This window comes from Euleptes europaea, chromosome 4, assembly GCF_029931775.1.
Source record: "Euleptes europaea isolate rEulEur1 chromosome 4, rEulEur1.hap1, whole genome shotgun sequence".
Classification (NCBI taxonomy): domain Eukaryota; kingdom Metazoa; phylum Chordata; class Lepidosauria; order Squamata; family Sphaerodactylidae; genus Euleptes; species Euleptes europaea.
In genome coordinates this window covers 69,984,929-70,057,017 of record NC_079315.1, presented here as the reverse complement: position 1 = coordinate 70,057,017, position 72,089 = coordinate 69,984,929, and the positions used below count along the sequence as shown (strand labels likewise).

The following is a 72,089-nucleotide window of genomic DNA, read 5'->3' as shown; positions in this document are numbered from 1 at the left end:
GGGTGTGAGCAACAGAGGTGGTTGGGAGCCTGGCCCAGTCACCCTTCTTGCACGTCCCCTTTCCCTGCTACCTCAGAGGGCCTGTGCTGGCCTGAGACAGATGGGGATGCCTCATCCATGGGATGTCCTGCATGTGTGACTTGGTGGCAGAGAGCCGCGCCAGGGACCCTTCACCAGTCCAGGAAAGTTTTGGGATGGGTCTTGAGTAGGGTCGCCAGCTCCGGGTTGGAAATTGCCTGGAGATTTTGGGGGTGGAGCCTGAGGAAGACGGAGTTTAGAGAGGGGAGGGACTTCAGTGTCATTGAGTCCAATGGCCAAAGCAGCTATTTTCTCCAGGGGAACTGATCTCTTATCACCTGGAGATCAGTTGTAATAGAGGGAGATCTCCAACCACCACCTGGAGGTTGGCAACCCTAGCCTTGAGCCGCCAGACAATCTGGTTTGATCCAGGTTTTATTGTTGTTGTTGCACTTTACCCTTAATGGGCGTTAAACTTTAGAAAACAAACACACACACAAAAAACCATTTGCCTTCAGAAGCCCAAGTGGGTTTAAAAAGCTTGTATGAAAAGGACTAACATGGAACACTGGAGGGGATTATGATCAGATCACATAACCCCTTTGCAGTTGCATGGTGTAGTTTTAGCCTTGAAGAACCAAAAATAGTGCACTAAAGGGAAACAGCTTGCTATAATAGTGCTCTGCCATTATTTGGAGCACTTACTTATTCTAAAAAGAATTAGAACTGCCTGAATGCAATAGCTTTTCTAGCTGACTAGCTAGATTTGAAAGGCACTGAAATAAGCTTATGCTGCTTAATCTTCGGAGTATGTGAAGTTGTTTCAAATAAAGCTTCCTGGCCGGATTTTTACTGTATCTTAAGTCAAAAGAAAATCTCTTCCCCCCCCGCCGCCCTGCTCTGCCTTGCAAACAAATGCTAGTACCATAAACTGGCCTAGTTTGTTTGATTGAGCAATGTGTTGCATGAGAGTCCAGGAGACATTGTTTCCACTTGGTTTCCATAACAAATGCTGGAACAATTTAATGTTGGATCGGATCATACATTTGGATCTGTCATTGACATGTTGGTATATCAGGGTGAAGGTCAGCAAGGGATTAAGGTGTATTAACTTCATAGTATATGTGAATGTCCATCTGAAGACATCTGGGGAAAAGCAGGTAAATTTGGAAACTGAATTTTGTTAAGCAAGCACTTTGGCATTACAGAAGTGTTTTGAAACTTGTAGAATATGTTATGCAAAGCTGTTTTGGGTTTACATTGGGTATCTTATGGAATGAAGTTTGACAGAAGTATCTGATCAAGTTCAAATAAAGAAGCGCTGCCTTTTGCAGTTAAGTGCTGCCTTTTGCAGTGAAGAGAAGACTACATTTGGTTTGTTTAGAATGTCAATGCATTTACGCTTCAGTTTTTCTTTTCTAGGAAATAATTCCTTAATGCTGAACTGAAATTATACAGCTTGCCAAGAACACTGTGTGAGCCTCCTTGCCATCTGAGGCACTGTACAAGTTGGCTTTGCTTTTTTAGTGAGAGTTCATACTGAGGATGGCCGTGTAAAAATGAGCAAAAGCATCCAAACCCGGGACTTCCATAAAGTTTGCTAAGAGAGGATACCTTGGTACAAAAGACCAAACTGAATAGAGAATTGTACATTTTATATTCTAAACAAGAGCCAATCATCTGGTTCCTCTTAAATTTGAGGACTGTCTGATTTAAAAAAAACACTCATGAGTTTACCTGATTTATTTTTCTCAAGGGCCAAACCACATGTGAGTTGCATTCCAAAGTGTCAAAATGAGCTGTTAAACTAGAGACCACTTGGCTTTTTAGTGACACGCTTGCTGGCTTGAGAGCAAGTGTGGTGTAGTGGTTAAGGTTCTCTAATCTGGAGAACCGGGTTTGATTCCCCACTCCACATGAATCCTGCTGGGTGACCTTGGGCGTGTCACAGTTCTCTCAGAACTCTCTCAGCTCCACCTACCTCACAAGGTGCCTGTTGTGGGGAGGGGAAGAGAAGGTGATTGTAAGCCACTTTGAGACTCTTTATGGTAGAGAAAAGCAGGTATAAAAACCAACTCCTCTTCTTATGAGTTGAGTTCTCTGAATTTCAAAGGGCCAGTTGTTTCCCATATTCTCCGACAAAGCACAGTATTATAAATTCAAGTTGTTTTCCTTTACCGACTGGAAGTATTTTCAAATTAATTTACTTGGTTTTGCTAAACCAAATCTGATGGTATTTGGAAGAAAAAAGGCATAATAATTGTATGTATTTAATTAATTTATACCCCACATTTTTTTCTCAATGGGAACCCAAAGTGGCTTAGATCATTCTCCTTTCCTCTCTTTTATCCTCACAACAACTCTGTGAGCTTAGGTTTGGCGGAGAGTAGGACTGGCTCAAGGTCACCGAGCGAGCTTCCATGGCATGAGTGGGGATTTGAACCTGGGTCTACCAGATACTAGTCCGAGACTCTAAACCACTACACCCCACGGAATCTCCTTAATATGATGGTGTGTACTACAGTTATATTTAAAAAACAGAGTACACCTTCCTTTAGAGTTGCCAACCTCCAAGTAGGGCTTGGAGATCTACTGTAATTACAATGGATCTACAAAGATCAGTTCCCCTGGAGAGAATGGCTGGTTTGGAGCATGAGCTCGATGGTGTCGTACCTGGCTGAGGTTCCTCCCCTTCCCAAACCCCACCCTTCCCAGGCTCCACCCCCAAATCTCAAAGAGTTGCCCAACCCATAGTTGGCAACCCTATGTTTCTGCCAAGATGCTCACTCTCCTATGTCCCTGGGCCCTGTGCAGACATGGGTACTGAATAGGGTTGCCAGCTTTGGGTTGGAAAAGTCCTGGATATTTTGGAGGCAGAGCCTAGTTTAGAGAGGGGAGGGACCTCTGCAGGATATAATCCCACAGAGTCCATCTTCCAAATCAACCATTTTCTCCAGGGGAACTGATCTATGTAGCCTGGTTACCTGCCTGATAACCCAAGCAAGCACTTAATCAGGATAACTTCCTTTCCTGAATATCTCCTCTCCCTTCCCATAATATTAGAACTCAGGGGCTCCAGTGAAGTTGATGGACAATAGATTCACAGGGTTGCCAGGTCCCTCTTTGCCACCAGCAGGAGGTTTCTGGGGTGGAGCCTGAGGAGGGTGGGGTTTGGGGGAGGGGAGGGACTTCAATGCCATAGAGTCCAATTGCCAAAGCTGCCATTTTCTCCAGGTGATCTGATCCCTATTGGCTGGAGATCAGTTGTAATAGCAGGAGATCTCCAGCTAGTACCTGGAGACTGCCAACTCTATAGGTTCAGGATGTACAAGAGGAAATACTGATCAATGAGTAATTAATTTGAGAAATTCACTGCCAGTGGATGCAGGGTTATGGCAGACCTCCTGCTGGTAAACTGCTCTTTCCACCACTGCTCATTTGGATGGTGGAAGAAAAGAAGAAAAAACTCAGAAGTGATGTCATGTCACTCTAGAATTGCCAGGAAGTGACATCATGTCATGCACAATGCTGGCACCCACCCACCCACCCCATCTCCCACTGGGATTCAGCCATCAGCTGGCAACCCTAAGTGGATACAGTGATGGCTGTGAAAATGGACAACTTGAAAAGGGCATTAAGCACCTTTGTGAAGGATAGGGCTATCAATTGCTGCTAGTCATGGTGATTAAAGGGAACTTACTACATCCAGAGGCAGTAAACCTCTGAATGCCAGTACTAGGAGGCAATATTAGGGGAAGCCCTTGGCCTCTATTTCTTGTTTGTTTTGCCCTCTAGGTCTTTGTAGCTGAAACCACATTTGTTTTATGGAAAATACTTAATCATACTTGCGTGGATTACAAATTCTCGTGAAGCTTGGAAGCCTTCCCATTTTAATTGTACACAGCATACAGTGTTTAGACAAAGATGTGTTGCCACATTATTTTGTTTTACCCGTAAAGGTATGTGGAAGAGAAGACCAATGAAAATGAGGGTATGCCAAGTACAGAGAGAACCTTCCTTTGGTGATTATGTCACTTAGCTCTTAACCTTCTCTTTTTTCTTGTATAATGCATGGAAGTATTTGTCCCCGTGTGACCCAGACTTAGTTGCAAAATAGTTGGCTAGCCACAAAAGGGTATGCAAGGTGTCTGATACTAGCTATTGTTAAAAGTATGCAACGGGTTATTCACAAAATATGCTGGGGGGGGGGAGTTGGCTAGCACAGATGTGGTAAGAACTGAGACACTGTTAAAATGGGTGAGGCGATTTAAAAGGCCTGTCAAAGTGACAGTTTATAAATGTACCCTTGTTGAACTGAATGGGCCACTCGTTTTCAGTGATGAGGATAGTTTCTGAGGGTAGCCATGTTGGTTTGATTCAAGTCCAGTAGCACCTTAGAGATCAACAAGATTTTCAGGATATAAACTTGCGAGAGTCAAAGCTCCTTTTGTCAGTCACAAGCAGGAATAGAGATTGGGGTGATGAAGATGGCTGACCAAGCCTGGAGCTGTCTCCATCATAAGTGTGTCTTCATGTCACCGCTCACCCCCATGTAAAATGAAGATTTCCTAGGATTATTCTTCCATGCTTCCTCTTTCCTAGCTTGCATCAGAAGTTAGTGTCTGGGTCTGCAGCCTGTCTCCCATATAATTTCGCATTACCCTTTTCTTGATGTAGGTCTGCTTGGATGGAGAAAATGCTGACCATGGGTTGGGTCCAGTGAAAATTTTCCTCTTGTGCTAGTGCTCTTGTGCAATTGGAAACACAAGAAAAAGATTGTGGTAGCCGGTTGCTCTGTGTCATACTTCTTGCACCATCACTTGTGTTTCTGCTTGCACAAGATCTGCAACCAATTTCTGAGCCCTAATATTAAGGGAGCAAAGCCCTTGTAGAAATCTATGGTGAGACCACACTTGGAATACTGTGTACAATTCTGGTCACCACACCTAAAAAGATATTGCGGAGCTTTGAGAAGGTGTAGAAAAGAGCAACCAAAATGATCCGGGGCTAGAACAACTGCCCTATGAGGAGCGGTTAAAATGCTTAGGGCTGTTTAGCTTGGGAAGAAGGCGGTTAAGGGGAGACATGATAGAGGTCTATAACATTATGCATGATATAGAGAGAGCGGACAGGGTGAAGCTTTTCTCCCTCTCTCATAATACTAGAATGCAGGGTCATCTGCTGAAGCTGGAGGGTGAGAGATTCAAAACAGAGAAAAGGAAGTATTTCTTCACACAACACATAGTTAAATTGTGGAACTCCCTGCCCCCGGATGTGGTGATGACTGCCAAATTGGAAGGCTTTAAGAGGGAAGTGGACATGTTTGTGGAAGAGAGGGGTATTCATGGCTACTAGTAAAAATGGATTCTAGTCATGATGCATACCTGTTCTCTCCAAGATCAGATGAGCATGGCTTTTAGGTGCTTTGGGACACAGGCAGGACAATGCTGCTGCATTTGTCTTGTTTGTGGGCTTCCTAGAAGCACCTGACTGGCCACTGTGTGAACAAACTGCTGGACTTGATGGACCTTAGTCTGATCCAGCATGGCCTTTCTTATGTTCTTAGGTGTTGCACAAGACCTTGCATAAGCAGAACTGCACTGAATCTGTTTCTTCTTGCACACTGCTGGATCCAAGCCAATGACTGTGTTCACAATGACCTTTCCTTCACTACTGAGTTGGTAAAGTGAGCCCCAGGGCTGAGTGAAGAGGACTTTGAATTAGTGGATGAAGTTTAGAGGCAGCGTTGACATCTAGAAGGGTGACATTTTTCTAACTTAACTGACATACGGTAGTATTGGTCCACTGTGTGCCCAGAGCGTCTCAAGAACCATGGGGTGCTACCAAGCTTATTGATTACCCAATAAAAGAATGGTTGTTCTGCTAAAAGAAGGCAAGCCAAACATGCTTTTCTGTACAACAGATTGCTTTAAAGGACGGCAAAACACTAACAAGGGGGGAACTCAGAGGTCTAAACAAGCTAGACAGTCTCCTCACGGATGGTAGCAACAACAAGCCCCTGCTTCTTCCGAAACCACAGCTCCCCCTCAGCATTCCAGCCTAAATGGTTTCAAAGTTCCAAGCTCTGGGCTTGACAGACGTTAGTGTCCTTGCACCCATTTGCACTGACCATAGAGACTTTATTTTCTCCTACAACACGGTGAACTGTGGATATATTCACAATTTTTTTTTTCCAGCCGGGGAGGCTGCCGCCCTGTTTGGCTTTGATTCATGTCTGTTTTTTTGATGGCTATTTCTGAACTAGCTTTATAGCCGAAATAAGATCATCGGTAATACTGGCTTGATATATTTGTAGATTTGGAGTGACCAAATAATAGCACCTTAGAACTAGACAGGTCCGGTGTGTTTCTCAAGACTGGAAAACGCTTGAAGCAAAGGAACATCTAGGGTCCTGGCTTCTCGCTATGCACCCACAAGGTTTGCGACTTTCAAAGAGAAATACGTAACCATTATTGTTTTTCTTTTGGGTTTAAACAAGCCCCAACGTTAGAAAAGGACAAACAGGATGATGAATGCACTTCAGAGTACTTCAGTGTGTTTTCATTTTTGTTTGCTTTGATGCTGAGTGCTTCGACTGTGAGCCAAATATGATGTGCGGAGCTGCGTGACACTCTTGGATTTCCTGTGTACGGAGCCAGCGAATGACTGTAATACAGAACGTGGACCTTTCCAGAGCCCAACTGCTGTCCCGTTATTTCCAGGCAGCAGCTTTTCAAGTCTGGTCCTGATCTTGTGGAACTGGACAGTTTTACAAACACGACTATGACATCCTTTTTACAGCTGAGGAAAACTCGTCACGACCTCCCATTCACAATTCCCGTAACCGCCAATCAGAAGCCATTCAGTTTTGTTATCATGACCTGCACTACATAATTCTGTTCAGAACAGGGAAATAGACACCTGGAAGGCTCATCAGGTTGCACTCCCCATAACTATCTGCTAGGGGACCCCAGGGGATGTCAGAATGTGAATTTCAGTTTATCGAGCCAAACCAAGCTTCTTCAGTCCACTTAGTCTGTTTACAGGTTTTGCATCATTTTTGTTGACTGTAAAGAGGATGAGAGGGGAATAAAGAAAAGAACAAGATAATGGATTGGAGATAAATTTCAGTCCTCTGCTTGAAGAACTTCATGTAGATATTCTTCATACACAGAGAGTTTGTTTTTATTATTTGTTTTTTTTATGACAACAACTATCATATTTTAGCTGTATTTTTAAAAAGTACATAGGAGTTGTACATTATAAGTGTAAACAGAGTTTATAATGTAAGCCTCCCCACCCCCACTTAAGAAAACACACCCACGTAGCTGAAGTGTGATAATACAATGGCTGTCCAAGAGAGAAGAATGGGGGAAGGGATAGCTGGGGGAAACTGAGAGAAAGACATTGCTGATAGCAAATGGGCTGGCTGGCCCATTCGAGCAAAAGGGGCAGTGACCCAGCAAGCTCAGCTCCTTGCCTCCTGTACAGTAGAAGTAAGGTAACAAACAGCTTTAATGAACTTCCTACAAGTCCAGTGTTTGCACGCTATCAGCTCCCTCCTTAAAGCTGCCAGGCATGGCCCGGCAAGTGGTAGAAGTCAAGAGGGGATGGGTATGTGAGGGGCATCCCCTGGTAGGGTTGCCAGGTCCCTCTTTGCCACCGGCGGGATGTTTTTGGGACGGAGCTTAAGGAGGGCGGGGTTTGGAGAGGGGAGGGACTTCAATGAAATAGAGTCCAATTGCCAAAGCGGCCCTTTGCTCCAGGGGAACTGATCTCTATCGGCTGGAGATCGGTTGTAATAGCAGGAGATATCCTGCCACCACCTGGAGGTTAAAAAGACCTCGTGGCAACTCTACCCCCTGGTAACAGCATGACTTCACTTTTGGGGTAACTCTGGTAAAACCATTAACGTTTCTGGTATTTCCTAGAGTGGACAGGCATCCCAGATTTCCTGAGAAGTCACATCTTGCTGTTGACCAGCTATTCTCCCCTCCCTCTGGCTACTGGAGCGGCAGTGGGAAACACTCTCCTGCAGGGCCGGATTTAGGTTTGATGAGGCCCTAAGCTATTGAAGGGAATGGGGCCCTTTATATGTCCAGCTGTCCTCTGTCAACAACAAATTGTCGCTGTTTTTTGTGTTGAATATATGCTATATGGTAATTTATGGACCTGATAGGTATCTAAAGCCATTTGCACATAACAAAATATGTATTTTATCAAAGTAATTGTTGAACTGAAATACAATTAAGAAGTATATTAATAATGAAATAATTATTATTTCCTTTGAATTTTTTGGGGCCCCCAAGAGAGTGGGGCCCTAAGCTATAGTTTGTTTAGCTTATACTTAAATCCGGCACTGCTCTCCTGTTAGACTGCCCAAGAAACTTCCCTGCTCCTTTTCTGTTTGCCTTCTGACAGCCAGCCTGTGGGACAGTTTTGAGAGCTTTAAAGTTCTGTGTTCTTTTGGTTGGAATCAATGATATTAATAAAAGACTTCTGTTTCTAAATAATTTTAAATACAGTACTTTAAAATATTGTCGAAGGCTTTCATGGTCAGAGTTCATTGGTTCTCGTAGGTTATCCGGGCTGTGTGACCGTGGTCTTGGTATTTTCTTTCCTGACGTTTCGCCAGCAGCTGTGGCGGGCATCTTCAGAGGAGTAACACTGAAGGACAGTGACAGTAACACTGAAGTAACTCCTTCTGTGTTACTCCTCTGAAGATGCCGGCCATAGCTGCTGGCGAAATGTCAGGAAAGAAAATACCAAGACCACGGTTACACAGCCCAGATAACCTACGAGAACCAATAGTCCTTTAAGTTTCTCCCAAGCAGACACTGAAATCTGAACTCTCTTCCATGCCATCCTTTTATTTCTATTCAAGACCCCATATTTCTGAAGATGTGTCTAAAGGCCTGTGTTGCAATGTAATCGTTGGCAAAAACTGCAGTCCAAAAAGCCCATGAAAATAAGACTGAGTTTTAAGCAAAGCCAAACCTGATATAAAATCCTGAATATTCATAGACTCATGGTGTAGCTCAGCTTTGTGAGGACTGTTTTCATCATGAATTTCTGTTCATTCCAGCATTCCTTATATCCCTTTCTCTGTGCTCTCTTGCCCATCATCCAAATTTATATTGCTAGCTTCTTGGGGCAGAGGCCTAACTGCTTGTCTGCTGACTTTTATGCTGCAAAGCACCATGAGCTTTTACGGCACAGTAGTAATGCCTATTAAAAGGTGACTCTTACCACTTGCCCCGCTTAACCCAGTAGTTTGTGCTTCGGCTGCAGCATCCCCTTGCCCTGCCCTGGATGGTCTTCCTTCCCTCAAGTGGCTGCAGGAGACAGGCAAAGCTTATTTCTGTCAGGGCTGAGCACATGGTTTTGGTTAAGGCTCAAATCTAGCCAATGCAGGGCTTGTGTTACATCTTTGGATTTGCTCCCTAGAGTAGATTTCAGAACCCTGCCCTGTGGGTTTGGTGTCACTGCTTATGAACCATAACCTTTAACATCTTGCAAAACAGGAACAATACATTTGAAGAACGAGCTGTTCAGAAATGGTGGCAGCAGCAAAATAAAACAGTACTGCAGTGGCACCTTAAAGACGACAATGACACCTTAAAAGCATTCCTTTCCTGGGAGATCTGAAGAAGCTAAAGTTTCCCTTCTCTTAGCAGACTCCTCTCAGGAGATGTCCATTCAAGTAGCCAAATTTTGCCTCCGGTCTAGTGGGATTCGTAAACGGCCAATTGAAAACCCTTCCCCATAGAAGATTGTTCCTCCTCCTCTTCAAATCATCCTTCCAAGAATCATCAACTTTTATTATTTTATTTTATTATTTTAAACCCAACTTTGATTTTTACTCAGAGCTGATATTGTATCGAAATAAAACTTGATTGATTGATTGACCTTAAAAGCATATGCTTTTGTGAGGCAGAGCTCATTTAATCAGAGGTGGCAGCAAAACCCCACATGAATCCCAAAACTGTGGGGTGGGGAGGGGAAGGCTCACACTTAATGGAATGGCAACAAGCTAATGTCTATAAATGCGGGTCTGCTCCATCCATAAGTAAAACAAGGGATGGAGTGCCCTTAAAAAACCCAAAGATATTCATGGGTAGCTGAGAGTGCTTTACAGAGAGTGGGGGAAACATACATTTGAATAGGCTGATCTGCTTCTGAGTCTTCAATGTCTGTTCCACCACTGGAAGGTGATAAGTATTAGGGTGTATTTAAATTGTTGTGATGATGCTTGAAGTGCCTGGGGGCCAACATTGCTCACAATCCAGAGCTGACTCGCAGGGCAGGATTGTGCATTTGCCAACCATTCCATATGTTGCTGGTTAGATCAGGTTAAGTGCATTCTCCCATTTCAGTTTATTTCTGATCACTATTTGTTAGTCTTCTATGTGTATAACAGCCCATTCCTGAGGTTGGGAGCCGAATCATCTTAGGAGGCAGGGAAAGGCTGGTGTAAGTGCCATTTGCACCATCTAAACTGGCATGGACACCAGCATAGGAGGAGTTAGGCTGGCGCAGAGAGGCAGTGGCGAGTGCTGGCGCAGGAGTGGTGGTGCAATCTCTGCACCAATGGCAGAAGGGCGCTGGGGCCCATGCGGTCACCTAAGGGGATGTTCCCACGTTGGTGGTGACAGACATGGCCTAGGCCCTTTCATACCCGGCCTCTCACTTTGAACTAACACCTAGCCGGGAGAGTAAGGTCCACACAACATGTGGCCGAGCCCTCATGGGCAGATTCTCTTGCAGGTTCTACAGGGATCCCAGCCTTGCCATTGCAGGAACGAAACTGGCCTCGACCAACTCTCGCACAGCATTCATGCCCTCTCTAACTGGGTCGGCTATGCACACTGCGGTTTTATCGATTTTCCATGGCAGAACATAGCGCAGCAAACTGCTTAGGAGCCAGCCCCACTCCACCTTTATTCCGCTGCCCACGGCCATGGTGCAACTCCCACCCACTCAGGAATGGGCTGTAAGGTACTCATAATTCATTTTATTTGTAAGTTGCATGTAAACATGTACTTATCACAATAATTTGTAAATTCTTTGATAGTTCATTCAAGGTCAATTTAATATTTGAGAAAAGACCATGATACTGTGTGTCTAAAGAAATTAGATTAAGGTAATGAAAAAATGGAAAAGACAGTCATGCTAGAAAAAGTTGAGGGCAGCAGGAAAAGAGGAAGACCCAACAAGACATGGATTGACTCAATAAAGGAAGCCACAGACTTCAATTTGCAAGATCTGAGCAAGGCTGTCAAAGATAGGACATTTTGGAGGACTTTCATTCATAGGGTCGCCATGAGACGGAAGCGACTTGACGGCATTTAACACACACAATGAAAAAATAACAGTCTGTTTTCTTTTAGCTAGATTGGAAAATATAGAAAAATAAAAAGCCTACCATTATTTTCAAAACTGATATTTAAGAGTGCCTTTTTTAAAAACTACTGGATGGAATGACTCTTTAATCTATTTATTACCCCATGGCAGAGTTGATTAGGACCAATTAGCGTTTACATTGAACTGAAACATTGTTCAACACAACAGGGTAATTTATAGTTTCATTATTTATAGTTCCTCAGAAAGCTTCTGATCTTGATTTCTGCCATCAGAATTGAAAACATGTGGCTTGTGTAAAATCACTGCATAACCTTGTATTTTCGTTTTTTTAAAAAACTGCTGCTCTTTATCTCAGTAAAAAAGCTGTATTTGAAAGTTGAGTAGGGGACTGATCTCCAGACAGTTTGTGATTTTGGATGGGACAATTTATGATTTTGCAAGTTGTGTGTGCAGAAATGCCAAAGAGCTGCTTTTTAATGTTTACTAGGGCAACACGTGTGATAAATCCTAGATCTGATAGTGTTTCTCTGTCGTATATACTGCAGATGTTTAACAGATAGCTCTCCTATGATTCAGAACTGTATTTCTCCAGAAAACTTGACTAAAACCCCTTCTGGGAACAGAAGTCTCATCTATTATGAGAAATATTGTTTTACAAATAGTAAAGTGAATCAATTATATTATGAACAGCTCGTGAGTTACAGGAGGGTTAGCGGTGGATCTCTGGTAAAATGTTTTGGGAAATAAAATACAAATAACATGTTTTGATCCTTTGGGCATTTCCAGCGTTGTCCTCGATTCACTAAAACCGCATTTTCAATACCAAAGTCGAAGTGAATCATGCAATTGTGAAGAAGGACCTGCTGCCATGAGAGTCTGATATAACACTTGGTGCCTTCCCCAGGGCTATTACTGTCCACTCACATTTGAACTAGCAGTGATCAGTACAGCCACTGTTTCTGTATGGCTTTTGGGTACTGGGTGTGCAAATTCAGCATGACCAACACTTGCAAAACAAACAAAACTCCATCTTGAAGTACTACTTGTGCTCATAGGTGGTATGTAAAGCCTCCAGCACTAACACAGGAGAGCAATTAGCCCTTTATTATCTGAGAATCATGTTCATATCGGATGTATGTGGGTGGAATGGTTTCAGTGAGAACTGCATCCTAAATCAGTTTTCAGTAACAGATAGATGGGGTTTGGAACTGTGTGCTCTTTGTGCACCTCCTCCAATTCCCTCGTGGTTTTTGCGAGGGCCATCTATTCAACGGATGGCTATAGTTGTTAGGAAGAACTATCAATCCTTTTGAACACATGAAGCTGTCCTACTAAGAGACCACTGAGCTATCAACGTCAGTATTGTCTGCTCTGATTGGTAGCAACTTCCTAAGATCTCAGATACAGGTTGACCTCATGCTTTTAGCTAGAGATGCTGGGGATTGAACCTGGGACCTTCTGCATTCAAAGCAGATGCTCTGCCACTGAGCCACAGACCCTCTCCAATCACATAGGATAGACTGATCCACAGTGATCAGAATCCAAGCTGTTTAGGAACTCTACACCTGTCTGCTATTCCGGATTTTCACCACTGTACTTATACAAAAGCTAGCAAAAGCAATGACGTCTGAGTATGAAACAAAAATCTGTTCCTTGTCTCTCATTACTGTGAACAAACACAGCTGCAGGATTCAAACTGGGTGGTTCCACACCATTTTTGGTCTGATGGTGATTTTAAGGCTGAGTCAGGGCAGGAAGAATAAGAGTTTTTACTTTACCAATATTATTTCCATTAATTTATCTAAGACTATCCAACAATTTATTTAAATTTACAAAAGTGGAAGCTAAATAAATGCTGTTTCTTGGACCTTTTAAATTTAGATACAACTTTATGAAAATTCTGTAAGTGATCACTGAGTTGGAACATCAGGTTCCTCCAGATGGGGAAAAACCTCTGGAATGATCACAAACATCTGTTTGTCTTCATCATATGCTTTCAATTCAGACTGAACAAAGGATAACTTTGGATTCAAAATGAAGAATTATGCAAGACATCTCTACTCTGTGGATGGAGTGACACATTTTACTTGGCAGCAATTGAATCTATGACATTGTTTCTATCAAATCAATTTGAGCTTATCAAGTCAAAAAGGGAAATGCAGTAAAAAGGCACAGTTATTTGCACTATCAGCACATTTATGGGGGTTACCGCACTTTGTATTCCCAGCAATGTATTAAGAGTTCGAAAATGTTATAAAAAACATCGCTTTAAAAGGGTTTTTGGATACCACGGCTTATAAATGGTTGGAAGACGTCTTCACAGCTAAAGGGGCCAAAGTGCGAACAGTATTTTTTATAACGTTTTCAAACTCTTAATACATCAGTGGGAATATATAGAAAGTGCGAACGGTATTTTTTATAACGTTTTCAAACTCTTAATACATCGCTGGGAATATAAGTGTGGTAACCCCCCATGTGTGAACACATGTTTCCACTAGATGTGCTGTTGGCAAATTTGCTAATAACAGATCCTGAAAGTGAAGGGCTTAAAAAAAAAAAGGATGGGAGGAATGGAATGTGATGCCTGAGTAAGGAGACGAGAACAAGACCCTCCACCTTACTGCAGAATTGCGATCCACCAAACTGAGCAGGTAAGCGTCACCTCAATTTGGATTTCTGATGCTATGATGATGCCATTTCTGCAGGCTCTAGCTTGGCTCCAGAGGTGATTTAGTGGGTGGATGTCCTCCCATGGAGTGTGACTGTCTCACCTCTCGCTGTAGGTCAAAATGTCCCTAAAATGCCACTCTTGGGCATCCCTTTTCCCTTAGGAGCAGGGCTTCAGGAGGCGCCTTGGGCTGCAGCAGGAAGGAGGTGATGAGAAAGTTGTGTTCTCTGTGTGGAAATCCTTCTACCCAAAAAAGCACTCCTCTGGAGCCAAGCCCTTGAAACCAGCCTCCCTGGTGGCTGCAGTTGTTTTGGAATCTATAGCACAATCCATTGAAGACACTGATTGCATCACTCCCTCAAGTAAGGGGGAGTTAGGATTTATTAGTATCTGGCTGGGTAAGTGATGGTGAACAAAGTGTACCACACAGGGAATAAGTAGGTTTTGGCTATTCCTGTACTAGCCAATTCAAAGTCTTCTATATGTGCACAGCCTGAACATGAATGCTTGCTGCCCACAGCCTGTAGAACAGGAGTCAGCAGCCTTTAAAGAGCCAAGTTCAGAACAAGAGATCAACAAACAGCCAGTACTTGTATAACTGAAAATATACCACTTATCTTTAATTATAAGAATCATAGAGTTGGAAGGGGCCATCTAGGCCATCTAGTCCAACTCCCTGCTCAATGCAGGACCAGCCTAGAGTATCCCCCACAAGTGTTTGTCTAGCTAGCCGCTGCTTGAATGCCAGAGAGGAGGAGCTCATCCCCTCCCTAGGCAGCCAATTCCACTACTGAACTACTCTCACTGTAAAAAAACTTCCCCTAATATCCAGCCGGTACCTTTCTGCCTGTAATTTATACCCATTATTGTGAGTCTTATCCTTTGCTGCCAACAGGAACATCACCCTGCCCTCCTCTAAGTGACAGCCCTTCAAATACTTAAAGAGAGCAATCATGTCCCCCCCTCAAGCTCCTCTTCTCCAGACTGAATATTCCCAAGTCCCTCAGCCTTTCCTTGAAGGGCTTGGTCTCCAGGACATATTGCTTAATATTAATAAAGTTTCTTCAGCCCAAACATTGGTTGTTGAGAGTCCTGTACAAGAAGTGGCACAACGTCTCACAATAAGCAATAAATATACATGGGTGTACTCTGAGCAATTCTTTTAGTGCACTGGCATAAATCTGCACTTGGATTGCTGGCAATTTCCCTTTCATTTGCCTGTCTGTATAGCATTTCTGAGAAGCTCTTTAGTCCCATAAAATCTTTGCCTGCTGTTCCTTTCACATACGGGTTATTCTAGCCTCCCACCTACACCTTCAATACACCTTAACACAAGTATTTAGTTTTCTTTTTAAAAGAGCCATTGGTGGCAAACTGTGGTTGTAGCGGCTGGAAGTGCCGCCCTCCACAGCCAGAGTCCATCTAGCAACTCTCTGCATACCAACCTTTTACTGATGGTTGCTCCCTCTTCTCCAAGACCTCTTCCTCCTTCAGCCGCCCCCCCAATCTTCTTCAGCTATCTCCTTGTGGTATTTCCAGTTGGTTATTTCACAGTTTATGAACTGACCATTCAAACCCTTGGCAACATGTGATCACTCTCTTTTGTCCCTGAAGGTGGCATCCCTTGTAGGCATGACTCTGGAGAGATGGCTAGCGAGATCTATGCTCTGACCCCCTTGCCTCTACTTTCATTGGGAAAAGAGAGTATTCCACCTTTCCTAAGGTGGTCGCTAGGTTCCACCTGACTTGGGAGATTCCCTTACCTACACTCAAAATCCTTCATCCAATGTTGAGCAAGCACTAAATTTGTTAGATTTCTGCAGGACTCGAGCCTTCTGTGTTGACAGGACTGCTTGCTTATATGCAGTGATGGATCATGCATGGGCTGTTGTGTTTTCTTAGCCACTGGGAGTACAACAGCAATTAAACTAAGCTATGAACTGGTGCACCAGCCACTGTAATCAACAATTACAGCATATTCAACCAGGACAATCCCTGTATGCACAGCCTTTTGTAATTACATCTTTAAAGACTACAAAAACGTATTCTATCTAGACCAGCTTCATGGGCTGTAGCCCACTTCATTAGAAGCGCAAGGTGGGACTTCTGTTGGCAGACATAAATATGGTTATGGAGAAAAAAAGTTGTACACAGCAAGGTCAAAAGGACATGGAATGCTAGAAGTTCAGCTGAGGTGAAGTTCACATAGATCTACGGTTAGAAGCCATATTTGGATGATATGAACCAATTTCTGTTTTCTCTGTTCAGGACAGTTTAGAATCTAGATTTGTAGGGAAGAATAAAACATCCAGGCATTACAGCAGCTGTAGAAAGTAAACAAGCTATTTGTTTCAGTACATGAACAAACAAAATCGTCTTTATTGTTTACTCACTGTAGCTGGCTTGAGAAATAATTTCCTCACAGGCAGCCAAACAATTTTCATCCAAATATTGTCGAAGGCTTTCACGGTCAGAGTTCATTGGTTCTCGTAGGTTATCCGGGCTGTGTAACCGTGGTCTTGGTATTTTCTTTCCTGACGTTTCGCCAGCAGCTGTGGCAGGCATCTTCAGAGGAGTAACACTGAAGGACAGGGTCTCTCAGTGTCAGCGTCCTTCAGTGTTACTCCTCTGAAGATGCCTGCCACAGCTGCTGGCGAGACGTCAGGAAAGAAAATACCAAGACCACGGTTACACAGCCCGGATAACCTACGAGAACCAATTTTCATCCACATCAGTAGCCCTGTGAGTCACACGCATAAATTACAGAACCCGACGTTTTTCTGATTTTGAGACGCATTTCATTTCTTGCCACTCCTCTAGAAACTCGGTGACAGAGAATTGTTTGTGGTCTTTTGGGACAAGAAAAACAATTGCTCACCTTTGCATCGGACAGCTTGTGAGAACAGATTATGTGATGAAAAAGTATTGTGAGATATGCTCAGTCACAATTTACTTTCCTTTAGTTAACATATACTAATTATTTGACCAAATATACTAACTATTTGACCAAAAACCTTCCCAGTTTAGGGAAGTACATGCAAGGATCTGTGGAGAGCCAGCTTGGCGTAGCAGTTAAGAGCGGTGGTTTGGAGTGGTGGAGTCTGATCTGGAGAACTGGGTTTGATTCCCCCCTCCTCCGCATGAGCAGCGGAGGCAAATCTGGTGAACAGATTTGTTTCCCCACTCCTCCACATGAAGCCAGCTGGGTGACCTTGGGCTAGTCACACTCTCTCAGCTCCACCTACCTGTATCTCCCCCCTGTATCATTTTCCTCAGCCAAAATGCCCAGGAGAGGGCATTATTTCCTCAGTTGTTGGCCTGCAAGAGCAGTATTCAGTGCACATTCACTCCCAGAGGGAAAATGGCACCGGGACCATTTTGGCTTGGGAAGACAGTGTGGGGAAACGCAGAGGAACCTCCTTCCATTTTGTCATGGTCCTGATCTGAAAGTTTTCTCACAACTGCTGTCTGGCTACGGGCAAGTTAGGTTGGGGGCCCCCACCTGAATTGTGGTCAAATGTCTTGTGTAGTTTGGCCACAGTCAAGCTTTCAAAGCAAGAAAGCAGTGCTTTCACATGGTCATCACATAATTTGAATTAATACAAACAACCTTGGGTCCTTGTGATGGGATTGCTACTGATCCTTCTGTAGTAGTTACAATTGCTTCTGCTTTCTTCCTTCTCCCTACACTGGGACTTTGTTTTAGGGTGGAAAACTGCAGTTCTGCAAAAGTTTGTAAGCAACTCCACAGAGCTAACAAATGGATGCTTCAGAGCTTGTGAGATTATGGCATGCTATTGAAATATTTGATTACTGAGCTTCATAAATACCAGCATGGGCATTAAATATTATTGAGAGCCAAGCTCTAAGTTGCAGCCCAAAACAAGAAGACTTTATGGACAGTGGAAGACTTTTTGTTTTGTTTTGTCAATCATCCCTTCTTCCTGCCCTATGTTGTTTTATTTTTTAGTTTTGATTTTAATTATTTTTATGAATTGTTTTTATAATGCTTTGTTTTATTATCTGCCTTGGCAGCTCTCATTGGGCAGAAAGGCAGCATACAAATTTTATAAACAAACAAACACACAAACGTTGGTTCTTTTGCAACCAAGACAAGGAATGCTATTTTTGTCATTTTGTTTTACCCATTTAATGAATAGCACATTGTCTAACTCAGTTCACTATCTAGACCTGTTTACAGAATTTCATCTGGACTTCCAAGTTCCAGCCACCTACAATAAGCTTCCATATTGCCTAATACATTTCCATAGTTGTATCTTATTATTGTGTATTGTCCACACCAGGTATAAGTGGCAAAGTTGTTCAAAAGTATTAATAGCTGAACTGGGACTTAGCACAAGTATTTGTCGAATGAAGCAACGGTAATGAACTGGAAAAATGACTGCGATGACTGTCACAAATAGAATGCAAATAAAGTTATGCCAAGAAGCAATCCATAACAAAACTTGGGAAAGATGTTCCAAACCATGGCTTTGTGTGCCATAAAAGTAACCCTTAAACAGCTGCTCTGAGGCTTATGAATAATTCCTATTAATATGTACCTGTAGCTGTGGCAAAGATGAGCCCTGCAATTATTTCCACGATGTCTGCAAATGAAAACAAATTAATCTCTTATGCAAATGGAGGAGAAGCGAATCTGTTCTTGTAAGGGATCTATTTCTCACTAAATATGTGTGTACTGCCCCCCTGCCCCCACTTCATTAACTGGGTCCATAGATTTGTTCAAGTACAGTCATACTAAAAGCAGTTAGATATGTTATTAAAAAAAGAATTTCAATAGAAAACAAAGGAGGGAGGAATTTAAATAGACGTTGACTTAGTCCATGGTAACTGTTCATAAACAGACTTTTGAATTTTCTTAAATTAACATCAGATTGCCTATTTTGCGACTGTTAATGTTGGTTGGTATTTATCCTGCAGGTTCTAAGTATTTTATAGTGTGTTCTGAGATTGTTTTGACTATTGCAGATTTTTTTTAATGTTTGTATTTTCAGTTATTGTACTTTTAGGGCAAGCTGTTTTATGTGGGTCTTGGGAGAGAAAGGCATGGTACACTTATTTTAACTAACAGTATAAACCTCTGTGTTAGTTTGCAATATGAAGTAGAGGTATACTTGTTAACTAGAGTTTTTTTTCCTGCTTTCATTAGACTGATAGCCAGTGTGTTGGACTAGGATTGGAAAGACCCTGGTTCAAATTGTTGGTTATGGAGTTAACAGGTGATTTGGGGCAGCAAATCCCTCTCAACCTAATCCGCCTCCTGGCACTGTTATGAGAACAAAATGGAGAATCAGAAATGTTGCTCTGAGTCCTTGGATCGAGGGTGGGATAAAAATATGGTACAGTGTGGAGGTACGTGAAATTGTCTTGCTAGGCCCTGCCCCCAGCGAACTCAGCACTAACATGGCTCCTGTCTGCGTTTTGAGACCATTAAGATGGCCCTGCAAATGCAATCAAGGAAGCCATGGCCTTCAGTCTGCAAGACATGAGTAAGGCTGTTAATGATAGGACGTTCTGAAGGACATTAATTCATAAGGTCATCATGAGTCGGAAGCAACTTGATAACACTTAACAATCACACAAGGTGCAGAAGAGCAGCACTAGTCTTCAAATTTCAACAGGAAAAATGAAGCAAACAGAGAAGTAAAAATTATTCTCCAAAGAATTAGTACATGGCCTATGTCATACAGTTTACAATAAGTCTCAAGCATCAAGATGTTTTTCAATGAACTATGGCTGAATGTTCTGCCAGAAGGAGGCAGTGAAATATGATTTCTGGCCAGTTTTGATCACTGTTGAGACACAGCCATATTTTATGGTGACGCTCACATTATCTTTCGGGATGATAAAGTTTCTATAAACCTGTTGGCTTCAAGCAGCTTTTTTGTAAAACACCGTGCGATATGAGAATGTACTCTTGTGAGTAAATCAGCTGCTTTTCCCAATGCATGGTACCATATGGCTAAAAGGTACCATTTATATTCTGTCTGTCTTCTTTCTGAGCTCCTCATAACAGTCAGAAGATAACCCCTTACTCTTGTTTTTCCATACTCTATATCCAGTTCCTTCAGCCTCTCCTTGAAGAATATGCCTTTGATAGCTTGGTAATTGGTAACTCTCCTCTGAATGCTGTCCATTTTAACAGCAACTCTCATGAATTAGAGTAGGAAGTCCTGCTTGAGTCTTGGCATTTGACATGATTTTCCAGCTGATGGCATTTTAAAGCACACTGATCTTTTGAGTCACAAAATCACACATGTTCACATTATCTACTGTCTTATGTGAGCTCTTTTGTAACTAGCATAATCATTATATTTAATAGTAAACTGGCTTGCTCATGTTTGAAAATTAAGGCAGCGCTATGAGTCCATTTACAGGAAAACCTCATGACAGTCCCTAGGTGTGCAGGAAAAGTGACTTTGTAAATTAACCACAAGATTTAAAAAAAATAGTCTGATACGGTCTCCAGGGAACAGACAGTTGAGAGCAGGTAAGTGTCACTTAAAGGAAGAAAGTTCAAGCTACAGAATCCTGGAGATTTTGAGGGTAGGATTGGATTTCCAAATTCTTCTCCCTTCCTCTGCTTTCTTACAGATCTCTAGTTCAACCATTCACTTCATCTGCTGCCAATGTTTTGTCTTAAAAACACATGTGAGCTTTATTAACATTTATTTTAGTATCAGTTAACTGTTAAATAATGAAAGGGTTGATCTTTTAACATTGTTTTTACAGACTGCTTCTAGCCTGAAGACCTTTTAAAAATGAGAATAATTTTAGCCTGCTTAATGTTTCATGCTGTTTTGTGCTCTAAATTTTTAATGGCCGTGTTTATTTATTTGCTGTGAAGTCACAGGTGACTTATGGCGAACCCGTAGGGTTTTCAAGGCAAGAGACCTTCGGAGATGGTTTGCCATTGCCTGCTTCCACATCACCCTGGTATTCCTGGGAAGTCTCCCATCCATATACCAGTACTAGTCAGGGTCAGGGCTGAGAGTGTGTGACTGGCCCAAGGTTACCCAGCAAGCCTCCATGGCATGAGTGCGAATTCGAACCTGGTTTTCCAAGGTCTGACACCTCAACCACTGCACCATGCTGGTTCTAGACCATGTTTACAGTAGTTTATTTCTTGTAAGGATTTCGCCTGTTTTATGGTTGTGTCATGTTTTATTTTGTAAGCTACTTCAAGCAGGTTCTCTGGAGAGATGGCATATACATTTTCTAAATAAATAAATAATATGACTATATAATAGAGACTACTTGAGAATAAAATACTCCAAAGCACTGACTATAAGCATCATATTAAAAGGTTGGTCTATCAGAAAAATCCTGTAATTTTTACATTTACATTTATTGTTACGGCCATTTGCCAGCACAAAACAACAACAAATGTATTTTTCAAAATGGTTATCTCAGTGACAGAATAGCCTACTTACCACGCACATCTGGGAAGATTTCCTTTGCCTTTGCTTTTTTGGGGCATTCTAGATTGCCATAGAGGTAGGCCTTAAAGCAAAGATGCCATGTTTTCTTCAGCATCACAACGTTGTTCCATGGCATTAACCATTCCAGTTTTCCTGTACTCCTATAGGCATAATTTATTCTTAAGTTTTTTAATTGCTTTATCTATGTTCTCTAATGCCCTGATTTGTTATAAAATTGTGGATATTGTGCCATACGCATATGAATTATATAAACAAGATTGTAAAAGTTTTTCATTCAGTATTTGCTCTTAAACAAATCTGAACCAATCTTCATCAGGGACATCTGTTTCTGCATTTGAGCCATTCTTTGTCCTGGATAATGCTGCCATTTCACAAAGGCGAGATTGTAAGGTACTTGAACAACCCATCAGTTCAGTCCTGTAGTTTATGTTTGAGAATCATGCACTTCTTGTTATCTTCTTCCAGCTTTTGTGGGGAATGAATTGTACTAAAGATGATTTCTGATATATCCATTCCAGTTATTTGAGTCATTTCCTCATTCAAATGAGGGCCTTCTCTACTCATAATTTTGGGGAGGGTTACCAATCATGATTTACAGTTCTGATTGCTATCCTACATGCTTCAATAAGACATTCGATATTAAAAATTATGATGAGGCATTTAATGAATGTCTTTGCCATTTTGCATGAGTGCAAGTGAATATAGAGAAATCCTTCATTTCTCTGAAAATCTTTATTTACATGTTCAACTAAGGTTAATCATATGCACTGCATAGGCATGCAGTACTGGTCTGTCACTGACATATTGTAAGTGTAAGTAGTGAGTAGCTATGGTCACTAAAGGAAACCTTCGTGTTCAGTAAGCCTTAGAATGACAGTGCTGTCTGGTAGTAGAGCTGGCGTTAAAGACCAGCTGAAGTCACATTCTACTTTTTGAGGCTTTAGATGAGTGGTTAACAAAGTGGGGAGTACCACCCCCTGGGGGGCGGTGGGATTACCATGGGGGCATTAAGAGGCAAGGGGCAGCAGGGGGGCGCTAGAGGTGGGCCCCTTCAACTGCGTTGTTGGATAGGGTAGGGGGTTCTGGGGTTGAGTATGTGGAACCAAGGGGGGCGGTGGGCCAAAACATTTGGGAAGCACTGCTTTAGAGAATGTCCAGTGACTCTGATAGTAATCCTACACAGTTATCCCAGTCTGTTAATTTCATTAAGTTAAGACTGGGGTAACTCTGCATAGGATTGCATCATCATAAATGTATTTAATGAGACATGTGCAAGAAATGAAAAGAGCCAGTGTGAAATGGAAAGGGTGCTTTGGCCGTAAGTAGTGGTTACTGTTGGACTATGCTCTGGGAGACCCAGGTTGAATTCCCATTCTGCCATGGAAGCTTGCAGAGTAACTTTTGGCCAATCACACACACTCTCACATGCCTCACAAAGTTGTTGTAAGAATAAAAAGGAAGTCACAAGAACAATATAAGGTGCTTTGCATCCACAATATGCAAGGATATGCACACATAAATCATATTTGAGGATATGCATAGATACTGGACGTATGCAATCTGATGAGCATTCTGTGTACCAAAAAGGGTATAAGATAGTGTTCTACTGACAGTGGTTTGACTACTGCTCCAGAGACACTAAGGTACTGCTCACGTAAAGCAGCTCACTGAAGATCCTGGGCTGGTCGAAGGTGAACTTTCAGGTACATGTGTCCAATGTAAGACTACACAGAAGGTACATATGGTTTGTTTCATATGAAACAGTTAGCAAACTGATCTTATGCATCTTGAATGAAGACAGTAATTGCACTGGTGACTCCGGACATAAGAATGTGAACATTCATGGTTCCTACACACTCAACATGTTTCCAATTCTCGGACCTTAACCAACATTTTCAGGCTGTATTCATCTTCATGCCCAAAATGTTATACAGTCCCTTTTGAAATTGGACAGTATTTGTATGAAATTTACTTGCAAATCTGCCCAAAACAGGTGTGGTTTGAGGTAGTCTGCTCTCTGACAACGTGAATGCAGTTATGATCTTCTTCCTAAGTAATAGCCAGGTTATCCATAACATGATGGTGGTGCAAAGAGACAATTCAACACTATAATTGTGCAGAAGATTCATACAAGACCTGTTATCCCCAACAGATGTTTAATGTATATTCTGCAGATACTGCTTCCTTGATTTTTTTTTTTTAACATCCTCCATCATGTACTTCAGCAAGTTTTTTCTAGGCAACCCTAATTGGCTTGCTTAGCTAAGTCAAGTCATCTTGACTGGTCATTACTTTTAAAGGGGCCATATGTGTGTGTGTAAAGTGCCATATGACCTAGTCCATAGTCTTTCAACAACACTTCGGTGTAAAGTTCATTATTCTGCTATGCCAAATATATATATCCTATTGGACGTAGAACAGGGCTGGCTGATCACGCAAGCAACCCAAGCAGCTGCTTGGTACCACCGTATGGCACCATGCCACTGCCTGGGCATCGTCTCCTGATTTCAGGGATGTATGGGATAGGAGGTTCAAGGATTATTTTGGGGTGCAACAGTTCTTTAACCTTTTGCCAATTTATGGGCCAGTCCAACAGGATTCCTAGAGGCATGCCACTTGTCCAAATCAACCAAGCACCACTCTATAGCAGCTTGCAGGGCGCTGTTCCCTGGAATACACGAGGTAAAGGTGGTCTGAAACATGTCGGAATGCACTGCAGATCTGTTTAAATATAATAAATATTGGACTGAAGGATAAGGAACTAGTCTATTCTGTGGGGTTCAGAGTTGTTTTAGTATGCTGTCATCCTGTCAGCTATCTAATCTGCGGAAGATCTGGTCCCAGGAAGGGGAGGTGGGGACTGATAGATTTTTCGTTACAGGTATGATACAGGGGCTGTGAGCATGCGCCTGAGATTGAACGGGACAATGTGGAGGAAAGCGGCGCCGAAGTCTTCAGGGCACTTTCACGCAGCCCAAATAATGTACTTTTTTAATATATATTTTTTATTTTTATAATATAAAACAAAACAAACAAATAGAATAATAACAAAACAAACAAATAGAATAACAAAAAAATTAAAAAGAAAATACAAAAAAATACAAGAGTAACAATTGTAATTATACAAAGTTATAAAGTTCAACAAAGCCAAAATACACTTTTGACCCTCCACCCACCTTAAAAAGTGACCCTTCACCTGACTTCCGCAGAAGTGTCTAAACAGTTTTAGAAGTTGTTAATAATAGTAATATAAAAGTAAATAAAGTAAATAAATTTGTTTCTACACCTCACTAACTAAAATAGCAAAATCCATTTTTGCCCGTTTGTCCCAATATGTGATGGCCTTTGCCCAAGTTTTTTTGAATTCTTCCATATCTTTTCCATGTAGGAATTCTGTTAATTTGGCCATCCTCATATACATCCATAGTTTCCCTCTCCAGTCACGAATTGAAGGTTTATTCACTTGCTTCCAAACTTGAGCTATTACAATTGAGATTGAACGGGACAACGCGGAGGAAAGCGGCGCTGAAGTCTTCAGGGCACTTCCACGCAGCCCAAATCATGTACTTCCAATCCACTTTCGGTGCACCTTAACGATCGTTTGCAAGCGGGTTTTGCCAGTTCACACGCTGAAACCCACCTTCAGAGCGCATCGAAAGTGGATTGAAAGTGCACGATTTGGGCTGCGTGGAAGTGCCCTTCCGCCTTGCAGGGAATGCCCTCGAGCCCGCCCTCAGTGCTCGGCTGTGCAGAGGAGAGAGGCTGAAGGCGCGCCCAGGCGCCCGGCACTCCCCTCAGACACGAGCCATCTGAGATTAAACAGTCTCTTGCACCGAAAGGGGGTGTGGGAGGGAGTGTCTTATCAAGGGAAGGATCGTTTTACAACTTTCCTAGCAATCATTTTGCCTTGAAGAAAAAACCTGATTGTTATACAAATGACCTTTTATAGATGCCAGCATCACCATTCACTGTCGAAGGCTTTCACGGTCAGAGTTCATTGGTTCTTGTGGGTTATCCGGGCTGTGTAACCGTGGTCTTGGTATTTTCTTTCCTGACGCTTCGCCAGCAGCTGTGGCAGCCTGCCACAGCTGCTGGCGAAGCGTCAGGAAAGAAAATACCAAGACCACGGTTACACAGCCCGGATAACCCACAAGAACCAATTATCATTCACTGTTGGAAATTCAGCCACAGTTGGTCTTTTTCCTGGTATGGGTTAATCCTGGGAGTTTTAAGTTCTGTCTAGGTTATCACTGTGAAGATATACCTCCAAAACATAAGGGGCTGGAGACTTACCTTTTAAAAAAAATGAAAGCTGGAAATTGAGGGCACCTATTAGATAGATCAGGAGCCCCGTGGCAGAGTGTTAAGCTGCAGTACTGCAGTCCAAAGGTCTGCTCACGGCCTGAGTTCGATCCCGACGGAAGTCGGTTTCAGGTCGCCGGCTCAAGGTGGACTCAGCCTTCCATCAGAGGTCAGTGAAATGAGGACCCAGCTTGCTGGGGGTCAAGGGGAGACGACTGGGGAAGGCAGTGGCAAAAACACCCTGCAGAACAAAAGTCTGCCTAGAAAACGTCGGGATGTGACATCTAACCATGGGTTAGGTGCTTGCACAGGGGACCTTTACCTTTACCTGCCAGAGTATCAAGTTGATTGTAATAATCTGACAGTAACAGCTGTGTGAGAGCTGTCAGATCTGAGAGGCCAAAGATGATGTCAGCAGAAGCAATAGCCTTGCTGGTACCAAAGGGAACTGCAGGAATCTGGATCTGGGCAGTTTGCTGATGTAATGCTTGGGAAGGTCCACAGGTGGCCTAATGCAGATCAGGTGCAGTGGGTGTATATAAGGCTATGTAACTGTGCTTCTGTAACACACACACTCAAATACAAATCAATTACAGCCTGGAAGTAGTAGTGGAGTAGTGTACGTGATGGTACGTTTTATCTGTGCACTGTAAATAAAAGACGCTGTTTCTTATAAAGCAAGACTGCTGGTGGTTATGTCCTGGAGGAACTCCTCAACCACTTGCTTCCACGTCATTACCTTATTAGATAGATCATTATAACGTTATAATGCTATTGCAAGATGTCAGTTATCAGTTCTGAAATAGCCTTCTGGCGCAGGCGGCGGAGGGCAGGGGTTCCCGAGGGCTCCTCACCCCCGGCCAGGGGAGCTCCGTCCGTGGAGCGAGGAAAGCGCCTCCCTCCCTCCCGCCCTCCCGCCCGCCGGCGGCGGAGGAGGGGGGCTCCGCCCTGCCTGCCCTCCCCCCCCACCCCCGCCGGCCGGCTCTTCTTCCCCGCCCGCCGGCCGCGTGGCCGGGCCACAGCCGCCCGGGGCGCGGAGGAGCGAGGATGGGCGCCCAGTCGCCGTCGGGCTTCTACGTGGGCAGGAGGGCGGCGGCGCTGCTGGCGCTGCTGCTGGCCGCCCTGCTGGTGGCGCTGCTGGCGCTGGCCGCCCTCTACGGGCGCAGCGTGCAGGAGCTGGCCGAGGCGCGGCGGGCGCGGGAGGAGGAGGAGGAGGGGGGCGCCGGCGCCTCCGCCGCCCCCCCCACGCCCCCGGCCGCCCCCGCCAGCGCCCTGCCGCCGGGCCCCTGGGACCGCCTGCGCCTGCCCGCCGCCCTGGCGCCGCTGCACTACTCGCTGCGCCTCTGGCCCCACCTGGCGCCGGGCCTGCCGGAGCCGCGCACCTTCTCGGGCCGCGCGGCCGTCACGGTGCGCTGCCGCCGCGCGACGGCCACGGTGCTCCTGCACAGCCACCGCCTCGCCTACCGCCACGCCGCCGTCTGGGGGCCGCTGGGCGCCAACGCCAGCCGCCTCCCGCTGGCCGCGCTGCGCCTCGCCCCGCGCCACCAGTTCGTGGTGCTGCAGCTGCGCGCGGGGCTGCGCGCCGGAGCCCTCTACGAGCTGCGCTTCGCCTTCGACGGCCGCCTCGGCGACGCCGCCCAGGGCGCCTCCCGGGGGCTCTTCCGCAGCGCCTACGAGGAGCAGGGCGAGAGGAGGTGGGCGCCGCCTTCCCCTTCCCCTTCCCCGCGCAGGGCAGGGACAGGGGCCGGGGCCCGGGCCGCCCCACCGGCACACCCCCACTTGGCTCCGGGCCTTTGGGCACCTTGGGGAGGAGCCCGGGCAGGGTTGGGAAATGCCTGGACGTTTTTGGGGTGGAGGGCGGGGTTTGGGGAGACAGGGGCTTCCCATAGAGTCCACCTTCCAAAGCTGCCCTGTTTCCCAGGAATACGGATCTCCATCGCTTTTTTTTTACCTTTTTATCCCTTAGAAGCGCCTTGATCAATTGATCTTGGGCAGCGTGTATCTCGTGTTGGAGGGATCGGAGGATAGAAGCCAATCTTGCCCCTGACCATGTAGCCTTGGGGTCATCGCTCCGTTGTGATGTTGGGAGATCTACAGCCACTTGATTGTTGTGGTTAGGCTCAAGACCTTTGGTCAAAGGAGCTGGTAAATAAATGGAATGGATCTACAGCCACCCCTTGGAGGTTGGCAACTCCACTGTGGGCTTCTGAAGAACTACTTTGAAAAATTGTTGTAAAACTCTCTGGCGAATGACTGTGAATTACTTTTAATTGCCGTTACTGCTAAAAGTGTCTTCAAACGCCCATGTGGGCGCCAGATAGTCAGGAAATGGAACAAAGTATTTCTTGACATCCCTCTCTCCCAGTTTATGGTGGAGAGACCACCTTCTGCCAGACTAAAGACTGAGCGGACAATAAAGGTTTGGTAAAATGTATGACAAGAATGCCTGTTAGATACAATGGGAGATGCTGGAATGCCCATTGAATATAGTGGGAGCCAGGAATACTGTCTGTGCTATTGAACTGCTTGAACGTATGTTCAACTTCACAGACTGCATTATTTGTAGATGTCCATGCAGGATTTGGCAGGTGGACTCCACAACAGATCTTCAGAAAGGGGGCTGAAGATTCTTGACCGTTGCCCCTCAGTTTGGATTGGAAGAGAGTGCTAAGAACTGCCTTATGACCAGTGTTGGCAGATGCTCAATTTATTTTATTTTTTATTTTTCTTTCTACCCTGCCCTTTCCTTGCCAGGGCCAGGCTCAGGGCAGCTAGCAACAATATAGTTTACATTTGTTAAAACATCAGCCTAAAACACACACACACACACACACACAAAATAGTTAATATCACCTTAAAACTTAATCATTAAAAATGACGCCCTAGTAGTGGTCCCTCACTTTTTTAGACAGATTACCTGAGGGAAACATTCTTAATCAGGGCGAGATTGGTTCCAGAAGAGAATAACGGTAAGACATAAGAGACAACAGGGAAGCATGTGGTCTAATTTGGGTCCATCAAAAAGGACTGGGGAAGGAACCACAAGGGCAAAGGGAAGATGGGAATGGGGAAGAAAAGGAAAAACAGGGAAGGAAAGGAGGGAGAGAAGGAGGAAGAGAAGAAGGAGAAAAGCAGAGAGGAAGGGAACGGGGAAAAAAGAAATGAAGAGGGAAGACCAGCTGATGTAGGCCATTACTGTCCTCAAGTATAGGCCTGGTAGAACATCTCTATCTTACAGGTCCCAAGTAGCTGAACTAGGTCCTGCAGGACCCAGGTGTCACTAAACAGAGAGTTCCACCAGGCTGGGGCCAGGTCCTAAAAAGCCCTGGCCCTGGTTGAGGACAGTCAGCCATTTTTGGGGCCAGGGACCAGGAGATTCTTTCCAGATGAGCGCAGTGCTCTTTGGGGGCGGGGTTGATGGGAAAGACGATCCTGCTGGTGCAACGGTTCCAGACCATTTAGGGCTATGAAGGTCAATACCAGCACCTTGAATCTGATCCAGTACTCAGTCTGGAGCCAGGGCTGCTGGTGGAGTACTGGTGTTATGTGTGCTTTCCAAGGGGTCCCTGTAAGGACACACACTGCTGCATTCTGGGCCAGTTGTAGTTTCCGGAGCAGCCTCAAGGATAGCCCCGCATAGAGCGAGTTACAGTTGTCTAATTTGGAGGTGACCATTGTATGTATCACCGTGGCTAGGGCAGGGCAGGATGGGTTGGGAGCTAGCTGCCGGACTTGGCGAAGATGTTTAAATGCTGTCCTGGCAGTATACTGGCCTGGACTTCTAAAGAAAGGGAGGTGTGTAGAATCACCCCCAACCTCTTGACGGTGGAAGTTGGGATAAGTTGAGCACCATCAAGAGTTGAGAGCTGGCTTCCCTGGCCCAGGCCTCCCTGGCCCAGCCACAGACCTCTGTCTTTAATGCATTCATCTTCAGACAACTCTGCTTTAACAACTTCACCACAGCCTCCTGGCACATGGCCAGAGTATCTGGGATGGTTCCCAGCTGGCCATCCATCAACAGCCATAGCTGAGTGTCATCAGCATATTGATAACACTGGCCTGCCCTGATCCAGCTGTTTACGGAGATCGTCTGTGACAGTGAGCAGCACAGTTTCCATACCATGGCTGGGCCAGAAGCCACACTGAAATGGATCCGGAGCGGATGTGTCCTCCAAAAAAGCCTGGAGCGGCTCCACCGCCGCTCTTTCAACTATGTTACCCAGAAACGGAAGAGTGGATACTGGGCGGTAGTTGGCTGGATCAATAGGACCCAAGCATGGTTTCTTCAAGAGCGGCTTCACCACTGCCTCTTTCAGCTTCTCCAGATGACCCCCAAACTCAGGGACAGATAGATTATGTCTTCCAAGGGAGCTGGTACCCCCTCCCTCCGATGCTAGCTTTCACCAGCCAGGGCATGGATCAAGGAGTCAAGTGGATGGCTTTACAGCAGACAGGATCCTGTCAACATCGGTCTGGGAGAGCAGACTCGATTTGTCTGACTGACCAAGGAGGATACATGCATCTGTGACCAAGGAGGAAAGGTGCATGAAGATATGTCTAGGTGCTTGGGATCCAACTCTGTGTTGCTGCAGGCATTCTCAACTGCATCCAGCACTCCTCCTGTACCATGGCTGGCACCTGGAAAGTACTGCTTTTCCCCACCAAGTTTTGTAATGACTTTCACCGTCACATAGATTTTGTCAATTCTGGTTCGGTCCACAGTGCCATCACACCTCAGGGACACCGCCAGTGTATCTTCAGTCAGTGTGTTGATGAGGCTGTGTCACTGTCACTTTCTGCAGTGTGCTGCAGAAATTCCTTGTGGGCATTTGGAGTCAAGTACTGAAAGTCCATCTCAGTCTTGTGTGCCACTTCTGCAGTATTATAAGAAAAAAACAGAGGCTAACCTACTCACAACTACTCTTGCAGGAAATGCATATGCACTCAGCTTCTTTGCATCTGCAGGCCCAGCTTGGGGATCAACCGAAATTACAGCTCATCCCCAGACTGCAGAGATCAGTTCCCCTGGAGAAAATGGATGTTTTGGAGGGTGGAATCTATGGCATTGTGTCACACTGAGGTCCCTGTCCTCCCCAGGTTCCATCCCTAAATCTCCAGGAGTTTCCCAACCTGGATCTGGCAACCCTACCCCCCTAGGGTGGCCGGGGGAGGGGGCAACTGTCAACCATAAGCCCAGCAGACTGCCAGGTCTTATAAACTGGGTGTGGTCAAAGAGAATATTGGAGACACCATGGACACTAAGTTATAGAGATGTAAAAAAATGTTCTTTGCATTTTAAGCATTGTCAGTATGACGCAAGTTTAATTGTCTGAATTCCCAGCCTTTTAAATCAGTCTACTTCTGTAAAGTACCTGATTTCTAAAAGGCTGTCCACCAGTTCTAGTAGATTTATTCCCAAATTGGTTCTTGTAGGTTATTGTAGGTAGGCTGTGTGACCGTGGTCTTGGTATTTTCTTTCCTGACGTTTCGCCCGCAGCTGTGGCAGGCATCTTCAGAGGAGTAACACTGAAGGAGTGTCAGTGTTATTCCTCTGAAGATGCCTGCCACAGCTGCGGGCGAAACGTCAGGAAAGAAAATACCAAGACCATGTTACACAGCCTACCTACAATAACCTACAAGAACCGATGAACTCTGACCGTGAAAGCCTTCGATGTTATTCCCAAATGTTTGATCATGTAAGATAAAAATTAGATATTTTTGTTTTAAGGGCAGATCTGCTCTCCTGGTTGCACCTAGAGAATGATAAGGTTAGAGAAGGAATAGCCAAGATCACCTAGTCCAAGTTACCCACTGCTAATGCACGCAGTCCACAACTACAATATCCTCGATAGATGGGTTTCTAGCTTCTGTTTAAACTCTTGATAGGTCTGCTTAAACCTATTTCTCCCAAGCCTCTTAGAGCAGATATGCAGATAAGCACGGAACAGCCATTTTGTGAGGACTCTGTATTTTGTGGCAGCTTTAGATCTTTCTCTAGTACAGTTAATTCACAATAATCATTGGGGGAGTGTGTTCTTAGTTTTACAGGGAGTCTCTGTCCTCAACAATCATTAATATGATATATTCTTTCTGTTTCTCCTCTTACTTTCCTATCCTCCCCTCCTTCCTGTCAGTCTGTTTCTCTTAATTTCTCTGATCGTTCTCATTTCCCCTTCCCTCTTTCACATTATTCTTTTTTCAACCAGAACAAATTTAGGAAGTGCTCACAGGTTTGCGAATTTTGTGCCACCCCTGGCTTCCTGTGCAGTGGGGGAAAAAAAGCTTAGAACAAACCCTTTATGTAACTATTGGCATTTTGCACAATGCTGTTTCTGAGTGTGTGTGTTCTGTAATTTGTAAGCCTTTCCTGTTAGGTGGTGTCAGCTTCATTATTATGGAGGCGGACCACTCTCTTGTCTGGCAGAATACATTGTTGGCCCTTGGACCACTATTTGGGAACCTCTATCTGGGGAATGAAGTGGCTAGAGACAGACATGGACAGCTGGGCCAGTCCAAAAGTTTGCTTCATCAGTATACTCCAGAATACTCTGTTTTCAGGCAATGGCTAATCACTCCCTTCCCCACCAACACATGTGATTGGTAAGATTGTATTTTATATTAAGGTTTCCCTGTACACGTATCCGGTTCCTGGATTGGGCTGGATCTAGAACCACCTGAGGGGTATGCATAGGGTTGCCAACCTCCAGGTACTAGCTGAAGATCTCCTGCTATTACAACTGATCTCCAGCTGATAGAGATCAGTTCACCTGGAGAAAATAGCTGCTTTGGCAATTGGACTCTATGGCATTGAAGTCCCTCTCCTCCCCAAACCCCACCCTCCTCAGGCTTCGCCCCAAAAACCTCCCGCTGGTGGCGAAGAAGGACCTGGCAACCCTAGGTATGCATAAGCACATGGAAGCTTGCTTCCATACACATATGGCTTCCAGTTCAATCAGCCGGACTAAATTGATTCATATTTTCAATTTAGGTGGCTGGTTGCTTCGCTGCTAGAACCAGCAGATGCAAGAAGTGTTTATCCATGCTTTGATGAACCTGCCATGAAGGCAACTTTTAACATCAGTATCGTGCATCATCCAAGCTATGTAGCACTTTCTAATATGCCTGCTATAGGTAAGTAAAAAAAAAAAGAGGTTCAAACTGCTACTGACTAATTTTAGAGCTAGTGCTTCTGATAATAACAATAGTCATATGCTTGCTCTCGTTGCTAGTATAATTGGTATTGCAAGGGCTGGAAGAGTCCCAGGCACCTGATCACCAGGGGGCCTAAAATTTAAGGCTGACTTCTAGGAATGTGAAAGCTTTGTTCAGGTCTCTTGTTTGTCCCTGCCATCATCTGCCTCTGATTACACTGCCATGTGTGTTTTCATTCCTTGTTTTATTTTCCTTCACAAAACCTCTGAGTTAGAAATGGAAGCTGTTTGACTTCCTTAGCTTGATCCCCCATACAGCACCTACCTCCAAAGCAGCACCTCTTGCTTCTGATTGGATTCTGGGCATCAGGAGTGTCTGGGAAATTGAAGCCGCCCCACTCCACCCCAGGAAAGGTTGTCACTTTGTGAAGAGTGCATTCAGGAGGTGCTGAAACCACAAGTGGGAGTAAATAAATACTTCTATCATTAAGAGGAGGGGAGGAGTTGTGGAGTTTGGCTATCAAGCTGCCAATACTACATCAGGGTCTAATTTAGAAATAAAACCATCCATGCTATTTAGCCAGATAATTGATACTGGAACATGTCAGGTAAAAGTAAATAATACTTCTTAAACCAGCACAGTATGATTTTTTTTTTAAACAGAAGCCCAGACTAAGGCCCTTCATTCCACTTCACTTGCAGAATAAACATGCATGAAATGTGGCTAGGTAATAGTGCCATCTTGATAGAGCAAAATACTTTTTATATTGAATATAGATACCATCTTATATTTTATAGATGTTTCTGAATATAAAGATGTGAATGAGAGCAAACTGAGTACATTGAGAAACTGGACGACATCGATTAATTGGACTGTTACGACATTTAAAACAACACCAAAAATGTCAACCTACATCACTGCTTTTGTGGTCTGTAACTTCGATTATGTCAACACAACTGTGAGGGGCAATGAGGTGACTGTTGAATTTGTGATTGACTTTACATATTTGCATTTGTGACTGGGTTTTATGTTCTCCAATACATTCAAATGTTCATAATACAGTATAAAAAAACAAGGGGGCTGCATGGACTTGCAGGAGGCTTATTTTATTTTCTCCCACTATCTCTTCTTTCCGTTTCCAGAAAGCCCCTGTATCGTCTCCCGTATTCCTGCTTCCTTCTCTCTTTCTTACCCACCAGCCAATCTACCTACTTTTATCTGCCTCCTTGTCTTCAGCTATCCCTCCTTTGGCAACCTTTCCTTGGGAAAAGTCTGGCCCGGTTGCACAGTGCTAACTGCTGGGCTGGGCCGAGTTGCATGGTGGGGAATGCACAAGGATATTGGGGGAGACCTCACTTTCTCCTATATCCCCCTCCCCACACTATTCCTCTTTCTCTTGTTTTTGGCAACCCCCATATCCTCAGGTTTCTCCGTTTTCCCCTCCCCTCCTCCCCTCCTCCCCTCCTCCCCTCCTCCCCTCCTCCCCTCCTCCCCTCCTCCCCTCCTCCCCTCCCCCCCCTCCCCTCCCCTCCCCTCCCCTCCCCTCCCCTCCCTCCCTCCCTTTCTCCCACCAACCAAACAACTTACCTTTTTTCGGCCCCCCTAACTTTAGCTTTATTTACTACATTTATACTTCTCCTTTCTCCCTAATGTGGGACCAAAACAGCGACATCATTCTCCTCTCATCCACTTCATCCTTATAACAGACCCATGAGGTAAGTTAGGCTGAGAACAGGGAACTGGCCTAAGGTGAGCTTCCACAGCAGAGCGGTAATTTGAATCTGGCTCTCCCAGATTCTAGTCTGAAACTGTAACCACTATACCACACTGGCTTTTGTGGGGTGACTGCTGTTGAACAGTAGCAATCAGCTGGGTCTTGGTGAATCATACAAGTGGCCATTGATTCCTGTCAGGCTTTGTCCTGATGAATCCTCCCTCAAAGGCTAAAACAGCCCTAAAAGGGCCCTGCTCCTTCCCCCTACCTTTTGCTGACAGAAACCAAGCCTTGAAGGCTGGCAGTATTGTTGTGGTTGGCTAGCTATGGCCGCTAAGGGCATTTGTTTCTTAAAGTTACAGGCACTACTATTATTTGGTGGTTAACTCCCCAATGTAATTTTTAAAGATTTCAGACTTCTGGAAATCTGGGGCATTTTTCATGTTTTGTCTGTTTGTGGCTCCAAACTCTGAATTTAAGTATCTACAGATTTGGCCATGTTGCAAATTAGATATATTGATTCAAAAATAGTAATAATTTGTGAAAGTACAGATTTGAAAAGAATAAGACAGTTGGAACAGGGGTTGAAAATACAGCAAGTCCCTGCTAGGTCCTTGCAGGATGGCAACGTTCTGGTGGGAAACATTTTCAGAGCAGAAAATTACTTCCAAAATACACAGCTCTTCAGTGGAAGTATGGTTCTTGACCATAGTAACAATTTCCCTTTATTCTAATAGATACGGATTTGGGCTCAGAAAGATGCAATTAGGGATGGGTGTGCTGATTACGCTTTAAATATCACTGGACCAATCTTTTCATTTATGGAAGGCTTTTTAAACATTAATTATCCTCTTTCAAAAACAGGTAGGTTGACCCGATTTTTTTTAAAAAAAAAAACAATGTTCAAAAACCATTACAAAATTGTAGCTTTTAAAGAGTGCTGTTTAGAGTGGAAGTGCAGTTTTATCTTTTTGTTTCTTAGTTTGGAACTTACAGATGGTTTGTTATGGTGTCAGCCAACAGGCTGTCTTCCTGTACAGTGTAGATATACCACCTCCAAATAGGTTATTCCCTCAGAAAGCTCACTAGTTAGTCCCTAATGTTCCAAAAACATTATTTATTTTCCTGCTGATTGGTTGTTCCTGGAATCTTCCTTATGTCGCAGTCTATCACCTTTCCTTTTTTATGTAATCATTTCACTTTTATTTCATTATTATTTTCCCTGGAGCACTTAAACATTTTTTTGAAGCACATCTAACTTCTTTAGCCCATTTCTCTTTCCTCATTGTCACACTTTAAGATCTCTACGCCATTGCCCTTGTTCACGGCCCCAATTCTCCCTCCTCCCCACCATGAAATCAGCCTCTTCTTTTCCACTGGCTTCTTCCTTGCTGCATCCAAGCATGCCACTCCTGATTCTTAAACAGCCATCTCTTTATTACTCATCCTTCCTCTCCAACTCACTTTCCCTTTTATCCTTTGCCTCCAGACTCCATGAACTTCCTCTCGCGGTCCAAGCATTCCTTTTTAAAAAAAAATATTTTATTATAAATTTCATAAAACAGAAAAGACAATAACAAACATTCACATTAACACAGTCCTTTTTTCCACCCTTCTAGGGGTTCCGGTAAATAATTACCTTTTCAAAAATTCACATTTTGTATCTTAAAAAAAAGTTAATCTTAATATACTGTTCTATAACCATTGCCATTATATCTGCTTTAATTATAATCACATTCATGACTATTCCAACTACTTTCCCATTCTCCACTTAAAGATTATACAATATTTATTATAGCTATTCTTAATTAAACTTATTCTCCTTCTGGCTTTGCTGCACCCTCTATTTCTACTTTCTTGACGCTTTGCAATCTAGGTTCTGTCTGATCCTCTGTGCCCACTAAGACTGCCATCTACAAAATCACTGATGATTTGCTGCATTTGATACCGCTAATCATTCTTTCCTGCTTGATTTCTGCCCCATCCTAAATTTTTGTAACTATTCTCAGCTTGTTCTCTTCCTGACAAATTGTTCATTCAAAGTTTCTTCTTTACTGAAACGAAGCCTAAGTGCCTGTAACAAGAGTGCATCAGGCCATTGGTCTATTGAACTTAGTATTGTCTATGGCTGTGCACCAGTTCTTTCCCAGTATTTTTTAGATTTGGTTTTAATAGACCCGAAATTTTCCAGAAAATCTGAAAAAAGCCAAATCCCTAAACTGATACGGGCTTTTTCCCGGCTTTTTTTTTAATATCTGAAAATTTTCAGGTCCATTAAATCCTATGGGAAATCTTTTCAGGGTCTGGGGGGAGTGGTTTTTTGAGGTAGAGCCACCAAATTTGCAGCATAGCTGCAGGTGACTTTCCTTACAAAACAACCCAAGTTTGGTGACAAGTGGTTCAGGGGGTCCAATTTTATGGGCCCCCAAATGGAGGGAAACTGGGTGCCTATACAATTGGACCCCATGATCCAAACTTCACCAAACTCGGGGGCTCTCGTAAGGAGAGGTCCCTGCAGCTCCGCTGAAAATTTGGCATCTCTACCTTGAAAACAGCCCCCCCCCGAGCTTCAGAAAGATTTACCATAGGGAAACATGAAGCTGTTCCCTTTAAAAGTTGTTAGTTAATGGGAAAATGTCTGGGGCCCTGGGGGCTATTTTTTAAGGTATAGCCAGCTCAAGGTTGACTCAGCCTTCCATCCTTCCGAGGTCAGTCAAATGACCCAGTTTGCTGGGAGTAAAGGGAAGATGACTGGGGAAGGCACTGGCAAACCACCCCGCAAACAAAGTCTGCCTTGGAAACGTCGGGATGTGACGTCACTCCAAGGGTCAGGAATGACCCGGTGCTTGCACAGGGGACCTTTACTTTAATTTAGGCACCAAAATTGCAGCACAGCTGCTGTGGTGCCTCTCCTCACAAGAACCCCAGAATTTGGTGGAAATTGGGTCAGGGATCCTATTTCACGGGCCCTCAAATTTTCTTCCCGTTGTTTCCAATGGAGGATGGATGGGGGCACCCTCTTTGGAGGCCCATGATATTGGACCCCCGACCCAATCTTCACCAGAATTGGGGGTTCTTGTAAGGCGAGTCCCGTAAAGCTATGCTCTAACTCAAAAAAACCAACCCTCCCCCCAGAGCCCTGCAAATATGGACCTGAAAAATCCACAAAAAAGCAGAAAAAAATTGGTTTTGAGGCGGTTTGCCTTTTTGACTCCATTAAAGTGGTGCCCCCACCCAAAAAAGCAGAAAAAGCTGAAACTGCTTTTTTCAGCTTTTTGGGAGTTTGGTATATCCGAATGCACACCTGTAGTATTGTGGACTTACAATAGAGTAGAGGCTCTTCAAAGTCTCAGCCAGTGGTTTTTCACATCATCTTACACCTGATTCTTTTATCTGGAGACGCTGGGATTGAAATGGGGTCCTTGTGCATGCAAATCAAACTGAGCCCCAGCCCTTCTCTGCACATTCTTCCCCTGTTTATCTCCATGTCCAACTCCATCCCTTTGTTTTTGCCCTTATGGCAGATTTTAAACTTCTTGGGGCAGGGGCATGTCTTTTTGTATTTTGTAAAACATCACATAGTGCATTGAGGGTACTGCATAAATAATAAATAAATAATAAAATCACACGAGCAAAAGTTCTCAGATTTTGGGATATTGTGGGATAAGCCAACAGCACTCATACAAGCATGTTAACGTTGAAATTAAAGATACTTTTTCTTTGTTTAAACCAATTTAGATCTGATAGCGCTGCCTGATTTGGGAGCAGGTGCTATGGAAAACTGGGGGCTAATAACTTTCCAGGAAGATTCTTTATTATATTGCCCTGAAGACAAATTAACAGGAATGAAAACTGTGATTCGCCAAATTGTTTGCCATGAAATAGTACACCAGGCATGTGGTAAAATGTTCAGTACTTTATTTAAAGTATTTTTGTCTTGTGCCTTTAACCACAATGTGACAGTTCTAATGTTCGATTGCCAGTTGTTTATAACTAGTGAAATTTAATAAAAATAAATCCTGGCACAAGGCAAGAACAGAAAATCTTGTAACAGCAGTCAATTTCATAGAAGCACCGTGGACAATTTAAATTGATTTTCAGCTGACTTTTCACTGAAAAATATAATCACATGTATTACATTTACTAATAAAGGGTTTGTTTTTTTCTTTCTGGCAAAACAGTAGATACTTGAACAGTACATTGTTAAGGATAAATTTTGCTTACCGGTACAGTGTTAATTGTTTATGGAGCACGGAAATCTCCCCGTCCTGCTTATCATAACTCCCCCGCAACCCCATAAGGAACCAATATATGGTGTTACGAATTTGTGTTTTTTATTTTATTTTTGTTGCTTCTACAAAAGAGAAAAGAGTACATATGTTGTCACATTAGTCATATTATCAAAAGAATTGTCATTCTACAATTCCACAAGCAATAACCAGTTTTGTACAAAGTGATTTTCACATATATGACCTTCATATAGCCACTATGATAAGTCATTTGCATTGATTAATCCAGGTCCCAGATCCTGTAGAACAGTTGTCCTTAACCCTTTTACCCACCCCAAATTGACATTTAAGCCTTCTAAGCCCATTATGAATTGGTCTGATGGTTTAGACCAAGAGCCACTTAGTCCAGACTTCTGCTTCCAATAGCGGTGGGACTGATGGTCTCCCCTTCTTGCTCAACCCTGGCAGCTGGTATGCAGAGACATTGAGCCTGTGAATATGGGTGTTGCATTTAGCTGTCGTGGTTAACTACCGTTGATAGCCTTTATATTCCTTGAACTTGCCTAAAAAAAGAGAGTCATATAATATATTAGTGAATTTCATTACTTAATAATGGGGTGAATGCAATGTGGATGCGTAGGTCTCATAAGCAGTGTCCTTATTTGCTGTTTAGCAAAACCAAGACCGGTACAGAATTTTAACTTAGAAACTTTCATAAATAGTAGGTGATAAACCTAGACTAATTTGGCTAGTAAACATGCGTCTGATTTAATCTGTTCAGTTCAATGTTTAAAATGGTTTTTTTCCTCTTATTTTATATCAACATGTGGATGTTACATCAGGTTAGGCAGCCAGGCTGTAGAAAATAACCAGAAGGGGGTGGAAGGAAAAGGGGACTGGGAATGGGAGGTCACTGTCTTAACTTTTGTTCAGCTGTTGTCTGTTTTTGCTAAAGATGCTTAATGAAAACTTTAAAATACAACAGCAGATGAAAATTTAATAGATTAGCTCAGAAAACTAATGATTGTACAAATCCGCAAACATATATCAGATTATGGTAAACTATAATTTGCCAAATAATGCATAACAGCTGCTTTGACATATCTGTCAATGTTAGATAAAGCTATTTTCCTGTACTGTTTTATCATCGATTTGTCATTTACAGTTTACTAAGTACAAGCTAAGTTAAACATGTTTTATGTCTAGAAAAATATTATCAATTATAAATGTTTATAATTTGAGAAAGGCTGCATTCCAAACCTCACTATGACATTCCTCATTGTTTCATAAATGTATAAGTACCTCTTCTAAATTAAAATATGAGTAGTGGGAAGATTATATTAGGCTGTTTTTTAAAACCACAGTCTCTTTCGTTTTAAATGCTGACTTTTTGCCTTTTGTGGCTTTTCTAAAGTAGCATCTTCCAGCTGCTAAATTCCCACCAACGGGAAGTTATTGCGGCACTCCCTTACTTATGGATATTAATTAAAGCCTTGAATTAGTCACTTGCCAGTAGGATGATGACAATTGTTTGAAAGAATATCTTCCTTCCTTCCTGTTTAAGTGGTTTGGAAACCTGGTTACCATGGATTGGTGGAACGACCTATGGCTTAATGAGGGATTTGCCACTTACTTTGAATATCTGTGTTCATACCACATTGAACCCAGTGTGCCTCTGGTAGGTGTAAATTTAAATTACTAGCATTTTTCTTATTCTTTCCCTCTCTTGTATTATTTACAGCACAATCCTGTACAGAGTTATTCCAGTTTAACCCCACTGAAATCAATGAGCTTGGACTGGAGTAACTCCTTAGGATTGCACTGTTAGTGGTCACTCCTTTGAAATACATGAAAGTTCTAAAGGTGACTCCAAGTTTTGGGAGGCCCTCTGTCAAAATACCCTGAATGCGTCCCCCTCCTGCCCAGGAGGCTGGGCCTAATACCCATGTTAACTAGAGGGAGTGGGGGGGAGGGGGGAGCAGGCAGCAGTACCGGTTGCTTCTACTCATTGCTCATCTTACTTATTTCTTGTTCTCTCTGTTGGGATCAGTGAAAGAATCAAGAGGCATCAAGGCCAAGAGATCAGTAGAGGGCCTCCTTCTGGGTTATGGGTCTTGGCAATTGCCCAGGATACCAATTGTGAATGCTAATCCTCGAGCTCTTCTACTAATTTAGGATTAGACCTAAATTAAATAAACGTAGATATTATTATAGGGCCTCAGATTAGTTTGCAGTTGTAGTAATGTCAGTGTTTCCTTTTCTGTCTCATTTTGAAAAAAGACATTTGCACAGGACAGATGCTGTCTCCCTCTCTACTGTTGTCTTCCGCAAGCGGGTAAAGATTTTTTTGTTTGGTTTGGTGTCCCCCTCATTAACTATTACTAGGTGTTTGTATGTTTTTGTATGTTCGCATTTTTATGTTTTATATTGTCTTTTATTTAATTGTTTTCATATATTTGTATTTTAAATGTTTTTAATGACTGAAATGTTTTAATGTTTGCCACATAGGGGACCCTGAATTTAGGTGGAAAGGCAACATAGAAAGGTTTTAAATAAAAATAATTACTAAATGAATAACTTGAAATATCTTTTGTTTTTAGGTAAATCTCAATATTTTGTGGTTATTTTCAGAACAAAGTCTTTAGCAATAACGTTTTATTACCTATGCTGGACATGGATGACAAAATACCAGGTTGGTCTTTATCAGACAGAGAAGAAACAAATGAAACAGATTCATTACATGGACTGTTTGATAACTACACATATCAGAAGGTAAAAACAGAAACAAGCTTTTAAAACTGTTATTGTGCAAGAGTATTTACAGATGACTAGAAAAAAAACTGCAAAGTGCCTTTAACTTTCCAGTACATCATTTATGAATGTTACAGAGGAAGCCATAGAATGTATATACTGAGCAATGTGACTTTTTCAGTGGATGCAAACATGGAACACAGATACTATTATTAGTACTCGAAGACTCTTTTAGTGGTTATGCATTGACAATGCATTCCTGTTTGTCCTGTATGTTAAAAAAAATTCCTTCTGTAGTTCCCAAATAACCTCACCTATTGTGATTTCCAAATAACTTAATTTCTCATGACAGATATTTACCTACTAAAGAATTAAAGCTTTTTATATATGAGTAAAGAAAACAGTTTTGGAAGAAATAATGTACAATGTAATGAATGAAATAAGACAAGCCTATTTTGAATGTGAATGCCAATATTACATGTTTTGCATTTTCATAATTACCAAGTTTTCTTCCTTTTTAAAAAATAACTTAGGGGGCTTCCATTGTCCGAATGCTTTCCAGCTTTATAAGTGAAACGCTGTTCATCAAAGCGCTTAATGTGAGTTTGCAAAAATAACTGCACAAATTGAATTTCAAAAATGTGACTAAGGGTGGATTCATTTAAAATTGTGTGAATTGCTGAATTGGTCTTGTTTTATTGCAGTCATACCTGAATGCATTTTCCTTTGCAAATACCATCCAAGATGATCTCTGGACTCACATTCAAAAGGTGATTAAAACATGTACTATTTTGCTGTCAATCTTATTATATTGGATGGGGCTCTGTCTACCCTAACAAGACTCACAGTATGTCTGCCTGTTCTCTCAGCCTGAGCTCATAGGTCAGCATCACCCTTCTTCTCTTTTGTCTTGTTTTGTGTCTGCTTCTCTCTATATGACTGGGTTCATTTGAATTACCATAGATAAAAGCTTCCACATTAGGCTTCAGGTATTTGTCAAAGCAGCCATGGAATGGGCCCTGTGTCAATAGTTGGAACTTTTCCCCACAGTCTTTGGCTTGCTCCTGTTTGACTCCAGTCCAGTGTCATCTTTAGTTCCTGTTCCCATTCTCACTTGGGTTAACTGTTTAGTGCCTAACTATATGTTATGGTTTCCCTGGGTCCTTCCTATGTCCATGCAGTTAGACATGTGTTGTGAACTTGTGCTGGGAACTCAGTTTTCCCAGTTGTGTGGGGGCCTGATTTGGATTACACACAGTGCATGAGGGGAAGTAGCTTATGCTTTTTCCCCATGCCATTTTGTGAACCTGTCATAATGGGGCACTATTTACCTCTTTGGGGACTCTGCATGTACTGATGAGGTACACCTAGGTTTTCCCAATGGGCCAAATAGTGGCCCACTAGAGCTGCTTCCCAGTGTGGTGGTGGGGAGTCTGATGGTGTTTCTCCTTGGACTCTGCAGTCCTCATCAAAACTGGATCCATACACACCTGGAAATTGAATTCCCAACATGGAACTCCATGCACATACTTGTTTGCACAGATCCAGGGAGGACCTGGGGAAGCATGATATATAGTTGTGGGACTTGGCTTCTGATTTCCACTGTGCTTGGTCACCTGGATTGGACTGATACATCAGTCCCTGACTCTGGTTGCCTTCCAGATGTGATGTAGCTTGTCTCTTCTGGCCCTCCTATTGACTTCTTTCCCAGAATGACTTTGCTTCCTATAATAGTACTGTAACTTGGGCAAGATCCTATATAGGCTTTTGATTTTCATATCTTGACAAGTATGCTCATTTAAAGGTATATCTGAACTGTGGGACTGGGACTTGAAACCTTTTACCCCTATTCTTGCTATAAACAATTATCTTTGCTTCATGATGTCTTTGGCAGTGAATCAATGGCTAATTTAAAATACGTCCTGAAAATCTGTGGAAGTCTTAGGGGTATTCTTCATGGAGATTTGCTGCTGTTTCGATGCTGATTTGCATCGGAGTCAAATTTTGGTTATTCACTGCAGATCCGTGGTTTCCCCCCCTTAGCAAAATAAGCCGGGTTAAAAGAGAGGCAATCCAAACCACTTGTGAAACGATCTTTCCTGTGGACACGTGTTTTCTTGCGCGGATGCCCATGAAAAAATGTTTGCTTCGCTCCCCGGGACGTCTCCTTTCTCCTCCCCCAAGAACGGTGATTGGCTGGGGGAGTTTTGTGCTCGGACAAGAATACCGCCCCTTTCGCTGCCTGCCTGCCTGCCTAGAATCCTGGCACTTCTCTCCCTCCATCCCCGCACGCCTTCCCCGCCCCTCGCCCGGGATGGGTCTTGGAGCTGGGCCCACACCTCCAAGCCCAGGGGGACGTTGGACAGACGGCTCCAGGGGGAGACTGGCGGGGCCACGCCATGTGCTCCTCGCGCGCTGGGGGTGGTGGTGGTGGCAGCTCAGTCTAGGGCAGTGGGGGGGATCTTCAAGAGAAGGGGCTGTTGGCCCTTCTGCCCCAAAGGGGAGGGGGGATTTTTGAGAAACCGGATGGGGAAAATGTGCATCCTGAGAGCGGAAAACCCAAGTCAAAACTCCCTCCCATCACTTTTCTGAAGAGGGGCGGCCAGCCTCCTCTTATCTCCCTCCTCTCTCTCGATGCACTGTGGCCGGATCATGGCCAGCGCGCAATCCAGGGGCCTTCTTTCCTCTCCCCCCTCGCCATGCACACTGGCTGGATCGGGGCTGGCACGCAAGCTAGGAGCCCTCCTGTCTCTCACGATGCAATGTGGCTGGATCATGGCCAGCGTGCAATCCAGGGGCCTTCTTTCCTCTCCCCCACCCCCCATTCCCACTTTCAGCTAAACACTTCTCTGGGCACATGGATTCCCTGCCCCCCCCCCAATCCTGTCTATCATTAAAGGGCAATGGGTTCCACACCTATAGAAAATAGAGGGAAGCTTTGAGGAAAGCGCTGCCTTGCCCCCCCCCCCCAATTTGGAATCTGACTGTTCCCAAAGCAGAACAGAGCGAGGGTGGAAGAAAAATGGAGGAGACCAGAGGGACTGGTGCTTGTTTTTTGCGCTGGGGCTGGTGAACCGCACGAGGTATTCTGCTGGGCGGAGTTGGGGCGGAGCTGGGGGCAGGCATAAACAATGAGCCTGTTGGAAAGGGAGGCCTCCTGCAAAAGGGACAGACCAAACCATTGTCAAATACAGCGTGCTTTGTTCCCATGAAAAACCAAAACTACAGATAATTGATGGGGATAAATCGCGGCCATGAAAAAAACAAATCGTGTTTTTCTTTAGTCCATGGCAAAACAGAAGCAAAATCTACCGTGAAGAATGCCCCTTAGTATATTTACACATCCATAGTCCCCTCCTCCTGATGATATACTGCACTGAATGGCCCTACAAATTATCTGAGAGGCCTGTCTATATCGTCGAAGGCTTTCACGGTCACAGTTCATAGGTTCTTGTGGGCTATCCGGGCTGTGTGACCGTGGTCTTGGTATTTTCTTTCCTGACGTTTCGCCAGCAGCTGTGGCAGGCATCTTCAGAGGAGTAACACTGAAGGAGACACTGTCTTTCAGTGTTACTCCTCTGAAGATGCCTGCCACAGCTGCTGGCGAAACGTCAGGAAAGAAAATACCAAGACCATGGTCACAAAGCCCGGATAGCCCACAAGAACCTGTCTATATCCTTGGGTGTCCTAGTGAGAGGGGATTGCTTAGCACTGCAGATAGAAATTCCAAATCCTGTGTCCAGCAACAGCCCTGGTCCCAACTTGCTGCACCCCTGCCTGTGGCCCTCGGAGCTTGGTTAGGAGGAGGAGTTGGTGCGGGCCACTGCAGCCCCATGCTCAGTGCAGCAGGCCTGACCGCCACAGCAGCCTCAGGAGTCTGGCCCGGCGGTGGTGGAGGCAATGTCAGCTGGGGCTGCACTGGGTGAGGGTGCACCCCAGCACCTCTTGGAGAAGCAGGAGCCTGACCAGAAGGAGGAGGAGATGTCATCGTGGAGAATGCCAGTATCATCAGCCCAGGCTGCCACGGGGTTGTCACCAGCAGTGGGCTTCTTGGGAGGGCAGTCCCAGGGGAGGCAGGGCTGAGCCAGGAGGGCAGGTAGCTCAATTCAGCTTGCCTCCTGGAGTAGCCGATGGGAAGCCAGCAAGGGGCAGGAGGGATGGCCAACCCCAAGGAAGGCTGGGGAAGTAGAGGCAGACCCTGCTGTGAGGATGGCAGAGCAGGCATCCTGGAAAAAGAGAGTAACAAGGTGGCACAAACCCCTCGTTTTCCCATTTTGAGGCCTGGGGAGGTCAAGGGTGGTCCTGAAAGATGGGATCAGCTGTCGAGTCCTGCAAGGGTGCTGTCACATCCTGTTTGTATGGCTTAGCTCAGCAACTGATCCAGCAGTAACATTATCATCCAGACAGCTTTGCAGAGTACTATAAAACTGTGCAGGATTCCTATTTTGGTTGGGAGATGTAGGCTCCTGCTTCCTTATGGCATCCCTTATGATACCTTAACTCACACAGCAAAGGAAAATGTAATCTGGCAATGAGGCCTGCACTCCTCTAATATTATACCCTGTGAAGGTGGAACCATACTTCTATAGCTATGGCATTTGGGCAGTGGTCTCCTATCACACCATTTTCCCTTGGTTCCTGACACTATCCCAACAGTACACCCCACACAAAATTATTTAGGATATTACACTGTCTGTATTGCCACAAATAATTGTGATTATAAGGAAATGAATCTCCATTTCTAATGAGGGCCCAGAATATGTTAGCTTTCCAGGCTCTATCGTGCTTTTAAAAGTTCATTCAAATAGTAATGTAAAAGGACTCAAAGAGTTTATTAGAGCAGCAACTGCTAGGAAGGATATGCACATACGGAGAGAATCATGGTTATGGGAAGCTGATCTGCATCTTTGTGAGCAATGAGTTCTTCGCAAAGATTGAAACGTCACCTGGTACTTAGGATCTGAAATCTCTGATGTTAGAATAAATATAGAACTTTTTTAAGTGAACAGAATTATTTCTAACCCAAAACATTTCTCCTAGGTAATCGATGAACAGACTAACCTCCAGTTGCCGGCACCAATAAAAGTTATAATGGACTCTTGGACCTGCCAGCGTGGCTTTCCACTCCTAACTGTAAATCTGTCCACTGGGAATATCAGCCAGGAGCAATTTTATGATGAAAAAGGCAAAAATGATACCAATACTTCCAAGTATGCTTAGTTTAGCTTTTTTTTAAGCACTGGGATGCATCTTGTGTTTCAGGAATGTTTTTAAGCTGTTTTACCTCTTCTTTCCTGTCATATGAAACTGAAAGGATGCTTTTGAGATAGATCCCACCAATTTTTGTTATGTTCTCCCAATTCCCCTCCTTGCTACGGCACCAGTCACACAGGACTTTTGTCTATAAAGGTCCCATGATTCCCAGCATAGGGGCTTTGATGGTGAATGGTGACTCCCTGCTCCTTTGATCACCCATGGAAAAGCTGATTGGATCCACTCCATTTCTAAGTGGCAAAATAGGGTAATAGACAGTCTGTGAAAACCTCTGGGAGGACTTTGGAGTCTGGGAGGAATCCACTGCTGGTGGGAGGGAAGTACCTTCTAGGATCTTCATTTCTGGAGACTGTGAGGGGGAACTCTGCATTTGGGAGCTAGAATAAGGAACTATTCGGTTTCCGTTCTTCAGGTCTGTTCTTCAGGTCCGAAAGGTATAATGGTCCCTTTTGTCAGGCAAAAGAGTGAGAATGAGGGTATAGCACTTACGTTAAAATAATATGTATTTTTATAATCACTTTGCCTTTATTCAGATTCATCTGTGCAGTGTCAGGATGCACACCTTTCTGCATGCTGTGCTTATTTGCCGAAGCAAATGGTTCCTGTGGAGTGGGAAGTTCTGCAAGACAGAAAAGTTCAGAAAGAATTCAGAGAGGTTAAGAAGCTCAGCCATAGCCTGTAGCAAGGAAGCCTTGCTTAATTTTTGCATGGTCTCTAATATATGACAATTACCACGTAAAAAATAGTAGCTAGAGTTAGAATGAACAAAGCTAGTGTTTAAACAGTTTATTTACATATTTCTTAACCTTCGTTATCCACTTTTGTTTTTAATTAAGTAACACCTGGATTATTCCAATTTCTTGGATAAGGAATGGAACTGAACAGCCTTTAGTGTGGCTTGATAAGAAAAGCAGTAAGTATTTTTATTAAATTTAAGAAAGGCTCTACTGTTTACAGTATATATTTCTGTATAGTCTGGAGATACCCTGAGAATTTTGCTGTCTGCACTTGTCACTGGAGGCCACTGTGGAGGTAAAGAGCAAGAACTGACCTCTTCCCCCCCCCCCCATTTGGCATCGACCAGCAATATTTAAGAAACAGCAAGTTATAATTCCAGAATGTTATCCTTGTTATCATGTTGCAGCTAAAACAACAAGTAGCCTATGGCAAGCTCTAAATAATCCTCCTGATATAATATGAAATGCCCCACACCAAACCAGACTGGCAAGTTGTTAAAAGCTGCTGTGTGTGTGTAAAGTGCCGTCAAGTCACACCTGACCTATGGCAACCCCATAGGGTTTGCAAGGCGAGAGGCTTTCAGAGGTGGTTTGCCATTGCCTGCCTCTGTGTTGGTGAGAGAGTTCTGAGAGAACTGTGACTGGCCCAAGGTCACCTAGCAGGCGTCATGTGGAGGAGTGGGGAATTGAACCCAGTTCTCCAGATTAGAATCCACAGCTCTTAACCTCTACACCACACTGGCTCCTAATTGTAAAAGCTGCTACTTAAGACCCAAAGTCAGTCTTTTAGCTTGAATAAAGAAAGAGTTTTGTAGCATATTAAAAACGAAACCATTTATTAAGGCATAATTTTATTTTAAGCAAAAGCAACCTTTGTCAGATGCATCTGATGGGCTCTGTTCATGCCACAACAAAAGTGTTAGTTTTTAAGATGCTGCAAGACTGCTATTAAGCTATAAGTGTGCCTTTCTGTCCTATGTACCACCTTATGGTCCATCCATAGTATGGTATGGTACGGTGCATTTCATATCTCATGGGGGGTAAATTATTCAGGGCTGGTCTTGTGGATTTATTTGATTCATGCATTACAACAAGCAGAATTTAGTAGTTTTGCATTTGATCTTATATTAATGGGAATTGTGCACCTTCATGGGCATATACACCTTTGTAGAAGTAAACTACTACATTCATTCTGTTTTCCCATGCTGCCTACAGAAGTATTTCCTGAAATGAAAATATCAGATTCAGAACATGATTGGATTATTTTAAACGTGAATGTGACTGGTTACTATAGAGTTAACTATGACCAATCCAACTGGCGAAGATTGGCCAAAATTCTTAGAAGAGACCCAAAGGTAAGATAATATCTGTAACAGTTGGCAGGTGTCCACAAATGGTGCTCGCAAGCCCAAATTGTTATTTTCTACTACCCAGCTGTAAAATGCAATCCCACTTCAATGTTACCTGTAATACTAACTACTGACATCCCATTCCCGACCTTTCGGTGGCTGGGGCACCACGGCAGCGCTTCCAAAGGCTTTTTAATTTTTAAAGGCTTTTTAATTTTTAAATGGGGCATTTTGCCCCAATGAGAACAGTGAGGCTTGCCCAGTAAAAAAGCAGGCACAGCAGCGCTGTTCTCCCTGCTGGCATGCCGAGCCAAAAGGGGAGAGGAAGCTGCTTACGGCAGCTCCGCGCCCCCGGCACGCCCAGGACACTGGTACATGGCTTTGCATCAGTGGGACGCTGGCGCAAGGCCCAGCCGGCCTCCCTGGGTGGCGCTGCCACAGCAGCACCAAGATACTGGTGTCTGGGTCCCTCCACCAGCGTCCGAACCCACCTGGATGGCGTAATGGGCCAGCCGTAGGTGGCTGTCCTACTTACGCCAGCGCAGCCCCTTTTTGGCCTCCAAAGGACTTTCGTCCTTTGAGGTAAGGAATGGGCTGTAAGACTGATCAGACCTTATACTAAGGCTACAATCATGAAAACAGTTTCCTGGGAGTAAACTGTATTTAATAAAATTGGACTTATTTTTGAGTAGACCTGCTTATGCTTGCACCTTGTGTTATTAACTAAATAATGCTTTAAATATAAAGAATGCCATCCTCAGTGGAAAGCATGAAGCTGCCTTATACTGAATCGGGCCATTGGTTCATCATGGTCAGTATTGTTTACTCCATGGGTTTCAAACATACGGCCCTCAGGCCAGATCCGGCCCCTTGAGAACTATTATCCGGCCTGCGAGCCAGCCAAGGCAGCCACCCCCCCACTCCTAAGGTGTCAATTATCAAACACTGTTTAATAAAAGAAAATACTATAAGAGTATTAACGTTTTAAGCATGTTTGTATCTTAAAATAAAAAATGTCATTAATTAACTTTGCCCGTGTCTTCAATAAAGTTTGTATCTCTGGTACCTGGCATTAAATGTTATGGTGCACATGGCCCGGCTCAACCAAGTGACATATATGTCATATCTGGCCCTCATTACAAATGAATTCGACACCCCTGGTCTACTCAGACTGGTAGTGGCACTCCATGGTCTCAGGTAGGGGTCTTTCACATCACCTGCTACCTGGTCCTTTTAGCTGGAGATGCTGAGGATTCAACCTGGGGCATTTTGCATACCAAGCAGATGCTGCACCACTGAGCCACAGCCCCTCCTACAGTTCTCACTATCTTCAATCTTACCTAAATTAATGAGCAAATTAAATAATTTTTGCTTTTAAACTAATTCTGTTATTTTTGACCTCTTTGCGCTTTCATTTTTTTTTGTAAGAAAGCTCGAATACTGTAGACTAGAACATGCACTTTTTTCTGATGAAGGAAATGTATCAAATGTGAAGAAATATGGACCAATGCATAACTTCTTTACATGTGGGATTTGGTTGTCTCACAGAATGTACATTCTGTATATGTTCAAGCTTGTTTGGGGAGTGTGGTGACGTACTGCATAAGGTCATCAGACTTCTTTGAACAGTTAGACTTAACAGAAGGGATTTCAGGGGAAGATGTGTGTGGATCTAACCACAATACAAAGGTAGATAAGTATTTGGGGATGTGTCTGTGAGTGGACAGCATCCCAATTACAAACGAGTAATCCATCCATCCTAAATTATGTATTTATTTAGAATTTTCCATGCTGCCTCTTCAGAGTCCTGCTTGAGGCAACTTAAAAATAAAAACCACAGTATAAAACACAAGCCATTTAAAAAACACAAGCCATTAAAATGTCAGATTTATGCATAAGTTCAACTGAAGTATGAATGAGGTGCTTAACAGAGTGCTGATTTACAATATCTTGAAATGAAGAAGGCATTTTAATTCATACGGAGTTGTTTAGATCTGCTAAAAGCATATGGATACTCTTTGCAGGCAATTCCTGTGGTCAACAGGTTACAGTTGCTGGATGATGCCTTTGTACTGAAACGGTGAGCATTAATGTTTCAGACAGTTTTTACTGCATTTAAAACTGTGCTGTATGTTTATTTCATGTCTTGCTCCCACATTCAAAGAATGACAGTTTTTCCTCCATGCCTTCTCTTTGGACTAACCTTGTTAGGGGCTTGCTTGGTGACATACTGCATCAGATCAACCTTTGACCAGTTAAATTAACAAAAGGGCTTTTAGGGGAAAGTATATGTGGATTTACCAACCGTGCAGAACTGTGATAACTGCAGGAAACATTCTGAACTCTTTGGAATACCTTTACTAGCCAAAGTGAATAGTGGACCCCTGTAGCCTGCCCTGTGCCTCGCTATCTATGTTAGTGTAAATGCCTGAATAGATGGAGTGGTAGTATAATACACAAGCATACACATACCGATAATGTTGGTACAGCTTGTTGTAGTTGAAATTTTTGACTGAAACATTTTTTCTCCAGGTTTTACTGAAAATAAAAGAATGCATGCAGGCATATTTACAACACAGCAATCTGATTCACCCATAACGTTACGTGACCAAGCCTTGTCTTGCTTTATTCCTCTCCTTCCCCTTCTTCTGCACCCCAGTTCCATTAGTTCCATTCAGTACAAATCATGTTTTATTTAATATAGCCAAATCAGCAAACTACGGCTTGCACTTGCCCTCCAAACCAAGATTGCCTCTTTGTGGTCTCTGTGCATCTATAATGACTCAAGTAGATAGTTGATTGTACCCATGCAGATCAGGGGGTTGCAGTGGGCTTGAAGAAGGGGGCAAAAATAATTCTCCTTTTTAATCACTGAAGCCATGCTGACAAAAGAGGGAGAAGAAATTGTTTTATTCTCTTTGTCCTCCTCACAGCATACCTTGGATCCACATAACGGTGAATGATTAAACAATTAAAAGGCACTGTTGCTCATATCTTTAATGTCATATTAGAATTAAATAATGTAAGCGTAAATCATTTCAAGAAACTGTGGCAAATGTATATGTAACTTGAAGGAGAGTGTCTGGTCTTCCAAACAAAAGGTTTTTAAATTTAAAGTTTTATATCTAAGAGAAAATCAAATAAATATTATTCAGAGGCTGGGAAAACTGTATAACAAATATTTTGGGGGCTGAAAATGTGCTGCCAGTGGCAAAAAGTTGAATACATGTGGTGGCTTTACCTAAAAGGTTCAGACTTCTGGTTTACGGTCATAAAGGTCATTTATGAAATGACATTAGACAAGAAATAAATCTTGCTTGGTACATTCCAGAGATAAATACAAATGGAAGATCATTTATAATGTATGTATTCACTGAAGCAAAGATTGCATATGTCTGACACTAGGTATCTAGGGTAGTACGAGAACAGAAGGGATACCTAATTAATCAGTTTATAATAATAGACTACTAGAATAAAACAGTTAGACATCACTAAATGAATTCAGTGTTCTGTAACATTTTCATGCATTTAACCTGATTTTAATGACCCTGTGTAGATTTATTAATGTAAGATTAGTAATGTAATACCTCTACAAAAAAAAAAGACCAAAAAAAAAGAAATCCTGGCTTTGAGGTCAAGCACAAACCACAGTTTATTAGTTCAGAAGCACATGTCATATAATGCCAGATGTTGATTTTGCATTACTAGTGAATTGACCCAGTATCTGAGCCTATAAATATGGACCATTCAGGGTGACAGCAAAAAATTAACTTTATTTCCAGTTTAGTTTTTTACTGTGTAGGGAGCTCCGCCAGTGTGTTCACCATATTACATATCCCTCCTATCACTCAATTCAAAGAAAACACAATTTACAGTGCAATCCTATGCAGAGTTACTGCAGACTAAACCCATGGGGCATAGACTGGAGTGACATTCCATAGGATTACATGGTCAGTCATGAAAGCCCTTGCCTATGTTGTGAGTTGTTCTTTATACTCCTTTGATTCTGCACGCTAAACAATTGCTTCCTATCTAGTCTCTAGCTGGTTTCTTGCTCCTGTCCTCTTTCTGCTCCAGTTCTGAGCCCAGCCCACCTGCCCTGCCTTCTCCAGCCTCACCTGCTTCCTGACCCTGCTTCCAGCTCAGTTTCCTGTAAATTGCCTGTCTGGAATGTCACCATTCTGACTTTGCATTGTGAGTATATCTTTCTGTCTATTGCTGAATCTTTCCTCCATCTGGCTGGTGACCCACAAGCGAATTAAAGGTGGAGTCATGTTTTCACTAACTGAAGGTTGCTGTTTTAAAGTTAAACTGTGCCCATGCAGAACCATGTGGAAAGCTAATAAGGTAATTTTCCATTCAGTTATTCAAGGCAAACCCTAAAGGTAGAAAGCTGCTCCATGCAGTTTCCCATGTTGCATTGCTTTAATGTAGTTTTATTTTCAAATCAATGCATCCTAAATTGTTTAATCTGAAATGCAGGTGTTTGGGTTTTTGAGGCTTTTATTTTCTCTCTTTTCCCTATCAAAATGTTTGCAAATATTGCAGAGACACATTTAGGGTTCCATTAATTCTACGCTCATTCTGAAAACTTTCAAACAGTCAATGGTTTTCTGAAACAAAGGACAGGACCCCAATGGACCTGTATAATTTCTGAGCATTTCTCCCCCCTCATTTTTAGTTCTCTGAGCAAGGCTGACTCTTGCAGTGCAATCCTAAAGAGAGTTACTCCAATCTAACCACATGCATTTCAGTGGACTTAGATTTGAGCAACTCTCCTTAGGATTGCACTGTTGGTAGAGTTGGCAATATATTGTAAAGCCCCTTCCTACTGCAAGCAACAGTCCCCAGTTTTACCTGGGGTTCCGGCCGCAGGGATGGGCAATGAGTGAAGGGGAAGGATTTCCTCTTCATCTGTGTGGCATGGTGGGCTGAAGTGACCAGACTTGACCAGACCTGGGCAGCCAATCAGATATTGGACCTGCCGAGAGAGGGGTGGGGCTTACAGGTACAGGCCGGGAAACCTGAGTTTTCAGTCTGGTCCGCCCCTCCAATATTTAGGGAGCTGCAAGCTGGCCGCACAGTCAGCTCTGCTTTCCTTACCCACCTTCCCTTGGTTCTTGTCCTTCTCAGGTTCGGGGCTTGGTGGGAAGGTTTATGTTGAATGCTTGTCACAACTTTTATCAGGTGATTTGGACATTGGGCCAGATCCAATTTGGGGGAGGCTGAACCTGCATGTCTGCCTCCCTGGGTCTGGGGACCCCTGTAAGGGGTCTCAAGGGTGGAGCTGTCCACTTAATGCTTATCTTGGGGGCTGGTGCCCAGCTGTAACCCTCAGGTGGCAAGGGAACTATGCAATAGATGACACTCATGTGGGACCCCTGGACTTGCCACCCTGTAGTTGCTTCCCCAGCAGCTGGGCTGGGGGGAGGGGTGTTCATTGGCCAACAGCTGGATCTCTGGATGCTGGACCCCATGCCCTGTGTTGTGCTGGTGCTCCTACGATTGTACACAATAAAACTTGTGGCCTTTTCTCCTCCAAATCTACGTGGTTAGTTGTTTTTCTCCCCTTCACCCTCGCTCTCTCCCTCACCTAGGGTTGCCAGCTCCGGGTTGGAAAATACCTGGAGATTTTGGGGGTGGAGCTTAAAGAAAGCGGAGTTTGGAGAGGGGAGGGACTTCAATGCCATAGAGTCCAATTGCCAAAGCAGCCATTTTCTCCAGGGGAACTGATCTGTGTCACCTGGAGATCAGTTGTAATAGCAGGAGATCTCCAGCTAGTACCTGGGGGTTGGCAACCCTACCCTCACCCCCTTGGTCTGCAACAGACTGGCTGATGAAAGGTTTTCATTTTGTCTTCTTTCAGCCAGGTCAGTGAGGAGAGATAGATGTGATTTTACCTCACTGACCTGAAAGAAGACAAAATGAAAACCTTTCATCATAAATAGAAAGATGTGATTTTTAGAAAAGCCCCTGTTCAGGAATATGTCACCAGGGTTTGACCGTGAAGTCTCCAAAGTCTAAAATCTCCTTTCATTTTTCTCCTTTTGAGGATTTAAAATTACTTCCTTCAAATGTTAGGGTGCTTTTGACAAGAACTGGTATGAAATAAATTGTTAAATTTTAGAAATGCCAGTTTGTCAAAAACTTTGCATTTTTTGAAATAGCAAATAACAGTTTTTCCTCCTCCTTAATGGCTGTTCTTAATTTAATGCTTGGTTTTTAAATATGTGTCCTTCTGTTCATAAATTAACTTCCTTGCCAGTGCTGGCAAACTCACGTGCATAGCATTGTGTGCACTACTTTGAAAATGAAAACCTCCACGGTTGTAGATATGAGGGGAAAACCAGCCGTTCGCTTAGTGGATATTTTGAAGCTTTGTTGAAATGGAGTTCAGGAGCAGACTATTTACTATTGTTTATTACTGTACTTTTTTACTTTTCTCCATTTACATAGATAAAGCTTGATTTCTTTTAAATAGGTCTGGTCACACTGAAAATGACACTCCACTATATTTAACTAAATACCTTGAAAAAGAAGATGAAATCTTAGTTTGGAATATGGTGCTGAGAAAGCTAGAATTTACCAATTCAGTTAATATTTTGAGTGATTATGAACTATATCCAGTTTTAAAGGTACATACGTTCTTTTACTTAATAAAAATTACACCAGTTATATAAGTGGCAGTGCTATGAGCAGCTTCCAATGTTACATTGTCCTATTCAAGTTTCAAAAATGTGTGTAGAGCAGTGGCGGAAAGTGTGTGATGTCATATGAGAAAGTCAGATGTGAATGGACCTTACAAAGTTCCCAGGAAATGGACTCCATTCCAGGATTTTCATGTTCAATTTTAATTATCTGAGTTATTACAACAGGTTAAGTTTCTAGCAGTTTTCCAACAGTATCTGTATTAATATTTTCAGAATACAACTATGGAAAACAAGCTGAAGGACTACAAGGAATCATGGGGGAGGGGACATTGTGGAAAATTCTACCCCCCCAGCTGCTCCCTCCAAAATTCTCAAGCTTTCAGGGGCTTGTGCAGGCTGACATCTCCCCCTCCTTCCTTTTCTCCCCCTTTAACTCACTCTCAACATTCACAGGGCCATCATAAGCAGAGTTACACTTTTCTAAACCCACTGAATTCACTGGACTGCTCTGGAACATTTTCAGTTCTCACCAGGCCATTTTATTGAGAGGCTTCCTTCTTCTTCTTCTTCTGGTTATTTTAAAAATTATGTGTACCTGGGGAGCAAAATACATAAATGAAATTAATTTTAAAAAGTTGTTTCTCTTTTTTTTTACTCCAAAGAAATTCTTCTTAACACGAATTTTCCCAATATATCATCATTACGCAAATCTCCTTCGTCAGGGTTTTGAAGTGTTGGCAGTTGACTATTATACCAAGTAAGTGCTTATAGATTTTTTAAAAGTGGACCAGCATGTCAATCCTTAAACATACAAAATGGAAATATGCCTCACTGATGTCAGTGAGACTCACTTCCAGGCAGTATGTTTTGTATTGAAATGCATGTCTGAGGGATATTTATGTACCGTATATACTCATGTATAAGCCGACCCGCGTATAAGCCGAGGTGCCTAATTTTACCCCAAAAATGGGGAAAAATTAGGCACCCGTGTATAAGCCGAGGGTCGGCTTACACAATGCCCCTGCCCCAGGTCGCCCTCCCGCCCGGCCTCCCGGGCCCTTCAGACCCACCCCGACCCCAGTGCCACCCCCTCCCGGGCCCTCCACACCCACCCTGACCCCAGCGCCACCCTAGGGGGGAGGGAGAAGAGCCCCTGAACCCCTTACTCACTGGGAGGACGAGGCCCGCTGATCAGCTGGAGGTGGCGGCAGGGAAGGCACGCAGGCTGGAGGCGGCAGCGGGGCCCTGCCTGAGCGCAGGCAGGCCCTGCAGGCCTCTCACAGGCCGCAGAGAAGGCACGGGGGGGCGGCGGGGGGGGGGGGGCGGGGCCTGCCTGCACTCATGCAGGCCCTGCAGGCCTCTCCTGGCCGCAGAGAAGGCGCGGGGGGGGGCCCGCGGGGGGGGGCCGCGGGGGGGGCGGCGGGGCCTGCCTGCACTCAGGCAGGCCCTGCAGGCCTCTCCCAGGCCGCAGAGAAGGCGCGGGGGGGCGGCGGGGGGGGGCGGCGGGGCCTGCCTGCACTCAGGCAGGCCCTGCAGGCCTCTCCCAGGCCGCAGAGAAGGCGTGCGGGATGGCGGCGGCAGCGGTGGTAAGTTCCCCCTCCCTCTATCCCTCCTCCCTCCTCCCCCCTCCCCTCGCCTACCGTATTGACCCGCGTATAAGCCGAGTTGGCTTTTTTCAGCCCTTTTTTTGGGCTGAAAAACTCGGCTTATACGCGAGTATATACGGTATATGGAAAAAATACACATTTCAAGTTGAATATTGGTAAGAAAAATTATTTATTTATTACATTTTAAGGAGTTCAGGGTGGTATATATGAACATTATTCCTTTTTATCCTCCTGTCCAGTTGACTTATTTTAGGCTGAGACATAGTGATTGGTCTAACATCATGATGCACTGAGCTTCATGGTTGAATAGTCCCAGTGCAACATTATTTATTATACTATACTTACTCTCTAGTTCATCATACATGAAATACAATTTTTAAAGGGGAAAGTAGAAACAAGGTGGAAGTTTAATAATTGTAAAAAATTCCAAATAAACCACCATTATGATTGAAATTGTTTTATATAAGACCCTTTAAAATCCTGAGGTATAAATGGAGATGGAACTCTGTAATTGGATTAAACAGTACATTGCTATTCCTTTTTTTATATGCTGACTCTTGACAGCACTAGCTACTGATACTAGTGCCAGTTTTTCTGTGTCATTAACTTGATGCTAAAAAATGGGGATGCATAAGGACCCACAGTAAACTGTGAGGCACAGGGCTTCAGTGATGTTGGTTGGGGTTTCCTAGTAGTTCCAGAGTGGCAGCTGAAATTTTAATTGTAATTGTTGCTTGTTTTTAACTTTCAGTGGGGATTAACGCATGGGCAGAATGTTCTTGGTTCGCTCCTCCCTTATCTCACAATATTTTAATCTGAGACTGAATAGTCAAAAGCATGATGCTAGTCCATCCCACTATAAGTCCGAAGCAAGTAGCTGCTGGAGGCTCCCTGTGCGTTTGAGCCACCCATATAATGTGGGATAATAGAGGAGTGACCGCCGTGTCATTGCCCAAGGATTGGCTGAGGGGTTATCCAATCAAAGGCCGATTCTCCCCCTTTTTTTTCTTGGGACACCAGCGTTTCGGTATACCATCGTGACGGTGTGAAGCACCCCCCCTACAGGGCTGGTCGGGGGGGGGGGCGTCTGCCTGGCCTGGAGAGGGTCGGGGCTTGAGGCCCCTCTTCAGCCTCAGACCAGTCCGAGGGAGAGTCTGAGCTTTCCATTCCCTCAGAAGCTACCCGGGTGGCTCTATGCTCAGCCAGCCTGGGTCACAGCCTGCTTCCTCCCTGGCTATAGCTCTCCTCTGGCCTGTTATACTCTTCAGGCCAGAGAAGCTCCGCCCCTTCCACCCTCTGCCCTCCCCCCAGAAGTCCATAAAAGGAGCTCTCCTTCCCCGTCACGTCACTTCCCTTCCTAGCCAGCAGTGCAGCTTGCACCTGCCCCGCCCTTGCTCACCCGCAGCTCAGCTGTTTGTCGGGGCTGGGAGCTTGAACAAAAGGAGGTTAGTAGCTGGCTAGTCGTGTGATTACACGCACACCAGCGTTCCGGTAATGTAGCGAAATTAAAAAAAAGTAGCGGTTTAGCACCGAAAAGATCTCTAGAAACCAGGGATTGCTTAACCCGTGTTTTGTTTTGTTTTTTGCTTAATTCGCGCCTAAGGTGGGTTCGATGTGCAGCCCTTGGACGGTCATGAGTTTAGACCACAGGAATTCGCTACTCTTAAGGCACAAAGGCGAGACAAATTGGCCATGTGTTAAACCCCAGTGTCTGTGTAGGTGCAACCATAGTTTCCCCAGGTTGTAGACCTTTTTACCTATCAGTTTTTTTTAAGTGTCCAGATTTTTCTGTAAACCTGAGAGCTGCCATAGGTTTGTAGAAACCTATTCCCAAGCCCTGGATGGTTCTGTTGTCTGGCATTTTGAGATAAATGGTTGGGCCAACCATGGAAACTAAGATATATGATTGTCTGAGAAACCAATTAATCAAAGCACAATTATAAACCAGGGGTAGGCAACTCCTGGTATAAATGCTGAACAACGGCACAACAGATCATTTTATTCAGCATTCAGGGCTGAATCCCTGCCCAACAACGGCACAACAGATCATTTTATTCAGCATTCAGGGCTGAATCCCTGCCCAAAGGACTGTGGCAAACCCCATCGATGCTGGACGCCCATCTTGGACTCCACTCCCAATACAACCCTTCCCCCCACTTTGTTTACTGGCTTTTGTTTACTGGCACACTACATCTTCACTGGTACATGTTGTAGGGTTTGGGGCACTTAGACCAAAATGGTTGTTTTCCCTGTCATAGACAGAAGATTGGGAATCTATAAAATTGCAAAATAGAATCATAGCTTTGGAAATCAAAAGGCTATCTAGTCTAGCCGCATGCTGAAAGCAGCTCCATACATCACCTATTCTGTCTCATTTCTCAAACAGATTATGAAATCCAAACCAGAACAGGTGAATTGTATACTCAAAAAGCCTGAATTCAACAGTGTGTATGCACTGAGTGCTGAAATACAAAAATGTGTGATGTGTTTCTTTTTGTATGTTTGTATTCATTTTCGTTCTGGTTTTTGTTCCAAGACACGCTATAGAAAGCCTCTTTAGAACAGCATGTTCGCTTGGTTTCCGTGACTGTTTAGACCTAGCTTCTGAAATCTTCACCAAATGGATGGACAGCCCCAAGCATGAGTAAATATATTTTATATACATTGTATATAAAGTTATGGTTAATTATTTATTTGCTATATTATTTAGAACATTTTTAGGCCGCCTCTCCAAAGAACCTGCCTGAAGTGGCTTACAGAATAAAACATAATAAAAAACATAAACTATTATGAATTGTGAATTAAAACCTAGCATTATAAACTGAGCTACAGCATAAAAACATAAATTACTAAGCAGTTTAAAATAAATATAACCATTGTTAAGCTAAAAGAATGATCGTATTAATTCATATCACCTAGGGAATTGAAGAATATCACGTTGAGGTTTTACTATAGTTTCTTGTGACTGTTCTGCATGGATTTAGAGAATTCCCATTTAGATGGTCCTCTAAGTAAATTTCCATGACAGATCCGTGGTGGTGACTATATTGCTGTTGCCATTATTGTTCATTTAATAGAAATGTTAATCTACTATTTTGATATTTTTGCCACACTGCTGTCTTAACATTATTTTCTTCCCAACTGTGAGACATGTAAATCATTGTCCTTAAAACTGACCCTTGATATAATGTTGATAGCATTTTGATGACCCTTGATATCATGCTCTATTTTACAGGATTTCTTTTTGTATTAGCACAACCATTTGTTGCTATGGTATTCAAATGGGTAGTGACAAAGAATGGGACTTTGCATGGAAAATGTACAATAGTAATGATTCTGAAATAAATTACAAATATGAAATATTACCTGCCCTGACATGTACCCGTGAGCCGTGGATACTTCAAAGGTAAACATTATTAACTTACATTACCAGTATATTCAAAAAAATTATGACTTCCCAAATTAAGGAGAAAAGCAGGTAATCAGTGTACAGATCAATTCATACATTCAGTTTTTGTCTGGGCAGGAAGTTTTTAAACCCTTCATATTGTGATCCTGTAATAATTATTATTACTTGCTTGTTTACAAACAGGCGGATTTTGTCTGGATTTTTTGAACAGAATAAATTTATACTTCGTGATTGCATAATGAATTGACAACAGAGTGAACTGAAATGGCTAGCATGACATTATGCCATTGTAAAGAAAAATAATAACTACTGCTCCATGAACTTTCTGCTACTCTTGTTATACTTCTTTTCACAAAACAAAAACAAACCTGTGGGTGAACTGTAAAACAAGAAAAGGGCATGTTCTCTTGAGAATCAGGGTATCCTTTAGTGGATTCTGCTTTTGACTGGAATCCTTTAAGAAGGCAGTATGGCTGTATAAGACATTCTTCTTTGGATAACATCAGCTTGCATACTATTGGGAATTCTTCCTTTTGCTACACTACTTCAGACTTTTCTCCCTGATTATTCTTTGCCAGGATCCAATTGCATTTAACTACAATATAAAAGTTCAAGATGGATTCTTTCTGAATCATAAATAAATATTTGGTCATTGGAGCTTAACTAATAATTCTGATTGACACTTGGAGTTCTTGAACTAAAATTGAGTTAGCCCCACTGGAACAAAAATGAAATTAATTATGACTCTAGCTGGCATCTGATTGGAGTTTTATAAGGCCATCTTTTGATAACTGGAAATTCCATACACAGTCCTGGTGTCTGAGGACTCATACTTGGAGCTCAGCTTGCAGCTGCAAGTTCCCAGTGGGAAACTCAATCCTAATGGGACACAGATGCCAGATTCGAACTGGGACTATGGTGCAAGATGGGAGGGGTTTCTTCTTTCCCCTGTGCTGTTTCCCCTGGCTAACATGGGCCCGAGAGGGCATTGTTTCCCCATCAGGGGCATGTATGTGCAAGTATTCAGAGCACATACAGCACCCCAGTGGGGCAGTAATGCCTCCCAGGCCATTTCAGCTCTGGAAAATGCCTTGAGGCTAAAGCTCCTCCTTTCTGCCGCAATGGTCTGGTGCATTGGAACTGAGTTCCCACGGGACATTTGCAGCTACTGTGTGATTGCAATTCCTGATAGTGGCTAGATGGATAAGAAATGTGGAGAGTTTCAAAAATTAAAGATGAGGTTTTTAGAATTATGCAGAAGCTACCAAAATCAGCATTCAAAAACCAGATGTGTCAAAGCTTAGCCATGCAAAGTATGTATATTCCTGTACATGAAGGTTTTTACTGCATATTATGAAATGTGGCAAGATAGAAGGATATTTAACTCAGCAGTGTTTTATAGACTATATTTTCCTGTATTATGAATTTTATATATTAAATGCACTTCTCTACAGATACTTGCAGTATACGCTCAACGATTCAATAATTTCACCAGACCAGGTATCAGAAGTTATTGTTTCTGTGGCAGCAACTGAGGTCGGCCATCGGATAGCGTGGAATTTTTTAACAGAAAATTGGTTGGTTTTAAATGAAAGGTATGGGAAGCACCGAAGTAACTGTTCTTGCATTTTTAATCCTAATTCACAGGGGGGGAAACTTAATTTCTTAGCAAATGTTTTAGTTTACTATCAATTATCAACAGAAAAAAGATATAATTCAAAAAGCAGTGGTCATTGTTACCAGTTAGGAAAAATAAGCAGTATAAGAGGGGGACCTGCAAGGACTCATGGCGTGGAGCAATCCCATTTTCCTCTTCTTCGCTCTTTGTCTCCCCTGCCCCTCCCTCCACCTGTTTTGCCTGGTCTGGCCTGTCCCCACCCACATGCTTTGGCTCTCTATTCCCTCCTGCCTGCCTGAAATGGCAAGTGGGGGTGGGGTGGAGAAGCAATTAGGAGAAGACAAACTGGCTCCAGCTTCCCCTTTTCACCCATTCCTGGTGGCTACCACCATATTTTTACAGACTCTTTTGGTTTGCTATCTCCCAAAATGTGGCCTGAGTGCCATCTGTGTGTGAGGGAGAGGGAGAGGGGGAGAGAGAAAGAGAGGTTGAAAACGCTTGGCTGTTTTGTCTTGCGATTCTCCCAGGAATGTAGTGAATCTCTGTTTTGTAAACGCATGGTGGTCTCCCATCTGCAGGACCAACCCACATCCAGTGCGATGTTTCTCCTAGTTTTCCAGTTCCTGTGTTGTATCGAATTTAAAAAAAGAATAGCTGCAATTGCGATTGCTTCCTTGTGCGTTTCAGCATGCGGGTCGTCTCCCCTCCCTTCTGGCCCATTCCACTTTCCCCTCCCATTCCTCCCAGCCAGCGTGGGGGTGGGGGAAGCTCTCGCCTATTGCAAGCTGATACCTCCCAGCCCTGTTTCCAGTATCAGGTGAGGCAGAGTGCAAGAAGTAAGAAGTAAGCCGGCCCTTGCCTGTCGGGGTTAGGGTGTGTTTGTGTGCACGCTGCAGGGTTAACAGCACCTTCTCCCTGCCGCCTGACTCTTTTTGTTTGTCTCTTTCATGCATTCAATTTTTTGCCTCAGGATAGAAAAGTGTGAGACGTGAGAGGGACAAACCAATGACATCCTAGCTATGCATTAACGGCCATAGAGATGTCTGTACATGCACAAATATCACTATTAACTTGGAGGGATATACTTCAACATTCATTTTTCTGGAATTTTGGGGTTTCTGTTGGTTTGCTGCATCCTATATTGGTTATTAGATATGGGGATGTTTCCCAGTGATGATTTTTAATTCTGTTTTCCTTAATGCTAAAATAGGGGTGGTACAGAAATTCTGTGATCATATCTGCCAAGTTTTTACTTTAAAGCCGCTGAAACGCTTGATTTTGATTCAGATAGTGAAACCGAGGAAAGGGAATTTAAAACTTTTGCCCCTTGCTGTGTTCTTGATCTGAATTGTTTCCTGGTGCTGCTTTAAGTCCCTTGAAGAAAAAGAATAAAGACACAATGCAACTATTTTCTCCCACTGAGTTCGGAGTACATCTTCATCAGCGGGTTTTGTCATTCCTATGCTCAGGGAAGCAGGATCCAAAAACCTTTGCTTCCTGTCACATGTGCTAGGACCGCCCTCTGATATCCAGTTCTCTTCCTGCCTTAGAGGGAGAAGCAGCATTTGTGGTTAGCTCTGTAGCAAACCTTCTTTACTAGCCTTTGCACTTCAATAATTATTCCTGTCTAACTTTATTTCTGTGTTTTTTCTTATTTCTAATCTTGGTCTGTGTGCGCCCAGGAGCCTTTTCCTCTTTTATCTACTGTTTTCCCTCGTCTTTGCCTCTGTCTCCCCCTCCCCCCTCCTCCACATAAATCGGCTGGAGTTGCGGGCAATCCGGAAAGCCTTGATAGAGTTTCAGCCAAGAATTGAGAACAGTCACGTCCTGCTGAGAATGGACAATGTCTCAGCAAAAGCTTACATAAACAAGCAAGGCGGGTCTCATTCCTCCTCCCTTCACGCAGAAGCCATAACAATTCTGAATTGGGCAGAGGCTCACTTGGCACCCATCAGGGCAGAGCACATAAAAGGAGTACTAAATGAGCAGGCAGATTGGCTCAGCCGACAGCAGGTGGATGAGGGGGAGTGGTCCTTGAAGAGAGAGACCTTCCTTCAAATAACAAGAGAAATTCGGAAGACCCATCATGGACCTCTTTGCAACAGGCGAAAATCACCAGCTCCCAAGGTTCCTGTCAAGATTTATGCATCCAAGGGCAGAGGGAATAGACGCACTGTTGTCCCCGTGGCTATGGGGTCTCCTTTATGCATTTCCACCTCTACCAGTGATCTCCAAAGCTCTACGAAAAATCAGACAAGAGAGGGCCCTGGTCATCTTCATACCCCCTCGATGGCCCCGACAACCTTGGTTCGCGACACTGAGAGAGCTGTCAATCCAGGAGCCATGGTCCCTACTTCCAGTCCAGGACCTTCTCCAACAGGGCCCCTTAGTACACCCAGATCCAGCCTGGTTAAAGCTGACCGCCTGGCTCTTGAAAGGTCAAGGTTGCTAGAGACGGGCTATACCTCAGAGGTCGTCGACACCATGTTGGAAGCCAGGAAACAATCCACCAGGCGCATATATGATTTTTTCTGGAAGGCCTTCGCTAGATGGTGCGGGAGAAAACATACTGATCCAGTGACCATTTCCACTGGCAACTTGCTTGACTTTCTCCAGGAGGGATTAGCTCAAGGGCTGAAGGCATCTACTCTCAAACGACAGGTGACGGCGATCGCGACGGTTGTTCCCCAACTGGATGGCTACCCAACGTCAAGGCATCCCCACATAGTCACTTCCTTGAAAGGAACCTTGGCCATCTCTCTGACAATTCATAGATTTCCGACTTGGAGACTTCACGTGGTACTCCAGGCTCTGACTCGACACCCATTTGAACCCTTAAGGGAGGCTTCCCTGGGTCACCTTAGGATGAAAGTTTTCTTCCTCACGGCTGTTACATCAGCTAGAAGGGTGTTGGAACTGGCAACTTTGTCATCTAGAAAAAGCCTCTGTGTCTTCCACGCGGATAAAGTAGTACTACGTCCAGATCCGGCCTTTTGCCCTCAGGTAAATTCTAAGTTCCATAGACAACAGGAACTCCATCTTCCATCCTTTTGCCCTCACCCTTCTTATCCAAAGGAGAATAACTGGCACACTCTGGACATCAAAAGAGCTTTACGCGTCTTTTTGAGAAGGACGGAACCTTTCCAGCACTCGGAGTCTTTATTCGTTTCTATTTCATCACCCAATAAAGGTTGCAGAATGTCAAAGGCAGCTATCAGCAAGTGCATCAAACAGTGTATCCAGCTGTGCTATCAACTTAGCAACATACCAGTGCCGTTAGGAATTACCGCTCACTCAGTCCGCAGCGCCGCTACTTCAGCAGCATTTGATGGCCATGCATCCGTGGAAGAAATCTGTAAGGCTGCGACCTGGTCGAGCCCTTCTACGTTCATAAGACACTACAAGATTCTTCATCCGACGCGGCATTCGGCAGGAGAGTCCTCCAGAATGTTGTATCAAATGATCAATGAAGACTCCCTCCCAGTGAACGTCAGCTTTTGAAGATCCCACTGATGAAGATGTACTCCGAACTCAGTGGAAGAACGGAACCTTGGCTTACCTGTGAAGGTTCCTTCTACACTGAGGGAGGAGTACATCTTGCCTGCCCAGGGTGAAGAATGGATCAAGGTGAAGAATGTCAAGTGTCCAGATAAAGCTGAATTTAAAAAAAAAATTAAAATGGGAAAACAATACGTTATATATAGGAATAATAAATAAGGGGAATTAGAATAAAGTATTTTCATGTTGTACTTGTTACTAATTCTTGGTTTTAAGCTGTGTTTTTTGCAGTGGCTGCTCCTTGTTCTTTTGGGTGCACATCTGTCTTTCTGTTTTTAAAAATTATGCTAGGGAAGTCCTCAAACTGGATGGTCCTAGCACATGTGACAGGAAGCAAAGGTTTTTTGGATCCTGCCTCCCTGAGCATAGGAACGACAAAACCCGCTGATGAAGATGTACTCCTCCCTCAGTGTAGAAGGAACCTTCACAGGTAAGCCAAGGTTCTGTTTTCTTAGGATGGCTAATAGTAGCTTGGGTGCATAGATTTGGATTAAGAAAGCAGGACATGAGAAAAGATTGATCTCTATTCCCCCCTTTAAGCCAAACAAAATCTGAGGGCCCTGAGAGCTAGTCACAGATCTCTGGAATCATCTCTGTTTTGGCCTACAGTGTATTTATGTATATTTTATCTCTTTCTTGTATCAATCATGGTGGCCTATATTTATCATCTAATCAAAGTGTTTTCTCGTATCTATGAATGCTCATAATAATTTTTGTTACAGGCATGGGAATGAACTATTGCTTAATTTCTTAGAAACGACACAACATTTTATAACTACAGACTTACAGATCCAAATGGTAAGTAAGTTAATGGAAACAGAATAACCAGTATCTTAGAATGGCTGCCCATAAATGTGAAGAACTTGGGGAAAATCTAGGTGTGTGTGTTCTGAAATTAATTTAATATTTAACTGGATGTTGTTATGCCCATCAGTAAGGCACATACAGACAAGAATTTCTGTATTCTTGAGAACCTTCCCAAGTATGAAAAAGTGTTAATTGTTAAACTAAAGAAAAATAAAAAAATCAGACAATATAGAGGCTTTGTGGGGTGGGGGGAGATTCTGAGGCAACTGTCTTCTGAACTGAAAAATGTTCAGTCCTTCACTCTGGCCTCTCTCATATGGATTCTTTAAACCCAAGCTGCCCACCATCAAATAAAAAGGGGGACACAAGCTTTAATTAAAGGATTGTTAACATGTAAGCTATGTGCTCCGTAAAGGTATCTTATTTGGGAACCTGCTAGTCAGGCAGCGCAATCCGGGGAAGGGGGAGCTATGCCACAGGCAATAACTCAACAGGGATGCTCTCCCAACCCCCGTGGAACTGCTGTATGCAGCTCCATGGGACTGTGCCAATGTTTTTTCTGGCGTACGTTTGTGTTGGCAAATGTGGGCACAACCCCTTTGGCTTGAACCCCTGCGCTGGAGGTGTGGTGCCGCTGCACTACCGTGACGCTCCCTGGTGCCATTGTAAGTGCCCACAAGGGGCATTTATGCTGGCATCGGGGTCACGCCTCCTCACCCCTTTCAGCTCCCCCCTTGTGGATTGCGCTGTTAGACTGTAATTATTTATGAGGTAAGTAGAAATTACTTTTTCATAGATATCTGAGTAGACAGACAAGACGCAGATGTAGATGAACCACAAAGGTTTATTTAACAGAAAATAAAGTATTTAATAGGGTAAGGATATTGTGTGAAAATGTTTCAGTATTATAAAGTGAACTGCTTGTCCACTGTTACAAGTTTCCCCAGTAAGAGTAACTGCTTCGCAACTGAACCTCTGTTAATGTAAATAAACCCTGAGGGAAGATTTTATTTCCCTTTCTCCTGACAGGTTACCTCAGCAGGTTCAAGGCTGGTCTTTTACCACACAGAGCTTTTATTCACAGAACCTGTATGTGTAAGATAGGCCCTTGACAGGATGCTTATTTGTTTCACTGAAACAAGCTTTCCTCCCCACGCTGACCCCAAACCCTGACTAAGGGCCCATTCCTGAAAATTGGGCCCAAAGCCCTTAGGAGGCCGACTACGGCCTCTGCCGGCGCAGGGGCCCACACCGACGGCGCCCAGAAGGCGCACGCTGGCATTAGTGGCCCCAGCTGTTCTGGCCGGGTAGGCAGGCAGGGCTGCAGTTGCAGCACGGAGCGGCTAGAGCAGAGGAGGGGCGTGGCAGAACGCTGAGGGGAGAACACTGAAGCTGAGCTTCTGCAGCCAGCGGCTGCACCGAGCAGGAAGGTTAGCAAGGAAGCACAGGTCAAGTCCAGTCCAGAAGTCAAGCCGGTAAAGTCACTTATCTGAGGCTAGGCAGAGCACGTCTGGTAGGCAGTCCTTGGTCAAGGTCACAGGCAAGGCAATCGGTGGGTCCAAAGTCAGTCTGAAGTCCAAGACAGTTGAGGCAATTCGGGAGTGGAGCTTGGCTGACGCCGGAGGTCAGAAAGTTGCTTCCACAAACAGCGTACTCCCTTCTGTTCCTTAAATCAGGTCGGTTCCCAGAACAAGGCTTAATCACTGTCTTTGTCGTCCGCAGCTGTTAATTTACGCCTCGCTTGAAGGCGCTCTGACTTGCATCACTCGCTCATTAGCTGCCTAATCTTTCTTTGTCCTCCCGGAGAGCATTCCTCTGCTTGCTGGCCTCCCGAGGGGCCCTGCAACCCTTCTGTCTGCTTTGTTGTTTCCATTGGCTCTTCCTCGTCATCTGATATTTCAGGAGGTTCTGCTGCTGCAGCCTCTGGAGGGGCTGCTAATTGTTCCGATTCTTCCTCAGACGTGCCAGAGCCTGGGGCTATGACACCAGCGCTAGTGTGCAGGGCCGGGCTCCGCTCCCCAGCCACTGGCACAGGCCATGGTGGTGAGCCAGGAGGTGTTCCGGCGTTCCCGGGGCATAACGGTGCCAGCCGCGGGGTGGGGCCGACATTAGTCGGCCTTCCTAGCACTTTCGGCTCGGGAACGCCACTTTTTATTTTGCAAAGATACGCCAGCTTTTAGCTGGTGTGTTTTTGGCGCCAGGCAGCTGTGCCGAAACCTCTTTAGGAGGCAACGCCGCCAGTTTGCCTCCTAAGTCTGGCATGGGCATTCCTTTCAGAAATGTGCTGTAAAACACCAAATAATAGCCCAGCTAAGCTAACATTCTTATCCAGAGTCACCAGAATTCCCTGTCCGAGAAAAGAACTTTTTCCCTCCTCTGTTAAGCTGAGGCTCAGTCACCCCCTCACCTCCAGTGGAGTTCCATAGGTTCTGATTGACTGACAGTCACCTGGATTTTCGTAAGGCCAAAATCACGATTGGTTCACAGCCCTGGAGGAGAGGTGGGACACTGGGGGATGATCAGCACAACCCACTTCACCTTTCAAAAGTACTCTGATGAGAATGGAACATTGTCATGCCACAGAGTGCTGAGAACAGGTGAGAATCAGTTAATGTCTGGAGTTGTGGGGATTTGAACTGGCTTGCTTGAGACTGGGGGTGCTGCTGTCCCATGTGGCAAGCCATGCAAGCTGCTGAGTGAGCTGCTTCCAGGGTCTCTAGGAAGCTCTGGGCTTCAGGGAAGACTTCTTCCATGAACTCCTTGGGTCAGGCTTCTCCTGTTGGCTCACTGGATTAGGAAGCAGCTAAAAAGCCTCAGGAAGCAGTTCTGTTCAGCAATCCTCATTGCTTGTCCCCGTGCTCAGTTTTTTCTTTCTACTTTCTGACCTTGGCTCTTGACACATGGTTTCGTGAAGTCTTGGCTTCTGACCTCCTGGTCAGACCTCCAGTTTTCTTAGAAACTGGCTTTTGGCTCTTGATTCAAGTCTGTCGGCTTTTACCCTTTACTCCGTTTGGGACTCCTGATTCCTAGTCTTGGGCTCTGTTTCACTGGGGCCCATAACCCTGGTACTTCAAAAGAAAAAAAAAGTGGTGGTAGTGGATCATCTCAATCAGACCTTTATTGTTTGTTGAATCCTGGAAAGGAAGGGCCAAGCTGTCCCATATTCTGAACGTCTAATTCCACCTAGTCTGGGATGCTGTAAACTGTTATGGCATTTGTATGCTACTTTTCTCCCTTAAAGGACCCAAATCAGCCCACAGACATACCAAAATGCAAATCACCAAGTTAAATAACACATTGAAACAAAACAAGCAGATCCTGGAAGGGTCCTGTTGGACAGGGCTGCTTCACACCAGGCCTGAAGCTGCAAGGCACGGGCCAAGGGCCAAGAGTCCTTGGCTGTTGCTCAAGGGCACTTGCCTCTGGCACCACCCAGGTTCTGAGTACCTGCTAGGAGAGGAAAACAAACCTAGATCAGATGCAACTCTGCTGCCAGCTCTGACAATTTTGAAACTAAAGGAAATGGATCTCGTGATTTGTAATCAAAACAATAACTGTTTCTGACTCCAGAAAAGATTCCTGCTGTTGAGAGACCCATGTGGAGTAATAGGTACATGGGTTGGTAGGCAGTGAGGAAGGGAAAGGGGACGAAATCATCCTTCCTGCACCTTCTGTCAGCACAATCAGATTGCCAGATCCAACCCAGAGTCTACGGGAGAAGGGATTACTTGCAATTGAAGTCATAATTTGGTATGGAGAAAAATCATCTGAATTTATGGCATCTGGTATTGAGTGATTCCTCAGTGTTGTCCTTCTGTGAAGAACAAGAATATAGGATTTGGAGGTAGCCAATAAGTGTGCAGGATATTAATTACAACTGCAGGGGGGAAATGTGGCAGAGCAAAAGTGATAACGCAGCTTTGAATAACTTACTGTATTTATTATTCATTTTAGGTCCAGGTTTTTCTTAACAATACACTTACAGAAGAAGAAAGAATAGCTCCCAATGACATACTGCTGACAGCAAAATCTAAAAATAAAGAAAGGAAAAAAGCAATAGCCGAAACCATCACATGGCTACAGAAAAATATAGATGGCTAAAACTTTAGAATTGTTCCAAATGTATATTTCCCCCCAGTATATGGGTTGCTGGATTCTAACACTTAAAAAGTAACACGTTATTGTATAAGCAGAAATGCCAATTCATGTTTCTAATGAAGGAGGCCTTGTGATATGATGCCTATGAGTGCAAATCAGATCACTCTGGTTGCAAATGGAAGAATCAGATTGATACCCAGGACATTGCCATGAAAGAAGATATTACATCTCAGCAAAATGCTTGCTTTGTGAGAATGCTCTTTTAAGAACTGGGCCTAAAGAGAAGCAAAAAGAACATCTCGGCACTGTACCGGTTGAGCTGAGTGAATCAAACTTTAGTGCTTGCAATCCATGAACAGAAAGCAGAAGAAACAAATGTACTCTCTTTTCTGTGGCTGATTTGCTGTGTGTGTGGCTATGGGGCTAAATATTCATTTTTTAAAATTCAACCTTTTAACTTATGAAATGGAGATGATGGTGGTAATATCTAAATCACATACACTGTGAGTCTATACCACATGACTTTTTCTTCCAATATGACCAAGCAGTGTCCTGAAGAAGGACAGTGCTCGTTCTTTTACACTACAGTATTCTACATCTGATCTCTTTAAATCACTTTTGGGGGGGAATCTCTATAGATTACTAGTGCTCTGAGTCTGTTGTTAAGCCTGTTAAACAGGTAAAAAGTGAGAAGACCATTAGTGTTACAGCAAGGTCATTTGCTTATGAAATATGGATGTATTTATTTGCATATAAGAAAGTGAAATTGCACTGATAAAGCCTTTGTAGTCTAATTTAACAGGTTGTTGGGAAACAACAAAACTTGCAATGGAGAAAAATACACATGGAATTGTAATGCAGTACAATTATAAGCAAGGGAAATTCTGTAGATACCTGGTGTGACATATATATGGGAAACCAGAGTCCCCTCTGTGTTATCGCAGGTTCCCTTTCCATCGCTACTAAGGCATGAAGGAAACCTTTTAGGCAGAAGTTTACAAACTTCTTTAACACAGGACAGTTAAAGTAGCTACAGTAAGCTCCTTATCTTCTTGAGGATGGATATTGCAAGCTAGAGGTCAGAAAAAGATGGTGTATGTTGATTTTGTTACCTATTGCCCTTTAGCACAAGTTACAGCAAATGTGCGATACTTGAGATTCCTGATTCTTAAAGGTTTCCAGTTAATTTGGGGAGGTGAGGGCTGAGGAAAGGTTGATTTCGCACCATCACCCCAAGTGAAATATATTGCTGTTATTCAGTGCCTGACTTTCAGTTCTCTGGCTACTTTGTTGGCAGCCTTTTGTTCAAAACCACTTTCTC

General features: G+C 43.8%; 1 protein-coding gene across 1 annotated transcript; it reads left to right on the top strand.

The window, feature by feature from the left end:
- Nucleotides 1–26,851: 26,851 nt before the first annotated feature.
- LVRN (laeverin) lies at nucleotides 26,852–70,784 on the top strand. Its single transcript, XM_056848661.1, has 20 exons — nucleotides 26,852–27,509; nucleotides 32,804–32,946; nucleotides 33,765–33,940; nucleotides 35,419–35,545; nucleotides 38,420–38,574; nucleotides 40,475–40,588; nucleotides 41,542–41,682; nucleotides 42,195–42,260; nucleotides 42,366–42,431; nucleotides 46,702–46,871; nucleotides 47,772–47,848; nucleotides 48,888–49,027; nucleotides 51,046–51,101; nucleotides 55,503–55,656; nucleotides 56,334–56,428; nucleotides 59,815–59,922; nucleotides 60,514–60,684; nucleotides 62,142–62,282; nucleotides 66,586–66,661; nucleotides 70,625–70,784. Exons 1-20 carry the CDS (start codon nucleotides 26,863–26,865, stop codon nucleotides 70,769–70,771), a joined length of 2,970 nt encoding a protein of 989 aa, XP_056704639.1. The 5' UTR covers nucleotides 26,852–26,862; the 3' UTR covers nucleotides 70,772–70,784.
- Nucleotides 70,785–72,089: the final 1,305 nt, after the last annotated feature.

What these genes read in the sequence shown, in the direction of transcription:
- LVRN (XM_056848661.1), top strand. Translation starts at nt 26,863, where the DNA reads ATGGGCGCCCAGTCGCCGTCGGGCTTCTACGTGGGCAGGAGGGCGGCG. An exon ending in CAACTGTGAGGGGCAATGAG is followed by an intron (nt 33,941 to 35,418) that starts GTGACTGTTGAA and finishes TTATTCTAATAG; the next exon opens with ATACGGATTTGGGCTCAGAA. An exon ending in GAGCCGTGGATACTTCAAAG is followed by an intron (nt 60,685 to 62,141) that starts GTAAACATTATT and finishes ACTTCTCTACAG; the next exon opens with ATACTTGCAGTATACGCTCA.